The 71,382-nt window shown below is 33.0% G+C and overlaps 7 protein-coding genes and 1 non-coding gene across 17 annotated transcripts; 7 read left to right on the forward strand and 1 right to left on the reverse strand.

Annotated features, from left to right (window-relative positions):
- Positions 1–4,536: 4,536 nt before the first annotated feature.
- LOC108328687 (uncharacterized) lies at positions 4,537–5,787 on the reverse strand. The gene has a single exon (XM_017562585.1). It carries the CDS (start codon positions 5,785–5,787, stop codon positions 4,537–4,539), a length of 1,251 nt encoding a protein of 416 aa, XP_017418074.1.
- Positions 5,788–17,031: 11,244 nt separating this feature from the next.
- Positions 17,032–17,103, forward strand: TRNAH-GUG (transfer RNA histidin (anticodon GUG)). Its single transcript has one exon. It is a non-coding gene; the product is annotated as a tRNA-His (tRNA).
- Positions 17,104–17,151: 48 nt separating this feature from the next.
- On the forward strand, positions 17,152–21,955 carry LOC108340017 (uncharacterized). The gene is made up of 5 exons (XM_017577275.2): positions 17,152–17,594; positions 17,713–17,794; positions 18,724–19,578; positions 21,103–21,360; positions 21,710–21,955. Exons 1-5 carry the CDS (start codon positions 17,234–17,236, stop codon positions 21,867–21,869), a joined length of 1,716 nt encoding a protein of 571 aa, XP_017432764.1. The 5' UTR covers positions 17,152–17,233; the 3' UTR covers positions 21,870–21,955.
- Positions 21,956–23,470: 1,515 nt separating this feature from the next.
- LOC108336747 (uncharacterized) lies at positions 23,471–34,575 on the forward strand. 2 transcript variants are annotated; one of them, XM_017573229.2, is made up of 17 exons: positions 23,471–23,912; positions 23,991–24,082; positions 24,244–24,282; positions 24,384–24,440; positions 25,843–25,917; positions 26,513–26,578; positions 28,492–28,534; positions 28,853–28,898; positions 30,131–30,224; positions 31,736–31,788; positions 31,921–32,005; positions 32,103–32,205; positions 32,284–32,376; positions 32,820–32,886; positions 33,071–33,137; positions 33,252–33,305; positions 34,232–34,575. In XM_017573229.2, the coding sequence occupies exons 1-17, from the start codon at positions 23,876–23,878 to the stop codon at positions 34,367–34,369; spliced, it is 1,209 nt and encodes a 402-aa protein (XP_017428718.1). In that variant the 5' UTR covers positions 23,471–23,875; the 3' UTR covers positions 34,370–34,575. The 2 variants fall into 2 exon arrangements, with proteins under 2 accessions (XP_017428718.1, XP_052731515.1); XM_052875555.1 differs by having other exon boundaries at positions 23,472–23,912; positions 24,005–24,082.
- Positions 34,576–37,874: 3,299 nt separating this feature from the next.
- On the forward strand, positions 37,875–39,890 carry LOC108334230 (peroxidase 72). The gene is made up of 4 exons (XM_017569963.2): positions 37,875–38,260; positions 38,530–38,721; positions 38,897–39,062; positions 39,258–39,890. The coding sequence occupies exons 1-4, from the start codon at positions 38,036–38,038 to the stop codon at positions 39,668–39,670; spliced, it is 996 nt and encodes a 331-aa protein (XP_017425452.1). The 5' UTR covers positions 37,875–38,035; the 3' UTR covers positions 39,671–39,890.
- A 672-nt stretch (positions 39,891–40,562) lies between these two features.
- On the forward strand, positions 40,563–43,948 carry LOC108323846 (uncharacterized). Of its 6 annotated transcripts, none has more exons than XR_008248786.1 (3): positions 40,563–41,377; positions 42,630–42,734; positions 43,521–43,948. XR_008248786.1 is itself a non-coding variant. In XM_017556628.2 (2 exons), exon 1 carries the CDS (start codon positions 40,780–40,782, stop codon positions 41,371–41,373), a length of 594 nt encoding a protein of 197 aa, XP_017412117.1. In that variant the 5' UTR covers positions 40,563–40,779; the 3' UTR covers positions 41,374–41,377; positions 43,521–43,948. The 6 variants fall into 6 exon arrangements, 4 of the variants coding, with proteins under 4 accessions (XP_017412117.1, XP_017412118.1, XP_052733390.1 ...); XR_008248785.1 differs by lacking the exon at positions 43,521–43,948 and adding an exon at positions 43,059–43,359; XM_017556628.2 differs by lacking the exon at positions 42,630–42,734.
- A 6,490-nt stretch (positions 43,949–50,438) lies between these two features.
- On the forward strand, positions 50,439–58,023 carry LOC108328096 (folate transporter 1, chloroplastic). Of its 4 annotated transcripts, none has more exons than XM_052872021.1 (11): positions 50,439–50,751; positions 50,839–50,915; positions 51,928–52,004; positions 52,454–52,547; positions 53,299–53,392; positions 54,794–54,867; positions 56,706–56,816; positions 57,356–57,454; positions 57,548–57,568; positions 57,671–57,738; positions 57,873–58,023. In XM_052872021.1, exons 1-11 carry the CDS (start codon positions 50,736–50,738, stop codon positions 58,003–58,005), a joined length of 864 nt encoding a protein of 287 aa, XP_052727981.1. In that variant the 5' UTR covers positions 50,439–50,735; the 3' UTR covers positions 58,006–58,023. The 4 variants fall into 4 exon arrangements, with proteins under 4 accessions (XP_052727981.1, XP_017417419.1, XP_017417640.1 ...); XM_017561930.2 differs by having other exon boundaries at positions 50,446–50,759; XM_017562151.2 differs by lacking the exon at positions 54,794–54,867 and adding an exon at positions 54,342–54,415 and having other exon boundaries at positions 50,447–50,759; positions 57,356–57,427.
- A 1,950-nt stretch (positions 58,024–59,973) lies between these two features.
- LOC108328362 (uncharacterized) lies at positions 59,974–60,710 on the forward strand. The gene has a single exon (XM_017562256.2). The coding sequence runs from the start codon at positions 60,073–60,075 to the stop codon at positions 60,427–60,429; it is 357 nt and encodes a 118-aa protein (XP_017417745.1). The 5' UTR covers positions 59,974–60,072; the 3' UTR covers positions 60,430–60,710.
- The last annotated feature ends 10,672 nt before the right edge of the window (positions 60,711–71,382 follow it).

Consider the following 71,382-nt stretch of genomic DNA (forward strand, 5'->3'; position numbering starts at 1 on the left):
GGGGAGGTGATCGAAGGACCACCATACTATAAAACTAAACCATTGACCGAACGTCCTATTGTTCGGTCTTAACTTCAACCTCAACTAGGTTTTCTTCCTCCAGCGCCTCTTCCAGTAGCTCGTCTCCTTCTGCTCACATCCACAAGGATGATCATTGCAATGACAAGGACGAACGTACAAAACAAGACAAGACATGAAAATACAGTGTAAGCTTATGTAATTTAATTCATGTATAAACATACAATTCACTCAATCAAACACACCAGATATCATACGCTTCATATAAATCATAATACTAGACTGACTGTTCGGACTGTATGAAATCTGTGTAGCTACAGGTGTTCATTCACCCGAGTGATGTAGTAACTGGGATGCCCTCAACAGCTGCCACCCGAGGTTAGTCCTATCTGTCCAAAGTACCCCTAAGGTATAGGACCTCCTGTCATTCCTACACATGACCTACCATCCTCTACGTGAGGACGAGTACTCACGGAACATCAGGATGAACCGTCAGCATTAGCATGCCCACAGTCATACTTTACCAATTCCAATATTCATCCATGAGTCGTTCCTCCCCGGAACGCTCGTTCAAAATCCAAACATTTCAATCCACATCACATTCTCTTCATATTTCATTCATAATCATTCTCAATTTCATCTTTCATTATCAATCATCTCAATTTCTTCTTTGTTCAAAGGTTATTAAGGACACCAAATACCGAACGTTAAATGCTAACTCAGAACGAGAACTAACACTTGGAGCGAGACCGAGGGATCTCCAGTTCCATAATAGATTAAGACCGAGAGGATTACTATCGGGTTGAGAAAGAAACCGAGTACAATTACATGTCACAAGAACGACTAGAACGAACGTTACTTACAAAATGAGTCAGTTGAATGAACTAACTCTCGTGAGCTCAAACCAAACACCTCAAAGAAACATGTCAAGTACTAAGACTCTAGGCCGGAACCAATGAATGTAGACACGTCAAGACATTTAAAGAACCATACTTAGAAGAATTCACATAAAGAAACCTAACGTCAATCAATGACCGAACACGGTAGAGGAAAATTCTATTGAAGTTGGACGAACATTATTTTCATCAAGATATATTATAAAAGGAATGAGAACGATCGCTTGATGTAAGACCAAGCACCATTTAGACGATCGCTTGGTGTAAGACCAAGCACCATTCAGACGATCGATTGGTGTAAGACCAAGAACCATTCAGACGATCGCTTGGTGTAAGCTAAGAACCATTCAGACGATCGCTTGGTGTAAGACCAAGCACCATTCAGACGATCGCTTGGTGTAAGACCAAGCATCATTCAGACGATAGCTTGCTAAGACCAAGCACCATTCAGACAATCGCTTGGTGTAAGACCAAGCATCATTCAGACGATCGCTTGGTGTAAGACCAAGCATCATTCAGACGATCGCTTGTGTAAGACCAAGCATCATTCAGACGATCGCTTGGTGTAAGACCAAGCACTACTCAGACAATCGCTTATGCACAGTATTTCGAAAAGAAGATGACCGTCCTCAACTAAGATTCTTCCCAAATGAAAGAATCCAAGTCTAACCAAATTCACTATGAAATACCAAACGGTCGATGACCATTTGGTGACGAAGTACTCTTTCATATAGAAATTTCATACCATAATCATTTATCTCAATTAAATTTCTAAACATATATCTTCATACTTTCATATATTAATATCATAGTCCATTTTCATACTTCATACAATCCATATCATAGAAATTCCATATATTTCATACATTAGAACATAGCACAATCATATTTCATTTCCAATCATTAAATAACTGAACGTTCATGCAATCCAAGCATATCAACCATCATGCATCATATTCATTCAGTCAACTAACGAACGTTCATACAGCACAATAAACATACAAATTAAATTAAATAAGCTTCCCTTACCTCTTAAGGTAACCGAACGTTCACAGATACAGACTAGGGTTCTCCTCTAACAGAGGCCTTAACATTCTACGACACGTTTTAAGAACTATAACAAACACAAGACCAAAAAATACTCAGAATGATAGGATCAACTCACGCAACCAAGAATCTGGGTTTGCATGTTACAGAAAGCACACGAATGGAGGAGGGATGAACTTACCAGTTCAGAACTCGAAACTAATCGGTTCAAACTGAAGCTCTTGACGCCAGGAGTGCTTCTACATTGTCTGAACGGATATCGGATAAGAGAAAGGGTGAGTTTTGGTAGAGAGAAGGGAGATCTTCTAGAGAGAAGGGGGAGAAATAAGAATATCAAAGTTTTAAGGAAGACGGGTGCATGCAGAGAATGGCGTGGGTTTTCCTAGAATTCAAAGTTTTACTTCTCACGTCAAAACGGACATCCGCTCGCCTGCCAACACCTATCCTCTACCAACTGAGTGTCGAGCCTCCCTCTTGACACATGAAACCAACTAAAGCAAATCCTGAGTGGATTTTTATGGTTCTGACATTCTCCCCAACTTCAAAAATTTTCGTCCTCGAAAATTGAAGACTTACCAGAGAACAGATGGGGATACAAGTAATTCATGGCATCTTCCACCTCTCATGTAAAATCGTCAGTCTTCTCGTCCCAAACCACTCTCACTAATCTGATGGCTTTTCTCTTGTAATACTTGGTTCGACTATCTTCAATACGCACTGGTTGCATCTCTACCGATCGGTCTCCACGAATACGAACGTCTTCTAGCTCTAGCACATGAGATGAGTCTCCAATATACTTCCAGAGTTGAGATACGTGAAAACGGGTGAAGGTTGGAAAGTTGAGGAGGCAAGGCTATCTCGTACGCAACTGGCCCGATTCTCCTTAAGATTTGGTAAGACCAACGAATTTGGGAAACAGCTTCTTAGGACGAACGGCTCTGCCTACACGCACTTCCTTAGCAAATCTTCAATGCTGACCAGTTTCAACTATACCGAACGGTTATATTTGAGTAAGACTGAATGGTTATGGGAAGAGAGTGAACTACAGAAGAACTCTGAAGTAAGGAACCGGTTGATAACATTTAAATAAAGAGATAATGGCTTTGAAAGGTTAACCGATCGGTAACATAAATACCGAACGAGAAAAGTTACTATTAGAAAGAGTCACAAGTCTTCCAAGGGAAAAAGATTTAATGGAAAAGTTTGTTACTGTTGGAGGAAGAGAGTATAAATAATTGTTGAGTGGTTTGAAGAAGAGTATCCTATATCTTAGGTTTAGGCAGAGACTGGATTTCTTGGTCATTGGAGAAAACGAGACTTCATCTCTGACCCCTAATTGATTCAAAGCAGTCGTTCGTACAGATCTTCGAATGTCTGAATTGTTCTATTCGTCTAGTCGTTCCTATAGAATGATAACTGAACAAGTCTTCAACTGGTTGCCCAACTTACTCTTCAATGATTGCACAAAACCAAGAGATGAATTGAAAATCTCTACCTGAATTGCTACTAGATTGTATTCTAAGCAATCAAACCACTTCCCTGCTGTAGAGTTGAACCAATCCTTATCATTAACTTCTCAAACCGATGACTATAAAGCGAAAATTCTTGGTCAATCTACTCTCAGTAACTCTAATAGTATCTTAGCCTTATGACCGATCGTGAAAGTTAGTGATGAATTTTATGGTAATGTTATAGCATTTTCGTTCGATGTCTGAAGCTCTTCCTTCACCTTTTGACATGTTACACTATAACACATAACCCGAGCTACTTCTGTTTATAAACCCAACTACTAAATTGATTGTGATGACCTTTCTAAAAATCAATCTCTCAATTCACTATAAAGGACACAATCTTTTAGCTGAATCTTCAAGATACCGTCCATTCCTAACTCAAAATCTTCTCCTTGCTCACTTCTGATCGGTTCTACCGAATGGTTCACTCTCTACTTCCAACTGAGGCCCCTAATAACATTCGTATCCTCACTTATAATATTAACTTCCTGAAACTCTCAACTAAACCCGACTCTCGGTTTATCAGTGCTTACACACGCCCTAGTATTTGCACTTTGCTCATCCAGTAATTCACACTTCGAACAATTCTACACACAACTCTCCTTATCCTTAACACTCCTAGCAATGCTCTCAAATGTTCCACTCTGATTCATCCTTCTTGTATGCCAACAATATAAGCGTACTCCATAATGAAATGTTCAATTGAAATAAACTGATTCTTGAGTTCCATCCACTCTGCTAATGCTACTCTGTAAGAAGTTACTAATTTTAATCTAACACGTGGCATTAGTGCAAAAGAGACTCAACTTTACTCTGAGTAGATAACCTTGGCGCCTCTTCAGGAGGACTCAACAATTCAAACGTTTACTATTACCGTTCGGCTACCCTCTTGCTACCGAACGGTCTAACTTAATAGATATTGAACGTCGACACACCATTCACGTGAAGTATCTCCTAAGTTAGTCAATTCTAGAAAATAACACTCTCACTAACATAATAATAAACATCTATCTCACAGGTTAGATATCCAAACTAACCCAATTGCTGGTGTTTACACCACCAGATCAAACAGCTTCCTTCTCGCAACAATTAAACAACGCACAACAAGGCATTCCATATAATAAACAAGTGTCGGTGATGAGTGTACCTGAACTTGCTGCTTCAGCGCCCGTTATAGCATAAACGCGCCCGACCGCTTGAGCTCGACCACCCCTTCCTTGTTGAACTCTTCTAGCGTTCGGTGGCCTCATCACCGCTCGTCTTCCCATGTTGCACTCGCTCTCTAGATGACCATTTCTTCTACAGCAAGTGCAAAACTTTCCTCCCACCAGCTGAGGACACGACGAACGGTAGTGTGGTCCTCCACACTGAAAACATGTCACGGTCCCTTGTTGTCCAGGCTGTCCGACAGCAACCACTACCTGAGACCCACCAGAATTTGATGGCAATGCTGGACGAGCATAAGGCGTCCTCCTTGGAATAGTATTGTTCCTTGAAGATATGGGTCCTCTTATTGCCTGTTGTTGTTGCTTCTTATGTTGTTCCACCTCTGCCACGTTCTTCTCCAATACTTTAGCTCTCTCAACCATGGCAGGAAAAGACCTAATACATAGGCTGGATATCAGCAGCTTCAAATTGCTCCTCAGTCCATTTTCAAACTTCCTACACTGCCATTCCTCACTGGTCGCCATAGTGTTAAATCTCACTAAGTGTTTGAATTTGTTGGTGTACTCTGACACTGACATTCCACCTTGCACCAACTTAAGAAACTCCACCTCCTTTGCAAAACGAACGCTGTCTAGAAAGTATTCTCCGTAAAACTTGCTTCTGAATACTTCCCATGAGATGGGACTCTGGGTGTCCGCCAGAATCATCTTCATACTCGTCCACCAATGACTAGCCTCTCCCGTCAACAAATACTCGGTAAAGGCCAGCCTCTTGTCATCCGGACACCCCTTTGCATTATAGATTCGTTCCATGTCCCGTAGCCACTGATCGGCTTCATCAGGGAGGCATTTCCCATTGAACTTGGCAAGGTGATGTTGGAGAAAACTCTCCAAGCTCCATTCGGTTTGATGATTTCCAGAAGAAGTGGACGCTCCAGCTGTATTCCTAGTAGTTGTTATGATCTCCATCAACTGCCTTTGAGTTGCTTCAGAGTTTGCCCGTGCGGCTTCCAAACTCTGCAAAGCGGTCGTGTTCTGCTGCACCAAGGCAGCGTTCTGCTGTTGAAGCGCTTCTATTACGGATTCCAATAACCTCGTGTTATCAGATACATCACGATCGACAGGTTGAGGAGGAGGTCTTGGTGCCATTAGTTCTCTGAGAAGCAGAGAAAACAATCATTAGTTAAATTTAAGGAGTTTGAATCACTCATCAAACGAACGTTGAGCACACAGCACAAGCATAATATGCTCATAATCTACAATGTTCCTTAAGGAACAAAACTGCTCTGATACCACTAATGTAACATCCCAAAAATACAGTCTAAAACTATATAATAGAATAATCACATTAAATAATAATACAGATCAGTCTTACACTAATAAGAGCCAAACGTAAGTTTATGGCCGAACGCTGTACAAAGCAAAACGAGAATTTAAAACTGAACAAAGGTACACTTCTGACCAAACGGTTTACAAAAGGAACTACCGGACGGTCGTTCAAAAACAAAAGGGGAGGTGATCGAAGGACCACCATACTATAAAACTAAACCATTGACCGAACGTCCTATTGTTCGGTCTTAACTTCAACCTCAACTAGGTTTTCTTCCTCTAGCGCCTCTTCCAGTAGCTCGTCTCCTTCTGCTCACATCCACAAGGATGATCATTGCAATGACAAGGACGAACGTAAAAAACAAGACAAGACAAGAAAATACAGGGTAAGCTTATGTAATTTAATTCATGTATAAACATACAATTCACTCAATCAAACACATCAGATATCATACGCTTCATATAAATCATAATACTAGACTGACTGTCCAGACTGTATGAAATATGTGTAGCTACAGGCGTTCATGCACCCGGGTGATGTAGTAACTAGGATGCCCTCAACATCTGCCACCCTCGCTTGGTGTAAGACCAAGCACCATTCAGACGATCGCTTGGTGTAAGACCAAGAACCATTCAGACGATCGCTTGGTGTAAGACCAAGCACCATTCAGACGATCGCTTGGTGTAAGACCAAGCATCATTCAGACGATCGCTTGGTGTAAGACCAAGCACCATTCAGACAATCGCTTGGTGTAAGACCAAGCACCATTCAGATGATCGCTTGGTGTAAGACCAAGCATCATTCAGACGATCGCTTGGTGTAAGACCAAACACTACTCAGACGATCGCTCATGCACAGTATTTCGAAAAGAAGACGACCGTCCTCAACTAAGATTCTTCCCAAATGAAAGAATCCAAGTCTAACCAAATTCACTATGAAATACCAAACGGTCGATGACCATTTGGTGACGAAGTACTCTTTCATATAGAAATTTCATACCATAATCATTTATCTCAATTAAATTTCTAAACATATATCTTCATACTTTCATATATTAATATCATAGTCCATTTTCATACTTCATACAATCCATATCATAGAAATTCCATATATTTCATACATTAGAACATATCACAATCATATTTCATTTCCAATCATTAAATAACTGAACGTTCATGCAATCCAAGCATATCAACCATCATGCATCATATTCATTCAGTCAACTAACGAACGCTCATACAACACAGTAAACATACAAATTAAATTAAATAAGCTTCTCTTACCTTTTAAGGTAACCGAACGTTCACAGATACAGACTAGGGTTCTCCTCTAACAGAGGCCTTAACATTCTACGACACGTTTTAAGAACTATAACAAACACAAGACCAAAAAATACTCAGAATGATAGGATCAACTCACGCAACCAAGAATCTGGGTTTGCATGTTACAGAAAGCACACGAATGGAGGAGGGATGAACTTACCAGTTCAGAACTCGAAACTGATCGGTTCAAACTAAAGTTCTTGACGTCGGGAGTGCTTCTACGGTGTCTGAACGGTGATCGGATAAGAGAAAGGGTGAGTTTTGGTAGAGAGAAGGGAGATCTTCTAGAGAGAAGGGGGATAAATAAGAATATCAGAGTTTTAAGGAAGACGAGTGCATGCAGAGAATGGCGTGGGTTTTCTTAGAATTCAAAGTTTTACTTCCCACGTCAAAACGGACATCCGCTCGCCTGCCAACACCTATCCTCTACCAGATGAGTGTCGAGCCTTTCTCTTGACACGTGAAACCCACTAAAGCGAATCCTGAGTGAATTTTTATGGTTCTGACATTCTACTATATTATATTTTTTTCTAAAGTAAAACTTTTTATTTTAAACTCAAGAGAATTACATTTTTATCTCCTTGATAGAAATTATTTTGTGAAAATTTGGTTAAAGTCATTCTCGAGAAAGCATTATAATGTTTTTTTAAAATTAAATTAAATATAAAAAAAATATGTTTACTCAATCTTCTCCCCTTCCTTCTCTCTCCCTCTTTCTATATAATGAAATTTTTCCATCATATTATAAGGCATAAATTATATGGATAAATAAGTATAGGGTTGACCTTATTGTTCATCACTTCCAATGATGGCAAGCTTTTGGCATAATGCACTACCCAAACCATTTTTTAGCTTAGTTATTAATTAGTCTTAGTAATTATAATTAGTACTGATCCAATTACAACAGTAGAAAGGTGGTAATACATTCACATCCATTTCAAACAAAAAGTATTAAAATAATTATATTTTAATTAAATTTATTTTATTTTTTTAATTTAAAATTTCAATTCACATTATTATATTATTTTAGGTGGTAATTAAGTATATATATATATATATATATATTGTAGAATGTCAAAGTATTTAGGGAGTTGAAATGATTACTCAAACGAACATGATAATGGACAAGGAGGAAGGTGCAATATCCATAAAATTTGATCTGAGATGTGTTAGTGTGCAAGTACAGTATTTCAGTAAGCCATTGTCTCTACCATGTTCCACTTGAATTCCAAAACTGATACCATCTGTATCTGAACTAAAATGCTATTATTTATCACAATAATGTTTATAGTTTTTTTATTAATGAGTTTAATTATACAGAGAAAAATAAAAACTATAGTTAACATAAAAGCTCGTACTAATCCACTAATAGATGTTAACCAAAACTATGATATCATAATTTATGCAACATGAACTCACGTGGGTTTTGACTTCAAAAGCATATAATTATTTTTCTTAAAAGTTTTATATCGATTAAACATGGAATATTATAAGAGAATATAAACTTTATTTTATAAATTATTTTTTGTAAAATTAAGTTAAGTTAAAAAAAAATGTGAGAAAACATTTTAAAAGTTTACAATATCAATTTATAAAGAGTGTTTCACCCTACACCTCCAACATCTTATCTATATCTCCAAAAATTCCATTTTTAACCTTTTAGTATTTCACACTCATGCACTTCTAATTTTTTCAAAAATTTCATTTTTAACTTTAATAAATATCTTTTTATTTTCTTCTTTTTCTTATTAAAAAACACTCTACACTACTTTAATAATAATTTAATTTAAAATTCAAATATTATTTAATATAATTTTATATTTTAATAATTATTAAAATATTTATATTATAATAGTATTTATATTAAAAATATAAAAATAAAATAATTACAATAAAAATAATAAAAATAAAAATAAAATTATATTAAATAAAATATTTAATATATTGAATTATATTAAAATATAAAAAAAAAATTAAATAATTATTAAAATTTAAATAAAAGCAAAATTTTAAAAACAATTATTTATAAGATATAAAATAAAATTATGTTAAATAAAATATTTAATATATTTAAATATATTAAATTAAATTAAATAATTATTAAAAATTAAATAAAAAATAAAATTTTAAAATCAATTATTCATCGATATCCAGATCCGATCGGATCTCTATATCCGATTAACAAAAATCTTTTCTAAAATTTTGTTTTTTTTCTAATTTTAATAATTATTGAATTTAATTTAATATTTTAATATAATTTAATATATTTAAATATTAAATGTTATTTTAAATGTTATTTTTAGTTTTTCATTATTATTACTCTTATTTTAATTATTATTATTTTAATTTTTTTAACAAAATTATTATAAAAATATAAATCATATTTTAATAATTAATAAAATATTAAAATTTAGAAAATAATATTATAATTTTAAATTAAATTAAGTATTTATTAAATTTTAAAAAAAAGTTACTGATTTTAATATTTGATAAAAGTTTTTTAAAATTTTGGTTTTTATTTAAAATTTAATAATTATTTAATTTTTTTTATATTTCAATATAATTTAATATATTTGAATATATTAAATCAAATTTATTATTATTTTTTTTTATTTTTTTATTATTTTATTTTTATATTTTAATATAATTATTATTATAATATAAATCATATTTTAATAATTATTAAAATATAAAATTAAATTAAATAATATTTAAATTTTAAATTAAATTAAATTATTATTAAGGTGGTGTAGAGTTTATTTTAATAAAAAAGAGAAGAAAATGAAAACAAATTTATTAAAGTTAAAAATGAAATTTTTAAAAGAATTGGAAATGTAAGATAAAATGTTAGAAGATTAAAAATGGAATTTTTGGAAGTGTAGGATGAGATATTGGAGGTGTAGAAAAACACTAGTTTACAAATGAATGTGTGTTTTTCTTTTGCTTTTGCGGCCTATGTATTAGTTTTTTTTTTCTCTCTGTGCTAAGTTGTGATAAAGAAGGTTATTCTCACTGGCCTGAAATTCAAAACAGTAGTTGGGAAAAGGCTGTTATATTCCCTTTTTACAGTCACATTCTATGTATTTGCACCAAAGTACAGAATATTAAGATAAGACAAAAAATGTGAGTGATGGATTGAATAAAAATTTGAATAATTTGATATAGTGCTGATATTAAATTTAATTTTTTATTTCCACAGCAGTATGGGGAAAAGGTAGGTATTTATGTATGTTATAGATTTTAAAAAGGAGGAGGTGAGGGGTAGGTTTAAAATAACATTTTGTATAGAGTATATAGATTCCATAGAATAATGCTAACATTATTATTATTAGCATGTTGTAGGGTGACACATTTAGGTATATTTTTAAGTGTAGGAACCCTAATCTCTGTCTGTGCGTCTTCATTTGTCGGCATCAAATGCAAATCCACGCTGGAATGGATGCTTCATACACTCATAGGATCAAATGCAACTATTAAAATAACTTCTCCCAGAATTAAACAAATAAGACATTTTACGTACCCGTGAACCAAACCAAGCCGTGGTAGAATTGAATGATTTCAAGTTTAAAGATAAAAAGTTGAGTAGTGTATAACGATCCATAATTTTATTGAGATAATGTTAGTGTTTTACATATCGTATATTACATATTTTTCGTGGATCTTTTCTCAAAAACTCATAACTCATATTAGAGTCAAAGGTTATTTTGTGTTTAATTATATTAAAAGTTTTCTTAATAGAGAAAATGAGACAAATATATCTATATGACGATATAAATAAATAATACTCATTGTTACTTTAAGAAAAAATATCAATATAAAATAATTCATATATGATAAGATGATTGTTAAAAATTCAAATATAAGTGTAATGTAAAACTCTTATATATAAATTATGTTCAAGTTTATTTAATATTATGTTCCTATAATGATTTTTTTCTTGAAAGACATGTGAATAAAAATATGAAAATATAAAAGTTAAAGAAATGACATTAACTTTAAATAAAAAAAATAACATAGTATTATACTTTTAAATAGATAATTAATTAAGAGAAAAAAACTATTATTTATTAAAATGAATAGTTAATTTAACTGATAAAAGATAAAAACTATTTTGACCTAATAAGTCTATTATTAAAAATTATTTAAGCGGGTTATTTGTAATTATAATCTCAGTGGCAAAATATTATTTAATTCAGTCTGAATACTAAAGTTTAAGTAGAGAAAAATTTGCAAGAATGGGAATGATGCATATAACTTATGATTACCTACTATCTATTAATATATGTTGTTCAATTATTGTTAGCAATAAATATTAGTTCCACTAATCTGTGACGGTAGTTAATTCCCTTTCCATGTTTTATTCTTCTTTTGTTTCTTATACTTTCTTCTCTAAAATATGCCTCCACATATATTAAATATATGTTACAAAGAATCATAGTATCTTTTCAAAACAAGCAATGATCACAATATGGTTAATTTATAAACCATAACTTTAAGTGTTGTATTTTTTTTCTTAAAATATATAATTAAATATATTTATATTAATTCGTTAATTTTTTTTTTAAAAAGTATTTTATTGTATTTAAGTTATTTGTTTTATCTTATGTTAACGGAGATTTATTATGAGGATTTTTTTATTTTTATTTCTGGTTTTACTATTAATATTTATTAACTTACTTATATAGTTCGGTAATAAAATAGTTTATTATTAAATTATTATAATGGTAATTTAAAATCCCTCATGATTGCACATTTGCACCTACAATCCGCATCTCATATATAATTCTAAACATATATTTATTGACATGTTTAATTTGATGGTTAACTATAATAGATTTAAATTTTAAAAAGAATTTATATTTTGTCAGACCTCGGAAAAATGCACCCAAACCCTCCTGTCAGTCATTTAAAACGCACTCAAAACCCTCTACGCGGACGCCAGGTGTCAAGCAGCGTAGATTCGAAAATCAGATAGTGGAAGGCAGGTGTCAGCGAGTGAGCGGACGTTCGTTTTAACGTGGGAAACAAAACTGAAATTTTTGAAAACCCCGTTTCACTCACTCTGCATGCACCCTTTCTCTCCAAAACTCTGACCTTTCATTTCTTCTTCTTCTCTCTGAAAAGTTCTCCCTTCTCTCTACTGAAACTCACCATTTCTCTACTCCGATCTCCATTCAGGCACCGTAGGAATACTCCCAGCGTCCCAAGCTTCAAATCGAACCGAATAGTTTCAAGTTCTGAAACTGGTAAGTCTCTTTGTCCTTAGTCGTTCGTTTTCTGGTACATGCAAACCAAGTACCGGTTTCATGCTGTTATATTGTCTGGACCATTTTGGTTTTTGGCTGTTTAGTTAGTTTAGAGAGTTGTGGAACGTAAGGGTAGAAGGGAATCCAGTCAGGCTAAACGTATTGTGTTGTTAGGATGTTCGTTCACACTAGAGGTAAGGGAAGCTTATTCGATTTAATTCTTAAGTTTTACTATGCTGCATGAACGTTCTGTGAGTTGTATGAAGCATGACTTTGTGATGTTTGATTATTTGATATATGATAATGATTATGAGTTGATATAGGACTAATATGAAATGTACTATGATATGAGAATATGAAAGTATGAAGTTATGCCAAGAAATGAATTGGAATGTAAATGAATTCTGAATAAGAAATTCCTCTATGATATTGAGCGTTCGTCACTGAACGGTCTTTGACCGTTCGGTGTTTCTAGTAAACTCCTTTGAAATTGAATTCTTTCATTTGGGAAGAATTCTAGTTGAGGACGAGCGCCTTCTTGTAATAGTACTATGGTTGAGCGTTCGACCAAACATAGATATACCTGAGTGTTACGTGAGGAACTGAAAATATTGTAAACAGATAGTTGTATATTTAGTTATCCTTCAAACACTATCTCCAATGTGTCTTATCATAACTATTATTAATGTTCCGGTTATAAGTTCAAATTAGTGATAGGTTTCAACTAAAGCTCTCATAATGAGTGGCGCTCGGTCTTACACCGAACGCTCGTACTTATTTTAATGTATTGATTTCAATAAAAACAGCGTTCGTCCAAATTCAGTAGAATCTCCTTTACCGTGCTCAGTCATTGACCGGCACCGGGTCTATATATATATATATATATATATATATATATATATATATATATATATATATATGAATTATTCTACGTTTGGTTCTTTAAAAGTTTTGGCACGTCTACCCTTGTCGTCTTCGACCTAGAGTTCCCGTACCTGATGTATTCTCTGAGTGTTGATTTTAGTTCACGAGAGTCAGTTCATTTAACTGATTCATGTGGTGAGAAACGTTCGTCACATATTGTTTAATTGTACTCGATTTAGTCTTAAACCTAAAAGTAACCCTTCGGTCTTATTCTATTCTGAAATAAGAGTTTTCACGGTCTCGTTCCTATCGTTCATCCTCGTTCTGAAGAGGGCTGAACGTTCGGTATTTGGCGTTCTTGGAATTTGTGATAAAGATGACTTTAAAGTGAAGAATTTTAAAAGATGTAGAGTATATGAGAAGAATGAAAGGTTGTGGTTTTGAACGAGCGTTCCGGGGAGGAACGACTCATGAGTAAATAATTGGAAGTTGTAAAGTATGACTATGGTAATGCTAAGCTGTCGATTCATCCTGATGTTCCGTGAGTACTCGTCCTCACGTAGAGGGGAGTAGGTTATGTGTGGGAACGACAGGAGGTCCTAGTCCTTAGGGGTACTTTGGACAGATAGAACTAACCTCGGGTGGCAGCTGATGGGAATATTCCAGTTACTACATCACCTGGGTGCACGAACGTCGTAGCTACACAAATGTCATACAGTCCGGACGGTCGGTCTAGTAGTAGGCCTTGCTTGAAGTGTTTTGTTAACTTTGTCTCTGTGTTGATGTTGTGTATTGTATGATTTGTAACCGAATTAAATTGCATAAGCTTACCTTGTGTTTTCCTTGTGTTGTCTCTCTTGTACGTTCATCTTGTCGTTGCAATGATCATCCGTGTGGATGTGAGCAGAAGGAAACGCGCTACTGGAAAAGGCACTGGAAGAAGGAAATTTGGAGGAAGAGAACCTCGTGGAAGTTGAAGTTAAGGCTGAACCGTAGTACGTTCGGTTAGTAGTATAATCTAGTTAGCGTAAGGTTACGTTCGGCCACTTTTCCTTTTGATTAGGAATGACCGTTCGGTAAATCCCTTTTGTAAACCGTTCGGTCAGTTTCGTTCTGATCGTATAGTTAAATTTTGAACTCTTACTGTTTATGCGCGTTCGGTCAGAACCGCACGTTTTCTTTAATATAAGACTGAACTGATTTATTACTAATTGTAATTATTTCTATTGTATGGTTTATTACTGTATTTTTGGGGATGTTACATTAGTGGTATCAGAGCCTAGCCTCTCCCAGTACGGTGTGGTTCGAGGACGAACCAGACGGAAGCTGGTGGGCATGTGACACCCGGGCACTGACGAGGGCGTGGAGTGATCGCCGGTGCAATAGGCATGGTGCAGGGGGCACAGACAAGGAGCGACTCCTGACAGGCTTCTAGTGGAAGGGACACATAGACGAATCGAACATACACCGGAATGAGAGTGATCTGGAGACTGTATAGGTATGAGACTATACGGTTGAAGGATAACTTAAAGGGATTGATTTGGCTACTCATATCACCAAATGTATTTGCTTTTCGGTAGCCTAAACCATAAGAACTCCATGGTTAAGTGTGCTTAGCTTGGAGTAATTTGAGGATGGGTGACCTTCTGGGAACTTTTCTCGAAAAGTGTGCGAATGGAAAGCCTCGTGGTGATCTGTGGGGCAGTCAATACTCCTTATGAGTTGTCGGGACGTTACAATATTTCAACACGCTTGTGTACATAAATTTTTATTAATTCTATCTTTTAAATGATTTTTTTAATTTGTTTTTTATAAGTTAAAATAATTATTTTTAATAAAAATTAAATAAAAAATATTTATAATAAAATTATAAAATTATTTATATATATTTTTATAATTGTAATAGTAATAATTTTATTAATTTTTTTATTATAAAAAAAATTGATACACCTATATATTTGACTCATGTTTTTTTATGACATTCAATTTCTCGAAATTTAAGATAACTTTTTTCTTAACAATTTTCTTAAAATATTTGTATTCATATATCTCTTTTAGGTTGAAAGATATATATATATACAGGAAGAAAATTAACCTTATGCAATTTGTTGTTAAGTTTCATCACCTTCAATCATGGAGCTAACAATATATGTAATATATATATATATATATATATATATATATATATATATATATATATATATATATATATAATTTGAAATCTGGTATTCACATTGTCTAACACGTCATATCATTAATATAATGGAAAAAATATTTGTTTTTATAAGAAATCAACCATATGTATAATTAGTAATTATTAAAACTATGATAACCACATTATATTTAAATTAATTAATGTTATCTTTTTAATTCTCTTTAATAGAAATTTAATTAAAAATATTTAAATTTATCAATAATTTGAAACTTAATAAAATTCATTTAATATTATCATAAATTATTGATATTCTTATGCATGGTAACATAATTTTAGACCCTCTGAGTTCCATTTATACAAATTAGTTTCTTATGCGTGGTAACATGAAAAGTGTATATTTGAACACTTTTTTTTATTAGATTTGCTCTAGTGAATTTTTCTGGTGATTATTTAAAGCATGTTTGGGTTAAAATTGATTTGTTAAATCGGTAGACAAAAGACGAGTTTACTACAATGTGATTATGTTTAGACATTTTTTTATTTAAAAGTATAATGATAAAATGAAATTTATTTGAATAATACTTAAGTAAATCACTTTTAATTTGTACTGATGAATAAATTAATACTATTGAACAAAAAGTTAATTTTCAAAAGAAACTCATATTGTTTGTTATATTGAATTTTATTTATGCTAAAACATTTTAAGTCTTTAAATATATGTTTGTTTCCACATGTACACGAGGAAGGAATAACATATTTTCGTTCTATTTTCGAGCGATTATAAGTGATTTGAGAGTGCAGATTTGAGGGAGAAAGAGGATGAAGCATCTTTAGTCAGTGATGAATTTAACACAAAAAGACAATTTCATCATGTGTTATCCCAAGTGTTTTTTTTTTCATGATGTTTAGTGTATGGAGATAACGAGAAACCGTTTTAGGTATAATTATGGTTGTATGAAAATATATTAAGAACGATATCAAAAAAGCATTTATGGCACAAAATGGTTGAGGGAGTCGATTCTAGACAAAGATAATCGATTCACCTCTGTAATTTTTTTAAAGAATAAATTATGTTGGTTTAAGAGAACAAGTTTTTGTGGTCTAAGAATCGATTATGCTATGATAGAGAATGGATTCTCCTCTCTCATGTTTTGCATTTTATTTTGTGGGTTTGATATGTTGTTGCGTTGTAGGTGGTTGTGGTGAAAGAGGTGTTGACCGTCGCTGTAGTTGTGGTGAATGAGGTGTTGGTTGCTGTTGTAATTGTGGTGTTGGTCGCCTGCTGCAGTATGTTGAAGGAGGTAGTTTTGTTGCTGCAAGTATGGTGGTGGGTGCATTGTTTTCGTAATAGTGTTGTGGTTTTGGTCTCTTGCTCGTAATGTTAGTGGTGCTTGGTCCATTGTTGGTGGTGTGACATAATGGTAGATTTTATATTCTATGCCTTCTTGTTGCAAAAGAGGTTAAAATCTAACAAAAGTGGCTGTAGTTTAGTGGTAAGAATTCCACGTTGTGGCCGTGGAGACCTGGGCTCGAATCCCAGCAGCCACACATATATTTTGTTTTTTAATTTCAAATTTTATTCTTTTTAACTATCCCTTTTATTCCATTCTTACTGACTAATGATGTCTGTGTATTTGAATATCTGACTGGAGGAGCACAGAGCAAGGAAGGTAGTAGAATGAGCGGCGGGAAGGGCGAACAAGGATGGCGTTACACATGGGAAGCACAGTCCCATATCCCAACGATACGTTTAATGGTCTTCCCCAACGACAAAACCCTAAACCCCTCTCTCCAATGCCACGACCTCTCCATCAACCTTCACTCCTCACACTCTTTCCTCACTCTCACAGCTTTCTCCCTCTCCCTTAGGGTTCCGATTCCAGCCGTCATGCTCGATGCCGACTCTCCAGTAACATTCCGCGCACTTTCCGACCACATCGAGGTCAAGCTCCTCCTCCTCCTCCCCGTCGACCATCCCATCCTTTCTTCCCTTCACCCTTCACCAACTCCGCTGCCGGACCCTCTCATACCAGAATCTGGTAATCTCTAAATGTCGTTGCTGATTATTCATTTTTGTCTTTTAAAATTATGTTTAACTTTTTTTTTAATGTTTGTTCAATAACTTGTGTTTATTTCCCTGTTCTTGTTTTGTTGCAGATGTCAAAAATTTATCTTCTGCTGGAGAAGTTGACTTTTACTGCAGAACTTGCACCTTCAAGTTGACCAAAATTCCTCTCAGGTAGCATGTCAGTATTTGATTCTGTTTTTTTCTCAGAAATACATAATTTTAACCTTGAACACTCATAGAGGAAGAAACTAGATAGAAACAAATACTTACCTGTACATAAACTAAATCTAATTAGCTTGTTAGAGATTTTTCTTTCTTTTTTTTCATTTTCTCACATTTTCTTCTGATATATGCACACACAAACATAAATTTATCTAAATATAGCTATAATTTTTTTTTTCAGTTAAGGCGATAGATGAAGTATCCTAACCTACGAAGCACCGATACTTTTATTTGTTTTATGTATATGATGATATGATGCTGCTACTTTTTAATACTTCACCCATACATGTTGGTGAAGTATCCACGTTTTTAAGGCATTTATATCCGATAAAGTTACAGTAAACATATAAGTATGCGTAATATATAAATATAGACATGGTTTCTTCATAGTTCAAGGAGGGAAGATGTACTCATTATATATTATTTTAAAGAAGTAATTTAATTGATAATGTTATTCATATATGTAAGTAGTAAACATAATTTATGATGGCAGTGATTTATAATTTTTTATTTCGGCAATGTCTAAAAAATATGATTTTAATTTGGATCTGTACCATTTCAGTTATATATTTGTTGTCTTTTGATGGATTTTTATACACTTCTAAATGTGTATTTTGCAGTATCATATCATCTTAGTTTCTGAACTACTCTATCACCTTAACTGATATGCCTTGCATGTGATATGCGTGTCTGTGCATTATACCTCCAAACAATGGGTAGTATCATTGAGAGTTCATACTTATGTCACACATGGTTGATTGATATATGAGGTTGAATTTTTTTAGAGAAAAGTTAATGTGCTGGTAGTGATAGGGTCATGGGCTAATGGTTTAATTAATGTTTTTGTTCCTGAGGTTTGGTTTGATATACTTGTTTAGGAATTTTGTTGAAATGCCATCAGTGAATTGGAGAGAAGTGGCTGACAACTGGTTTGGGGCTTGTTGTTGCTCTTTTGGAGGAATAAGTGAGAAGATGGTGATGAGGTATGTCAGTTCATATACATGCATGCCGGGGGTCTGTCTATTAACTTCTGCTTCTATCACTATTTGCAAGGATGATCTTGTGGAATATAATTTTCCAGAAGGGTGTGGAAAGCAAGAGTGTACTTCTGTAGCAGAAAACCCCATAGATGATGTTATCGGCAAACTCTCAAGGAGCTGCGAATTGAATGATGAAAGGACTTCAACTTGCAGTAATGATGAAAGAACTTCAATTTGCAGTGATGATGGAGGAGTGACCCTTGCTTTTGAAAGAAATTATAGGTTTGAACACTCTGAGGATGAGAAGCTTTCTATGAATTCGAGAAGTGAAGTTGCAAAGAGTAAACCTGATTCAGGTCATTTCTCTGATTTGCATCCAGATTCAAATGGCACCAAAGATGTCATGGAAATTCCGAGTTGTTGTGCTCATATGACAAACAATCTTGGGGATGAAGACAGTGAGCATCATTCATGTGGAACTGCTGGAAGGGAAGGGATGCCAACAGAGACCCTGGAAATTCTGGAAAATCAAAAGACTTTACTCAATGGTTTTCTTGAAGATATTTTCATGGCTAGATTATCGAATCTTACGAAGGATATTGATTGGCGTGAATTTACATGCCCTCAATGTGCGTCTGTCATTGGAGCCTACCCATGTTGTGAGGGGCATACACCTGTAGATGGAGGAGTACGGCTATTCAAATGTTATATTTCAACCTGTTTGCCATTTGGAGGATCTGAGGACATGTTCAGGTTAGCATAGAATGAATAAATTCACTGTGTCTTAATTCCTTCTATATCAGAAAGAAAAAGATGCCATGTTTTGTGCCATTATAACTCTTTTGCAGTTGACTACGAGAAAGTAGCTCTGCTGAAACATGTATGCTTATAGGATTTGTTTTAGTGAAACTAATGTCTCGATGGATAATTTGATTTGTCCAGTCAACTAATTTGGGGAAGGCTAACAGAATTAATGAAATTGATTGACATTAATTGGTTTGTAGAAATTTATATTGGGGAAAAAAGGTATTGAGTCTTTCTTTCGTACATGCCTGGGTGGGAAAGACGTGGCAGTGACTGCAAATTGTCAACAATTTTATGTTCGTACACTATATGAATATTTTCAGGGAAGTAAAATAAGTATGGCTCATAATAAGACAGATTTATCTATATTCCTTGGAAGTTGGAACAATATTATAGTACTTCCATAACAGTGTTATGCAAGGTCCTTTGGATGAGGGTGCTAGACCCAAAAGATTGCTGAAAAGACCAGCTGGGTGGTCTGATTTCATTCATCACTAGTATATCCCATTTTAATTGTTTCTGTTAGTGCAGGATGTTCTAGAAGAAGTTAGTTATGGTTTTTGTTATTGTGTTATTGGGCCTGTGTGCCACCGGTCCTAGGGGAATCTTTGGAGTAACTATTTTAACTGCTGTACTGTGCTTGGGAAAGGCAGAAAAATATATTTCATTTCCTCCTCTTAATTTTCTTAGAAGGTATCTGACCTCGAATTCAGGGTTTCCTATTTCATCTTATAACATTTGGTGCTCTCGTTGCGTTCTCTTCCATGGCAGACAACACGCGTCTTAAAACCCTTTCTGATAAGCTTGATGAAATGCTCTCACAGATGTCAATCTTTTCCACCCAAATGACCGATATGCACACCCGTCTTTCTCACTTGGAATCCCCTTCATCCCCTCCACCATTCCATTCCATTGAACACACCTTCACAACGACATTTCTTGAAACTGGATGTACCCAGTTTTGACGGTACTAATCCTGTTGGCTGGATTTTTAAGATCACCCAATTTTTTGACTACCAGCTACTGTCGTGTTAATTCAGGAGAATTCAAGGTTCCCTATTTCATCTTATAACAAACAGTGTGTGCGTAGATTTTACCAACTAATACCATGCATTTATACACGACAGTGTTAATAGTGAACATGGTCTTGATTTCTTGAAAGCAAAAGTTTGTAATAAATGTATTATAGGCGAAAGGAAAAATGAAAGCTGTCTTCCTTGCTGGTTCTTTTTGATCCTGTGAACGAGCATGACTGTACGCATGCTGTGTATTCCAGACAATATCTATTCTATTACATTTTATTTGCAAGGCCTCTCAGGTAGTTTTTTTGATATGTAATTTAAGCCAGAGAAGGGTTATATTGTTTTTGTTGCAAAGGAGGCCTTGAAAACTCAGAAGGATTATATTTTGATGTCTGTTTGTTAAATTCGGATATACCCTGAATAAATTGTAACGCATTATATTTGTCGACAGCAAATATACAATGGGCAAAATGTTTGCAAATCGGTTGATGGAGTGTGCAAATGACGAATCATTATTTCGGTTTGTGATTAGAGATCTAACAACCAAATCCCCCGTTCTACAAATCATTCTTTTAAATCCAGATACTTGGTCTTGTTCTGGTAATTGTTCTGATACAGAAGACAAAGACCCAGTTCATAAACTGAAGTTACAGCCCATCATCAAAGTGCTTTATTCTGACTTCCACAACGCAACAGCATCTCAATCAAGGTCAGTTATGAAATTGTATATTTTATCATGATAATCCATTAACTTGAAATATATAATATGTAAAGAGTTTTCTTCCATTTTTCTTTTTTGGTTTGAACTTTAGAATTAGGTTTGCTTTTGTTTTTCTTGATATTGTCCATGTTTGATAACGAGATGCTTTGACTCATTTCTGCCCCTTATTTTGAAATAAGCTAAAATAAGGAGACAATAATAAAAAAAAAATATTGTTTTGATTAGAAACAGGTTGAAATAATGATTTGTTTTCCCATTAACTTTGAATAATATATGGGTTCATCCTCAATATATCTATCGGTGAATTGCTTCCATAAAATTTGAACAATTCATGCAGGATTATAGAGGAATGGGCAACAAAGAATTCGGCTGAAAGCATTTTCATGTCGACTCGTCAGACACAAGAATTGGTGGGATTGTTCATCTCAGCAAAAGATTTATATCCACCTTCATGTACTTCTTTCCAAGGTTTAATTTTGTCGTCTTTGCAATGGTAGTAATATATTCATTACCTAATTTTGCAACCAAAGTTAAATAGGGCTGAGCCCTTAAATGCATACTTAAAAGTTTTATTTTGTATGAAGGAAAACTCCATTTTATAGCTAGAATTTACTTGACTGAATAGGATCCACAATGATATTAATCTTGACATTTTTGGGTAGATAAATGGCTTCAATGAGAATTTTTTTTATCCATAAGTTGTAGGTTAAATTCTGTTAAATGATTTTGGCTGCGTATCACGATATTACTAGTATTGATGCGCCCCGAACCAGTTTTAGACAGCATTGGAGCTGTTAAACAACTCACACAAATGAAGCCAAGAGACCTCTGTATTATTGTAGTCTTCATAATTTGTATTAAATTATTTTGAAGCCTAATTAACGCTTCTTGTCAATAATTCTAATAATGACCAATTTTAAAAATATTTAAGTGTATGGACTATTTTCATAATTATAACTAGTATGGATATGGATCGAGTAACAACTTTTGTATTTCTTAAGATAAAAGGTACTGAAAACTGATTTCATATTTTTTCTTAGTTTTTATTAACAATAAAATTATCTTTTCAATATTTCCGAAGTGATCGAAAATTTGTTTTTAATAAATCTAAAATCGGCCTAAAACTGATTTAGGGTAAATGAGGTTTTAATGATAAGTTGTTCTTCTAAAATACTACCAGCACTTTACAGGACGCTTAAGTAAGGCCTAAAACTGTACCTCGCCCAAACTTTGACAAAAAGGTTTTAATTGTTGTTCCCAAAGCCTTCAGTGTGTAGGCGTTTTTTCAAATTATACTGGTACACAGTTTCCAAACCTTGAGCAGATTAAGGCGTGAAGGCTTAAGACCTTGTTTACATCTTGACGGTAAGCAACTCTTCAACCTTTACATGAGCTAAAATTTAGGCGTAAAAACTTAGGAACTCGATCACATCGTCACAAGATAAGAAGTATAATAAAAATGAAATACAAAACCCCTTTTTTATAATTTACTTATATTTCTACATGCATAACAAAGCTGGAACGGTTTTAATCAGTTTGTTGTCCATCAACATCAATGAATGGAATGTTTGAAGGGCTACAATGACATCTTTTACAAGGAGGAATGTTTATGTATTTTAGTACACTGTTTTTCTTTCGTTTTTATCTCCTCCCCTTTCAGACATTATTTATAACTTGATGATAAAAATAAATAAATTATTGTTATTATAATTATAAAAGCAAATATAAATAATTATTTTGATTTAAAAAATAGTTAAATTTCCAAATGATTAAATGAAAAATATCAATTTTAAAAAAGATCACTTAAAAATAAAATTGATAAAATAATTATTTTAATTAGAAAAAACAGTCATTTAAAGAGTAGATATAAAAAGTAAATATGTATACCAAAATAGGAAATCTTCTTAGTATAAAATTAATTTTATATATATATATATATATATATATTTCATCTTTTACATTATTAATGGAGGAATGTTGATGTATTTCACCAGACTACCGTATTTTCTTTGGTTATCTCCTATTTTCTTTTGTCTCAATAATAGTAGAGATAGTATAGATAATAATAATTAAATAATTGAAATTACAATAACCAGTTGAAACTATCGACCCCTTGTCCCTATCATAACAAGATTATTGTTATCAAATGAGTACGAATGAAACTAAAAATTTCAACCCACTCTCTACGGGCATCTTACACGGTCCAACAGGTCGAACGATTTGAATAGAAGCGAATCCAGGTGAATTTGCGATCGTGACCAGAACGGAACCTTCGCCAAGGCATCTAAGGTGTTTGCATCAAGGTCACTGAGAAAAATTCTCTGAAACGACGAGAATAAAATATCGACTTGCCTCAGACATTCACAGGCAACCCGCAAAAACACTCTGAATGCCGTTTTCTCCGTCGCTACTCATGTCTCAGGCTCGTCTCTTAGATGTAGATTTTCACTGACACCACCTCGCATCACCTTCCCCAAAATCCCAATCAGCAATCACTCCAAAAATGCGTTGCTCGATGGCGTTCGCCATTTTATGCCTAGGTGTGTCTGTCGTTTACGTCTCGCCATTATCTCTGTCTCGTTAAAACCAATGCCGTTTTTTACTTCGGTTTATTTCAGGCGTGCTTTTGCAGATACCATGGATGGCTTCAGTTTCGATGCCGACTTCCAACTGCTACGCTTTCGACAATTCAAGTCGCTTAGTTGATTTTGTATCCTTCATTTCTAAACGCTCTACGTGTTGTGCATTTTTATCGAGGATTGCATTTTTATATTCATAATCGTAATTGTGTAGTTGATTCATTGATTTAGGTTTTAGTATACTGATGGCTCGGTTAGTTATGCTTTTGTTTTTGCTTAACTGGTTAATTAGAATGGCTGGAGTGGTTACCTTTTCGAGTATGATCAACAGGTAATGCTCTGAGTGTTATTTTTGCCTATATGAATGATCATGTTCATGTGTTCAATTTTAGACCTAGACATGCTGCTCAGTTTTTCACTGTGTTGATGCAGCAAGGCCCTGACCTGATCGTACGATTCTGCAAAGATGTGGAGAGTAGATCACAAACGGTAGTGCATGCCACCATGTTGTCATTATCATTCATCTAATTCTTCCCCTTTCCCTCTTCTGTGTAGAGTATTGTGTTATCTGAGGAAGAACTTGCGTGTTCTCTTGCATCTTATAATCCTCTCGGTATAATTCGCTTCAAGCACTTAAGGCACCATGTCTGAAGAATGTAAAGCATATTTAACTTGGTCAGGATTATTACAATAAATCCTAAAAGGATAGCGACATAAAATCATTGTTTGATTCATTCATATCGTACACAGTTAACTCACAAGTTGCTTATATGTTCTACTAATAGGTGTCTGAGTTCAACCTATTTATCTTTCCTTCTCTTGACAAGCTGGGGATTGAATAGACTAATTTTAGTGGCTACTTGTTTATTTTTTTGGCGTGAGGTTTTAACATGTTGCATAGGGATAAGGACACTTTTCTGCTGATGTATTTTTTGTTTCTATTTCCTTCTCTTTCATCCCCTATTTTTAGAAAATGGTCGTAGGATGACCATGGGAACTTTATTCGCGTCTTTCATTTTTTATTATTGTTGTTATAATTGTGGAAATAAGGAGTTAATCTTGTATAATCAGGAATATTAGAATAAGGAACTGATCCTATATAATAAAAAATATATAAATTATGTATGTATTATTAAGAACATTTTTATTTATTCTCGTATCATATCTCTTTTTTATTAGAGGATACCAAATTTCTTCTATTTATTACGTTGATTTTTTTTTTCCTCATATAGATGAAGTACCCTTGCTGTTTTATTTTAGGTCAATGTTTTCTCTCTTTCTTATAATTTAACACGGTATCTAGAACATTTTTCAAAACCGAATTGGCCTAGTAGAGAGCCATGGTGCCGAGAGGATTTTTGTTTTGTGAACCTTTTTTCCAGGTTCTTTGTCACTGATCTAACATATTCTCCTAAAGTTTTTTTTGTTTTTTTTTATATTTTTTTCTTCCAAATTTTTGAAAAATAAAATGTCTTCCAACACCACATCAACCTCCAAAATAGATTCACCCATCTCTTCTAATCATATTGTGAGTACTACGAAGATTGATGAGTCTAATTATTCCACTTCCACTTGTTCCTACATGCTCGGTTGATCCATCTCCAACAACATTTGAAGATTTTATCAAAACTGAGACACAACAATCCACTAGTAACACTGCTTGAGTGGCACATACAAGTTGTTGTTAGCAGAATATTAAGTGTACTACAAGAAGTTGTTAGAAGATTTTAGAGATCTCTATTTAATTATTACTATAGGGTTAGAGGTCTCTATATATAGAGGTTGATGTACTGTTTCACATTAATCAATTGAATAAGAATGTTCTTTCTTGTTTCTTATATTTGGTGTATTATATATTTTAACTTCATTAGCTGATGCCTAAAACCATCAGGGATATGTTAGTTTTGGCCGATTTGATAAATTCAACTACTTCGTTGCTGGTTCTGGCCAACATGACTTTATGCAAGTAAGATCTTTCTGCCTATTCTGTATTTTTATTTTTAGGTGAACAAAATAAAAACCATGAGTGAGGTTACCCTAATTACTACAAATACAAGATATGTAGAGCTAAGGTTACCCCTATTTACATTCTTTCCAACATTAGGGAATTGTTATAATTTATATATTATTCTTCCAATGCTTTCGATTTGAACTCTTTTCTTAGTGAGAATATTTAGCAGTGTCGTACATATTGCAAGATGTTAAATGTGTTCATATAATAATGAAAGATTCAAAAATTCCCCTTGGAGCATGCTGATATTTTTAGTCACAAGCTGTTTTTTAAATCTATGAAAGACTGAAACAATTTCATGTTGCAAATATGATTGATATTCAAAGGATTTAATTTCAAAATTGTTGCAATCTTCTTTACGGTCAATGTGAGACTACATGGGCCTCATGTAGAGATTAGCAGTACTAATGTAAGTGCATAGGTAGAGTTTCATGACATATACACAAAAACATATATTATTTCAAACTTGATATTTTACAAATTGGTCTCAGACCACATCCTTTTTTTATACTGTCACCCCTGCTTTCTAAGCCATTTTCTCTATGTGTAGGAGTTTTATAATGGTGATCTTATGGGTTGTGAACAAAGTTATGACAAAATGGGACGAACAGCCCAGGTTGGTGCAATCCTGAAATTTCTATTTTTGATCATTTATCTTTAAATCAAGTAATCTACTAGCATACGACTTTTGAACATGAATAGATCTCATGAATAAAGGGTGTATGACCAAGCATAGGTTCCGAGGAAGGAATTGTGATGGAATCTAGTGCCGATTAGGCTAAGGATATATATGCCAAAATTTGCTGATAAGCTAGTTTAAAATCTATAGGCTGGCTTAAATTTTATAAGCTAGATTAAAATTTGTAAATTAGCATATTGAATTAAACATGTTTGAGAAAAGTTGTTGTTGAAGTAGAGCTTATTGTTGGAAGTCCCACATCGACTAGAGATAAGGCCAAATAATAATATATAAGTGAGGTGCAAACCTCACCTTACAAGCCGGTTTTGTGGGGTTGAGTTAGGCATAAACTCACTTTCTAATATGGTATCAGAGTCATGGTTAGAGCCTATCCTAGCGAGTTCTAAGTGGGCATTCTATTCTTCTCTTCCACCCGCAATCGGGCCGCTATCGGACCACCCAATTTCTACTATCACGCACGAGATGTCTATACCTCGGCGTGAAGGGGGTGTGTTGGAAGTCCCACATCGACTAGAGATAAGGCCAAATAATAATATATAAGTGAGGTGCAAACCTCACCTTACAAGCCGGTTTTGTGGGGTTGAGTTAGGCATAAACTCACTTAAATTTTATAAGCTAGATTAAAATTTGTAAATTAGCATATTGAATTAAACATGTTTGAGAAAAGTTGTTGTTGAAGTAGAGCTTATATAATGTCAAAATGAAATAAAGAGCATATTTATATAACTTTTTATATGGATTATATCTTTTGTTTTGTAGGAAAAAATATGTTTAGGTTAGTTTCGATTTTCTGTCAATTTACTTTTCTTATTAGTTTTGTAATGGTTCAATACTTTGTTAAAAATTAAACCAAATACTGTAATAGTTATAGTGAATAGTATTGTGTTACAAAATCTGCGGGAGTTAGAAACATTGGAGAAATTTCCGTTAATGGGTTACACAAGTGAATTTAACAACACATTCAACCCAAAAATCTTAAGACATTAGGAATATGGCTCCTTCACGCCTAATTTTGGTCAACTTGTCTATTTCTACCCAATATGGAACTTTTTTGTTCAATGACTTGTTATTCCAACAATCTCCCTCTCAAGAGTGAATCTCTTTCATATGATGTGCTCGCCCTCAAGTAAAAGTTGTATTTGTTTCATCTAGAAGTTTTAAAAAGGGCGACACTACTTGTACAGTTGTACTGATACTGTTGCTATCTACTATTAATGGGACACACTATCCGACTTTAACATTCTGAGGAAGCTTTCGAAGATTTGATACAAGGACCCCCACATGGACTCACTACTTGTACTTAAGTAATTGTATGAATTGGTCAGTTGATTGCTCCCAAGGTTTCAATACCACATCTTATGAAATACATAGTGGGATAACATTGAGGAAACCTTCATCAACAAGCTAGGAGAGAATTACACAAGTAAACTTAGCACTGCATTCAACTTAAAACTTTAAGGCTTTAAGTTTATGTTTTGTTATGTTACTCAATTTGTTTACTTTTACCCAATGTAGGACTTCTTCATTCACAATTTCCATTCCAAAAATATGAAGAAACCCCCCTAAATAAGCTAGTGTATTAAATAGTAGCTATGCAAATTTTTAATAAAAAGAGAGGGTAAGAAAGGAACTGCATTTAAAACAATAATAAAAAACTGGAAGAAGAAAATTACAATCATATAAGATGTCTGCTAGTGAGATAAGTTTGCTTGGTAAAACAGTTTATAATTTAGTCCAATAAATTAGAAGCTAGCTTATTGACGTGCTAAACACTTCACGTTTTTGGTCTATTACCATAAGAAGTCTCAATTTACATTTATGTCTTTCAGGTTAATATGGTATGTGGGAATTGTTCGAATGGACTATGTAAAGGTATGAACATATTTTATTATATTTGTTAGTACTAGCAACGATCCAACCCTTATTCCTTTCCACTCGCTTTTTTTTTTGGTGAGCTATATTTATGGCCGTTTAGAAGCAAAAATGATTGAAATGTACAGGATAAACATAAATCTGAAAAATAGAGGAAAAAATCTAGGGAGATAATAACAAATCGTTGAGAGATCTGTGTAAAGCAGAATTTCTCCATGATGTTGGTCATAAACTGTCTTGGTGCCATGTTGAAAAGACTTTTTCTACTTAAGTCCCGTTTCAAGTAGCACTCACATATGTTTTTTTTTTCTATTGCAGGTCGTCCTGGATGCATATGTAATGTCACATATGAATCAAATTGCAGGTCTTTGATACTTTACATGTTCTGGATTCTCATTTTTCATTGTAAAATTCAGATTTCAAAAACTTACATTTGTTTGTTATCAATTAAGCATTTCACTATGTTAATTTTTGAGTCACATTAAAGAATGTTCTTTTCTTTAAGTTGGTGCTTTAAAGGCAATAACACTTTGTTTGAAGACTTCTCTTTTTGCTCTCTCCCATTTAAATGTATATCTTAGGTTTAAGTGGGAAATTAACCCAATTGTGTTTGTGTTGTGTTTTTACCTTTGGATATTGATCCTATTTTTTCACGTATTTAGATATTGATCCTTAGCGTATAAGGTATCTGTTTTTTTTTCTTTATATATGCTTTAGTCCTCCTACAATTACAACTCATTTAAGTAATGCCCTTTATTTTCCATGAAGGATTTCATTCTTTCTATAGTTTTCACGTATTAAGGTATTGATCCTTGTGAGACTAAAACCCACATGAATGGAAATACTGGAGCCAATATGCAAATAAAAGAGTTATATGGGACCAACACTGAAATATAAAAATCAATGGAGAAGTTTGTAACAAAAACTTGAAAACTTAAAAAACTTGACTGTGGCTGATGTTTTTTCTTCATTAGATGATTACAGCATGTATAGACTAGATTATGTTTGATTAAGAAATTTAAAGAGGCTAAAAACTGTACAGCTCTAAAGATACCAAAAATTTGTATTGGTTATTATTGATAAATAGACTATTATTTACAAGAATTATTCTCCACAATGGGAGGTATGTTTAGATGTTTTACATGGTTAGGAATATGTCCATTGTCCTCCTTGTCTGAGTAAGTCTTGGTGCAATCCTCTTGTTTCAGCTAAATTTTAGAGTTGAGTTAGACCCACTGCATGGTTGTGTATTGCCTCATAGAGCTGGTGTTTAGGAATTGTTGTCTATAATTATGCTGAGTTGTAATGATACTATATATAATATTATTAATACCAGATTATTTGTGTGCAATCAATACAGTTTCCTTCTGTTCTTGAATGTGAAAAAGGAGAAAAATTGTGAATAGAAATATTTTTACTAAACTAATTACTTTAGAACTGTTATTAGTCCATATCATGATGATTGTCTTGTTTGTTAATGTACTTCTTTTCATCTTACTATTTTCAGAAATAATGTATGCTTTTTATTACTGTTCTTGATTTCTTATATTAGTTTTCTGGATGTGTATAAATCACGTCATCCTTGATGTCTTTCAGAGTTTTAGTGGATCTTGCAATACCATGTGGTAAACCAGGCCCTCACGTATTTCAAGGCTTCACTGTTGGTTTTCATCCAAGATCATGGGAACTTGTGAGCAGTTTCTACCACTTACACTATGTTTGCTTGAAGAAAATATGCATAATACACGGAATTAAATTAGAGGGAACTCTCATTCAGTCCTCACTACAATATTGGAACATCAATTTACTCCAAAATAAAATTGACATCAAAGTGGTCTTATATGATAAATTTGGGTCATTGAGGTAGCGTGACCGTGATAGAACTGGTCCCAATTAGGGAGACAAAATTTAATATTTTGCAAGAACTTTATTCGTTCTAATCTGTCTCAATGTGGAACCAGGCCTAAAGAACGTATAGTATGGTACAAGAATGCAAGTAATTTGAGAGTCTCCTAATAGGAGTTATATTCCTATCATAGTGTTTGGTTGACAAGTTGGAACAGAAACTGAACATATCATTTTTTAACGCAAAAAGGCATGCAAAAGCATCACAATAGAGCCAGGCATCCCAACATGCCTGGCACCTCTGCTACTACCAATCATTTGCAGGATACCAAACAAGTTTTAGAAAGGGAAAATGAGAGAACAGAAATACATTTGGAGAACAAAACATAACATATACTCATTGTATTTAGAAAATAAAACAGGACAGAACATAGAAATTAAATAGTGGGACAATTTGGTCCCATTAAAAAGGGTAGATCAACTAAGAATAAAACAAACTTAATCTGTTCACTTTTTTAATTATCAAGTGTGATGTATCTCTCTTTCTTGTCACTCACTGATTCCCCTTTATCACATTCTGGCATGCCACCCATATTTTATCATCACGTTCTCCTGTCTGAGGTGCATCTGTTTCCAATAACTTTTTCTGATATTTCTCTTTATGTCTGCACTCAATAACTCATTTCCTAAATATTTTCTCCTGAATTTTGTTTCTCGTTCTCATTATCTTTTATTTTTTGTCATCTCCATTTTCTAGTGTAGTCTACAGATTTGTTTTCATGTATTGCTTCAAATATTATTTTAATAACCAACAGCATTTTGAGATAGTTTGAAATTTTCATAATATTAATAATTTTTGTATGAAGTAAAAAATATTAATAAATTTTAAAATTGCAGTATAATAATTATCACTGAATGATATATGAAAAATTGCCATTTTCATTTTATTAATACTAAACCAAAGGACTGGTATATATGTAATTGAAGTTGATATTCAATTTTTAACAAGAGAATGCATAATTCAGCAGGTGATCTGAAGATTCCTAACACAGTATGCAGTGCATTATGGTCTTTTTTTATATTCTATGCTGTTTGCCAGTTAAGTGCAACTTGAATAATTTCAATTTGGTCCCCATTGGGACAATAGCTTTTAGACATTATTTTTTACAAAAACTTGTAGAGACTGTTTTGATGCTAAAATCCATTCGAAGGGCCAAGCCAATTAATGTAATACCCAAATGAAATGTAGATTTATAAGACTGAATTTAGTATTATAAATCTGCATGCAGTTTTATGATACTACATTGTCTATTAAATTGAATTATAATACTAAATTTGCCTCTTATGGAATTGTAGGTTTATAATGGCTTGACCCAAATTGGTTTTGAGAAACCCCGCCATGATTTTAGGTCAGGATTGTTGCTGCTATCACTTCTTGTAGTTAATCATTGACATCTTATTCTTTTGTTATCAGTGGTATTGTTTCACTTACCCAAGCTTTCCTTCTATTATTACAAATATGTTCTGTTTTCTTTTTACAGCTTTCATACAGGGCAAACTCAGGTAGTCCTGTTTATGACTGCGGTTGCCTCACTTTCTTCCCTGGTTCAAAAGCCTAGTTTAAAGGTACATTTTTTTTTATTGAATTAGAGTCTCCGGGGTACTGTTTTCGGTTTTCATCAAGGCACTGAGGACGTGACTATTGTTGACTGATGCTTATTAGGTACATCCAGATAATGGCCTGGAAGTTAGATTGTCTGGATCTGCTGACAAAGGGAAGCCTCCGACAACTTTGTCACCCTCAATGTTGATTGTTGATTGGAGATGTATGGCCCCACTTATTTAGGAGCATCAGTTTCCTGCTGAGTTACATTCGCTAAACTTAATGTTTCCACTCTTTCCAGGTGAGGTGGCCCGTGATACCCCATATGAAGTTAATATCACAATCCCTGTTGAGGGTTATGAGCCAATTCAGTTTGTGCTTACAAAACAATGTGGTGAGTGATAATAAAGCTAGAAAATTTAAATTCTACTGTTATTTCTCTTGTTCTTTATATGCATTTAATGAATATGAATACTGAACGAGTGTGGGCATTATGCTTATGGTATTTAAATTTTATGGTTTAGTTAGTAATTTAGTACTTGAGCTATATGAACTTTAATTTTGGTCCTTGTACTTAAAACTTATTCATTTTAATCGTTACAAATAATATTTTAATCTATTTTCACCGCTTTGCATATTATTTTTAAATTTATATAGTCCTTACACTCTAAAATGCTTAAGGATTAAAAGAGACTTGGGATAGTATGTATAAGGACTAAAAAGGATGATTTTTAGGTGTTAGGGACTAAAAGGTCATGTTTGTTCAATTTTACCTACTTTCCTTCTTTCAACTACCGTTTCTGTTGAATGAACGACCAGTCCTGTTGATTGTTGCAGATTATACGCAGGATCCTGGGGGAGGTCGCACACGAGGATGGGCAATATTTGGAGTGCTGTCCTGCATGTATAGAAACTCTCTTATATTTAATCTGTATTCGATTATGCAAAATGAAAGAATTAAACCAAGAATTAGGGGCTAATATTGTAGTGGTTAATAAATGATTTAAAAAGATTTCTTGTAGTCATCATATACACATCACAATATTTTATTATTCTTTTTTATTCACCTTCAATTTATGTTTGGGCAGATTTTTTGTCTTTTCAACACTCTTTTGTTGTGGAGGGTTCATTTACAAGACGAAAGTGGAACGGCAGGTCAGTATATTTCTTTCACTTGCAAGTTGCCAGTATAAGATCCAATGTGCTCTTCAGTGTTCTGCGACTTCTTCATAGCTTATCTTGAATATCTAACATGTTAACCTTTTGCAGCGTGGAATTGATGCTTTGCCTGGCATGACTATCCTTTCTGCGTGCTTAGAGACAGTGAGTTCTGAGCTACTTGTTAATTTTTATTGGAACTGTTGACTAATAGTTGTTTAACTCTGAACTTTTTAAGAGTCAGCAAATTACTCTTATTAGGTTGAGCTTCATTAAACTAAATATTAGACATCACTCCATTAAAGTGCTATACCATGAGTTTGAGGAATTTTAAGCATATGGTGAACATCACAATTTCTTTTTATATAATTTATATATAAAAAAAAGAACATATGCAGAGAAAGTAGAATATATAGTGAATATTGGTTTAGATAGGTTAACTTTAATTTTTATATTTATATTTATTGGTCTAATTGAGAAGGCTTGTCAATAGAATAAGAACTTTTATTCAGCTTTATGGAAAAAAAATGAATAAGAGCAAAGAGAATGTTAATAAGTATTCTTAGCACGCTGGTTAAGCAATTGAAAGTTAGGAGTTTAAAAACTTCCTATTATTTAGTATAGTAGTGCCCATGAGGTGGTTGTTAGCAAAACCTAAGAATAATACTCCCCTGTTCTCTTCATTAATGGCAAGTTACGTTTAAGCTTCACTTAAAAAATGAGATTTTTATTTCGAAAACATTTAAATATGCAGAAATGCGTATTGCGCATACATCACCAATGGCGTTAAATATTAACTACAGTAGTAACTAAAAAAACGCAAGCTTCAGACATATTTTATTAGTGGGTAACTGTTTTTTCGTGTGACCCACATAAAATTTACCAAATAATAGAGAATGTTCAAGCTTTTGTTGCCACCATTGCTTTTGATATTGTTCCCAAATTTTGTACTTTCCTACCTTGATTCAAACTAAAAAGAATGAAATGTCATCATATGCACACCAAAATCAACATTGCAGTTTGCAAGTTTGTTTAGCAGGCTTGCCTACTTCATTTGCATATCTAACATTTGTTGAGTGTCATGACAATAGGTTAGTGGAGTTGGGCATGGCTACTCACGCCCAGAAGAAGTCAATAGTGCCTTTGGCAGTGAAGCCTCCTGGGAACGTCCTCCTGGTCCCTCACAAGGTACATGGAAACCTTCAGAAAGAAAATATGGTGCCATTTGAAAGTGTACCGTCATTCATTTTGTTTTGTTTACTCACAATCTGCCATCATGTTATCTACTTTTTGTGAATTTCTTCTGCCAAATATGTTGTTTGTATCAACTCATTACGAGGGCTTCGAAGGCCCTCTGATATTTTTTCTTGTAAACATAAAAATCACAGATAGAAGAAAAGGGTAGTTATAGTATCAACCTAGTTGCTGAATTCCATTTAATGAATTTTATAGAAATTTTGATAGGGTTCTATTGTTTTTGTTTGATTCATATTTTAAAAGGCTTAAATGTGTTTTTGGTTTACTTTATTTTAAAGAAATAATTGTAATTTTCATCAGCCTGAAAGATTTGATATGATCTATTATTTCTAAGATAATTTAAGCTATGCATATGTCAAGTAAATTTTGTAAATATTGAATAAATTGAATAGTAATTGTGAGAGTATAAAATTGTGGTCATCAAAAGAAATAAGACTTTTTCAAATTATATGAAATTAAGTAGAAAAAAATAATGAATATAAGTTTGTTTAAGTTACTTAATGTTTTAGAGATTTAAATTGAAGATTGGTATAGAAACGAGTATCGAAACACGGATGAAATGAATATATTTATACTATCTCTATTTTCCTACCTAGTTTAAAAATTTAGAAATTATGCATATATATTATTACTCATACTTGGTTAATGCAGTGTTTCTTTTAACAACATCAGAATCCCTTCAGACAACATATGCATAAATGAGTTTATTTTTCATTTCAGTTGATTTCCCAAGTTTTTCTTACGATCTCGGTTTATTTCCCAAATATGTCTTACTGATGGTGATGTGTGTTTTTGTGGTGGGTATGCTTCCTTCGACGAATTACTAATATTATAGTAAATGAATTAATTTTATACTTTGAGTTATAACTTAGTCCTGTATTTTATATGTTTTTACAAAGTGCGATTTTTTAAATAATTATGCATTATTAATAAATCTTTTTATTTAAAAATATTTTATATAATGTAATATTATCTTTATATTAATATTATTTATTCATTACAACATTATAAAATACATCTAAATTTAAGCTTTACACATTTTTTATTTTACGATTAAACTATATATATATATATATATATATATATATATATATATATATATATATATATATATGGAATCAAATAATGACAAAGATATACTCATTCTGTTTTGTAAAGCCACTCTCCTAACGAAATAGGAGGATGCAACAAATAACGAATAGTATGATTTTTGTTTAAATTTTTTTTAACTTGTTATGATTATTATTAAAATTTTCAAATTTTGTTAGACTTTTCTTATAAATATTTCGTCTGTTTTTTTGGTTAAATTTACAGAAAAACCTAAAAAGGTGATTTCTTTATGAACTCTTAACAAAGTGCTGCTAAACAAATCTCACCAAGTGTAAATATTTTTTGTAAATGTATTCTTCGTCATTCGAATTGATAATTGCAATGGTAAAAATGAACGAGTGAAGTTGAATTAGCTTGCTAATAACTGAGGGCATAATTTTAGATGAATTCGATTTGATAACTGTAGCTGAAGTTATTTTATGATGATAAAAGACCCAAGGAGAGTGGACAGAGTTGTAGCTAACACACTTTATAATCCAAGCTTATTATTCTCTTGAATGCTCATACCGTAATATACTATACATTGGGCAACATTTATCTTCATAGTAAGTAAGGCTATGCATATAATGCTAAACCAATAGAAGACAATCCCACTTGAACATTAAACTAGTTATATTCTGCAAAACATAGTTGGTATCCAACCATACCTATTCCATTCACCACATTTTATCACAAATTTATCTTCTATTACCTTATTATACTTTTGCTTAGTTATTTGTATATCCTAACCCATCAAAAGATGCATAATAATTTAACTATTGTTGAATTCGCATCTAATATGATAGGTCGACCAGAGCAGCTTCAAAAATATATCTCACTGGGGTTATATCATTAACTGACTCATTTTATACTTATTCAGTACAATTAACTATTGAAGTTATCTGGGTATAAATTTAACATAAAAAAATATCATATGACTTTTTATATAATTTTTTGTTGATAAATACATTTTAAGATAATTATACTTTTTAATTAACTTTAAAATCTTGTAGCTTTTATCCGTAGATAAATTATTTTAATCGTATTTTTAGTTTCAGTTGTTGTATATTATACATTTTTCTATATATCTTATACATCTTTAAATATTTGCAAAATAGTTAACAATAAAGTTAAAAATAGCATGGTTAAAAAAATATGAAGTATAATGTTAATTCTAGCATCAGTGAAGCAACCAAATTAAGATAAACAAAATCTATCTTACGTAAGAAAGTTAATAAGACAGTTTAATAAATGTTTTCTTGTAATATAGAAAAACTTGAAATAAACTACTTTACAAAGTCAACTTAGTAGGTGAGTCAACTTTAATTATGGCGTCTCTCTAATAAGACACAGATCATAACCTGCAGATTGACCAAGCTGCCATTTGGTATTGTCGTATTCATCTGGAAGCACCACAGGAACCAGATAGCTAGGTCCTGCTAAATCATCTTTATTTTACTTGTTCATTAAACAGCATTAGTCTTTGACCTTAAGGTGTGTTTATGCTATAAAATTTACAAGCACTTTCCAATAAGAAAAAAGTTAATCTAAAAAATACAATTAGGTTTGATCTTAGTTAATGTAAAGCAAAAGATTGTGTATATGTGAAATAACAAAGAATTCTCACAGATCTTGAAATAAGATATACCACAAGTTAGGTATAATCAAACATGACTTTAACTGCAAGAATACGATAACATTGCCGCAGGAACAGGCTCAAAAACTTATGCTATTTCTATGTCAAGCATGTTTGCTTTTTTCTTTAACTGTGTTACCTTAGATCTTAAGCTTTCACACTATTTGCTTACATAAATATAGGTTCAAGTGATTACTAAGCATGCCAACTACAAACTCTCTCGTGCTCCTTACAATATTAATCCAATAGAAATGTGATATATATAGCAATAGATTATTCTCAAAAGATATTTAAGATTCTATATTTATTAGATATAAAACAAATTTATAAGTTATAAATTGAATTAAGTTTAAAATTTACTCTTTAATATAAGAATCATCTAAAATCTATTTTTTCAAGATTAGTTGTTTGTTAAATTTATTATCGAAATATTCATTAATATTTAGTTTCATGTTTAAGATAAACCTGTTTTCGTATAAAAAAATATATTAAAAATTTCACGTCAAACTATCAACTAAAAATAAGTCAAAGTTACACTATATAAACTTATAAACTAATTTTGTAATAAAGTTAAATTACTTAAAATATAAATAGCATAAATTATGGCATTATAAATTTTGACAATATTTGAATCGTTCAGACTAGTTAAATATATTTTATTGAAAAGCTACTAACTCCATTCTTCCTCCCTTGTCTCTAAGGATATGAAAATTGGTTAGCTACCAACTCCAACTTTTTCGTTCCTTCCTCCCATCTCTTTTTTGTAATGCAGTAATTTTTCACCATCTTTCTTTTCTATAAATACCATTCCCCATCACAGCACCATGCAATGCAGCCAGAGTTTGACAACTTACTTCCCTTCAACCACTTTCTATTTTTCTTGTAGCTTGAAGTTATATTGAAATAAACAACAATGGCCACTTCCATGAGCTTTTTCTTGCTTCTTTCTTTGCTAGCCTTTGCTCCCTTGTGTTTCTGTAACTACTACCAAGAGGGTAAACTCTACCCTCAGTTTTATGACTATTCATGCCCACAAGCTCAGAATATCGTCAAGTCCATCCTTGCCAAGTATGTTCAACAGCAACCCCGATTGCCAGCTTCTATTCTCAGGCTTCATTTCCATGATTGCTTTGTCAAGGTCTTTCCCTTCTTTTTTTTAACAAGATTACTATTAGGAACTATATATTAATCCTGTTAACACTATACAAGTTAGTTGTATATGACAAAAGCTTCGCATCATTAGCATTTATCAGTATCATAATTATATGTCAGTTCTTAATCCTAATGGGTAAATATAGTTAAATTATTATGTGATGTTGTTCTTCTAAGTCTCATTAAACATATACTTATGTTATATGTATATATCCAGATGCTTTTTCAAATTCTTAGTGCCAAGGTATGTTGCAGGGTTGTGATGCTTCGTTGCTGTTAGATAGCAGTGAGAGCATCATCAGTGAGAAGGGATCAAACCCAAACCGTAATTCAGCCAGAGGATTTGAAGTCATTGATGCAATTAAAGCTGCATTAGAGAGAGAATGCCCTTCTACAGTTTCTTGTGCTGACATCTTGACTCTAGCTGCAAGAGATTCAGTTGTTCTTGTAAGAACCTCACTACCCTCTCTCATGGTGATTTGGTTTCAGGAAAATGTTGTTGTTTTCTTTACATTTTAGAAAGAGAAATCAGGGAATAAAAATAAAAACATTTTCTGATCTTTTAACCTGACTTTCCCATTTTTATCAAACCTGATTCACTATCCCTTTCATACATGTACAGAGTGGTGGACCAAGCTGGGAAGTACCTTTAGGAAGAAGGGACTCTAGAGATGCAAGCATAAGTGGCTCCAACAACAACATTCCAGCCCCAAATAACACATTTCAGACCATTCTTACAAAATTCCGGCTTCATGGACTTGACCTTGTTGATCTAGTTGCTCTATCTGGTATATTCCTTAAACTCAAACTTGCATGTTTCTGGTCTTTGTGATCAAATCTGTACATAGGTAAATTTTGATGGCAATACTGAGATAACACTTCATTGTTGATGTTCTGCTATCCCCATGTCAGCATGCACCAACCTGAGTTAAATTTATCTGATATACTTCCTTTTCTAAACAAGTTTTATGCAATTGCTATAGGGGGTCATACCATAGGAAATGCCAGATGCACCACCTTCAGGCAAAGACTCTATAGCCAAATCAGTGGCAATGGCAAGCCAGATTCCACTCTTGACCAATACTATGCTGCTGCATTGCGCAATAGGTGTCCAAGATCTGGGGGTGACCAGAACCTGTTCTTCCTAGACTATGCCACCCCATATAAATTTGACAACACCTACTTCAAGAACCTTTTGGCTTACAAGGGTCTCTTGAGTTCTGACCAAATCCTTCTCACAGACCAAGAATCAGCTGAACTAGTGAAGTCCTATGCTGAAAGTAATGACATTTTCTTTGAACAGTTCGCCAAGTCCATGATCAAGATGGGGAACATATCTCCTCTGACAAATTCAAGGGGAGAGATCAGAGAGAACTGCCGGAAGATCAACGCTTGAAGAAGCAATCATTGCTGCATACTATCAAACATGTTATAGTCATGCATATGTGACAACATTTAATTTATGTTCGTTTTGTTTCTGCTCAGAAAAATAAAAGTTGAATTCATCATGACTCCTTGTCATTGTTTTTCCACTGGGGTTTAGGCTTTTTGTATTACTTTTGTGTGCACGAAATTTGTGTATTCCAATTCATTTATAAAGGTCTTATTTTTCGGTACTGACTGTTTGAGGGGAGAAATCACACTGCAACATTGTAATCAAATTTAAATTTTAGATCTTCATACTTTCACAAATTTTTAATTAACTTTTACATATTTTTAAAACTTGAAATTGTATTTTGTTGATTTTAATTTTTATTAGTTATTAAAATGTGACACTGTTAACGTTCATTAGTGAATTCATCATATTACCATCGACAACAAAACCTTCACCAAGAAGACTCCATATAATGGCAATGATGCTGTTAAAATAGGTAACTATCAGGTATGACTATTATTCATATTGGCACAACAAAATATAGCAATCCTTGTATGAACAAAAAGATATACTTAAATCACCTTTTACATGTTCTTGCTAACACCAAGAATCTTATTAGTGTTTCCGTGTTTGTCAAACATAATTTTTTTTTTTTACATTCATTTTATTTATTTATTTTTATTTTCTTTATAAATATAAAAAATCACTTTTTATATCACTATTTTATGTATAAAATGAAATGGATGTAATGTGTCTCAAAATATCATAATTCATGAAGTTTTCCTAAGAGTATTTTCGTCTTTGTCTATGGAGGGTGCATGGGCAATCAAGGAGTGCAGGAAGATGGAGCCATCACCGAAATGAAACCAGGCCGGCCCAACCAAGCCCAAACTCGAGGGTAGTTATTCGATCACTTTCCATTTCAGTGTGAACGGAGGGGGCAAATTCGTAAAACAGATAAGCGTCGTCTTCGTGTAGGGTTTAGGCGGAAGACAGAGACCCTGTCACCACTCTCATCTCATCACACTGACTGACCGTTACACTCCAACAGCTTCTTCAATTCCCTCATCCAATTCAATGCGATGTTGAGAAACAAAACTTACCACTAACTTCCTCAACAACCATTAACAATGAAGTTCTATTCCCGCTTCAAACACGTATCCCATCTCCTTCAAACCCTAACTCCACATCAAAACCCTCCCCTCGCTTCCGCGCGGATCTCGATCTTACCCAACGCGCAACCCCTACCACGACCTTCCTACGCGCGTGGCTACTGCGTCGCGTCGCAGTCGCACACTTCGGAGAAGGTATCGGCGATCGTAGACGAAGTGATGGGACTGACATTACTTGAAGTGATGGACCTGGTGGAGGTGATGCGCGAAAAGCGCGGTGTCAACGAGCTTCCGATCATGATGCTGATGATGCCGGGAATGGAGGTGCGGGGCTTGCCGAGGGGTGCGTCAAAGAGTGGCGGCGGCGTAGAGGGTGGAGAGGTGAAGGTGGCGGAGAAGACGGCGTTTGATTTGAAGCTTGAGGGTTTCGATGCGGCGGGGAAGATCAAGGTGATTAAGGAGGTGAGGACCTTCACGAGTTTGGGGTTGAAGGAAGCTAAGGATTTGGTGGAGAAGGTGCCTGCGGTGTTGAAGACAGGAGTCACGAAAGAAGAGGCTGAGAGTATCATTGCCAAGATGAAGGCGGTTGGCGCAAAGGTTTCCATGGAATAATGAGGTATGAAATGTTGCTGATTAGCTTTGTTCTTGTAGGATCATGTGTTTTGTTTAGGGTGGCTGGGGAGTGTGCTTTCATGTTTTTACATGTTGCTCGCGTGGTTTTCATAGTTTTGGAAGTTTCCACAACTATATTGCCACCATAGTTCAGACCCCATAAGCCGCTTTTGTAGTGATTTTGGTCATTTTCCCGGCGTAGGTTGTGAGTTAGTTGTTAAAGTAGAGATTGGTTAGTATTTTTGGTCATTAGTTACTAGTTCAATAAGCTCTAAATAGAGCATGTATCACTCAATTTTTTATTTCAACCAGCACAATGAGATACTTTTATGGAACTCTTCCCATGCAAAGCACTATGGAGTTTTGGCCTCAAGCTGGGTCTCGCGTGTCGCTAATGCAGTTTAAAATCTTTTTGCCCACCAATTTGTTAGTTGTTTTTCATGACATTTTGTTCTGGGGCTGGTGGGTTGCTAGAAATTCCATTATTTAATTAAGAATTAGAAAGTTTTCGGCTTGTAAAATTAGAGAAGACCAAGTGTATCTTTGGTTGTGCTTTCCAAGCTGACGACGGGTGTTGAAAATGAGAAGCTACAGGAAATAGCTTTTACTTGGGTTTGGGAATTTGGCGTGATGACATTTGAAACTATCGCTAAACCAAGCAGGAATAATACCTGAGGATGAGGCTTATCTAGAGAACTTGTTTATACCAACTGAGTCATCTGCCTGGCTATTTGTCAGCCCAAGTGGGATATCTACGTTTAATTGAACAATTAGAGCATGATAACGCACTGCGAGGTGTGATCGGTCCATGTTATGTAACATTATTCCTCGAAATGTGAACTTAGGAATATGACATTCCTGTGTTCTTCATAAGCTTTAAAGATATTTTTTTGGGCTTGTTGATTCAATTGCCATTGATGTGTCATTCTCAGATTTGACTTTATTTTCCATGTCATGATTACGGATTGGGATGTTGTTATTATATAACCCAACCATAACATTTGGTATCTCTCATTTCCACTTCCCCTTTTATCTTTTTACTATTATTTAAATTATGAAAATAGTATTTCCATAAATATTAAATTCTAACCAAACATGTATTTTAGTTGATCCAAGAATAGCATACTTGGGAATGTACTTATATACCTCAAAGCAAGCATCCTGAGTAGATACAAATAATTTTAGAGTAACTTAAGTAGCTCTTTTTTTAATGGTTGAGATTTGATGTAGTGAGTTATCCACATGGCCATTTGTAGGGAGCAAAGAAAAAGAAATTTTTCCAGCCGTGGTCTTAACAACAACCAAAGTTTGAAGCTACTAGGTTCAATGGGATTACTTATCCCTCCTTTAGACAAATTACTGTACGTAAGCAAATTGCTAACCGTTGTCTGTTTTCTCATACACTCTTTCTAATGATAAAAGGATTGTTGCAAATGGTATGGATTTTATTTTAAAGGTAAGAGTAAGTATTGGAAGGTTGAACTTCTATGAGATTATTAATAGACAACTAATTTTGCCTAGCGCGATGAATTATATATGGGAAACTGTGACAACATAAAGTGAGGTGTATGTCCTGAAAATGGGGAATAGTGTTATGTTGTGTATAATTTTGGTTTCAACGCTACCATAAGAGATTTTTGGCAATCTCAATTTCTAATTAGTACTTACTATTTGGACTTGCCTAGGAAAAGACAAGATGACGTACAAAACATGGGTTAGAGTATTTTTTGCTTCGATCAAGTGTCGCAGCTTATTCCTCACATTCAAGTTATCGGCAGGTGATGGGAGTCAATTAATGCGTTGTTACAATGCTATCCCTTGTATTTGAAAACTTTGCAGAGCACAGTATGCTGCCACCTCACTGCCTTTTTTTTTTATTGATTTCTGCTTTACATAAGGCACATTTTACCTTGAATTTTTTTTTATCATTTCTTAACCAATGTTGTAGAATTGGTTTATGACAATGGAATCATTTTTGAGCCAACATATACATGCTACTTGATGTTGAAGTTCTAGATCCAATTGATTTTCAACTGAACTACCATGACCGCGCAATCATGTGTAATGGACAAGTAGAATTGCTATCTATTGGTTGTGTACAGTGTAACGGTTTGTGGTATTGACTTTATTTTTTATCTCCTTGTGAGGTTTTGATACATCCCTTCCACCTGTTTGCTCTTACGCAAAGTGCATATGCTGTGGGTCACAATATTTGACTCTTGAAGGAAACTTTCTCCCCGAAATAACTAGAGTTTTTCTATGTGCGAATTGCTCCTCACTACTGTTAAATCCTATACGTGCATAATTGCATGGGTGGTAAATCAGAATAGTTTATCAAGGAGGAAAGCTAAGCAATAAGAATGAGTTCGATAGTCTCTTATACGAAGCTCTTATCTCGATTGGTGGTTGAAAGACGCCTTCTGGCTCCCAAGAGTGGTGCTGAGGTTGGACTTCCAGTTTATTTACCGTATTAATAATAATTTCTGTTTTTTCTGGCGTATTGCTACCTTGAATTTTAATTTCTTGCCAAGAAAGAAACTGTCAATAAAGTAGTGTGGTCAATTTCGTGTGTGCTTATCTTGGTTTACCGAAATCATTGTATACAGTTGGCTTTTATTTTTGGTTTCAACCTAACAATGACATCGAGCAAAGTGACTTATGAGAGAATTGAATCCAAGGCCACGAGAAACAAGACCTAAATACGGAACCAACGTTTGAGGAAAGGCAAATTCTGTTGTATGGCCAAGCCTACATTTTGAATATCTTATACAACCAACCAGATACTCAGTTACTAGTCTTATTTTTAATAATTAAATGTTTTTACTATCTAAACTTAAAAGTTAATTTATAATTTTTCTGTCTTAAATTTTAATACATTTTTGTATTCAAATTTTAAACATAAATTAATACATCCAATGGTATTGAGTTTTTTTCTTTTACATATTAAATGGTGTTTTAACTATTTAAATACCAATTTAGAATATTATTTAATATGTTAAAAAAAATTAATGTAATTAAATTAAAATTATTATATATATTTATTTTTAAAGTTTGGAGATAAAAATATATCAAAATTTAGAATAAGAAATAAATTTCAATTTTATGGATTAAAATTTTTTTTGATTAAAATTGTTGGAATATTTAAAATATTTGAGAATAATTTATGAATAAAAAAGTTAATCAAGTATTGGTTGTCTAATTTTAAAGAAAGATAAATTTTATAATGGAAAATGTCTTTTTAACAATTTTTTTGACAACTTTTTTACAACAATCTATGTGGTGGCTTGTGATTAGTCCCTTTTAAATATATGGATCAATAAAATAGTGACACATAATCTATTATCAAAAAGTTGTTAAAAAATGTTGTTAAAATATTATGATCCTTTTACAATTAATTTGGAGAAGTGTTTGAAGAGCAGCATGTGGACCAGATGGAGATAATTAAAAGAATAAATAAGGATATGAAAGAGATAAAGGAGAGACGTGAAGAAGAGTGCAAAGATCTACAAGCTTTGCACGAGGAAAACATATTAATAAGACAACATATAAATATCAAAGGCTCCACAACGTCAACTCCAACCCAATCAAAGCCAACCAAACAACCTCATGTAGAGCAAGAGATGGCGATCTAGGGAGGAAGTGATGAGATCAATAGATATTATAATTTGTCTGCCACAACCACTATAGATACGACATGCAGAACAAGAGCGGACGATTCAGGTAGGGAGTGATAAGCCCAATAGAGACTATAATTCGTCTGCCACAACCATCATGGATATGAATGAATGCACCCCTTCACCATAGGAATTATGGATGCCCCGTTGTCGGACCATGGAAGATATTAACGTTTGACAAGTATGATAGGTTGTCGTACCTACATGACCATATTAGTATGTTTGTAACACATATGGCATTGTATACGTCTAATGATTCCATCTTGTGTAAGGCTTTCCCAATGTCTTTAAAAGGAGCAACATTATGATGGTTTACCCGTTTGTCAGTCAATTTCATTTATTGTTTTGCCATAATTAGAGAAAATTTTGGAGCACAAATCACTACTAGAAGGCCACATTTATTGACGTCCATCAAATATCAGGCAGGAAAAGGGGAATCCCTTTGGGCCTTTATGTTCCGGTAGAGGAAGGCAACCCTCAAAATTAGAAACTTGAGTCACAAAGTGGCCATGCACCACATGACATCTCATTAAGACCAGGATCGATAGCAACAAAGTTTATGCAAGTGAAGGAGTTGAGAAATTTCAAAAAGCAAGTTGGGATGGGGGAAAACTCTGACAAAAAAGGTTTTGACATTTGATACTTAGAAATCTATTACAATTATTGTAATTTGCCTTAACTGAATTGAACATTGACTTGATCATTGGAGTGTCTTTGATAGATAACCGATTGAACGGATCGATCGACAGAAGAGGAAATCTTGGAGAGCATGAGGCATTGAGTGAGATACAAACGATAGAGAAAACATCATCAATGTTATCTTTGTTTTACAAGAACACTTTGTATTTTATCTTTGATAAATCTAATTTAAAATAGGTATTGGAGATGTGAATCATTTGATTTTTCATCCAATGCTTGACTCAAATGATCAAGTGAACATCTAAATGTTGTACTCATCGAACATGCTTCATCCAAACATTGTACCCATCAATTTCCACAACAATATATTTTAAGATCGTCTTTGGTTATTTTAGTGACATGATAGGATCATATTATATTATGAAGAAAAAAACATAATTGATTGTAAGATAAAAATATTTAAGAATATTGAAATTCAAATTGTTTCAAATGTAGGGTCTGAGTGTCCACTTAAAATAATTTCTTTATGTTCTGATGTTATTCTCTTTATGTTTGGATAAGTTGTTCTCCATCCAATGTTAAAATCAATTCAAGTTTGATTCGTAAAATAATTAATATTATAATAAATACGCAGTAAAAGTCTCAACAATCATAACTTTGATCTATATTTATAATTTTCTTTATGAATTTTTTTATTATAATTAGCCTAATCAAAGTCTAATTCTCTTTAAACATGATTATTGACCTATTTAGATTAATTAAATATTTAACTGTTTTTTATCATGATCAATGAGTTTTTTCCATGTCTATACCATCAATAATATTAGGCTTAAATGCTTACTTCGTCCCTATGTTAAGAGGTGAATTTCTGTTTAATACCCGGTTTTAAAAATGAATCTATTGAGTCCTAAAGTTGTAAAAATTGTATAAATGAAGTCCTCTCCGTTAAATTAACATAAACAGAGTTAACTCCGTGCTGACCTGGCTGCATTTTTTTTCTCTTTCTTCTGTTGTTGTTGCCATCTTTTTCTCTCTTTCTTTTTCTCTTTTTCTCTTTTTCTCTCTCTCTTTTTCTCTCCCCAGTACCCATTCACAGCCAACCCTTCTGCAAGCCACCATGCCAGAACCAATCAACCACTTCCAGCCAACCCTTTTCAGCCATGTGTTAACTTGGACGAAACGGATTAACCTCGGGTGGCAGCTGTTGAGGGTATCCCAGTTACTACATCACCCGGGTGCACAAACGTCGTAGCTACACAGGATTCATACAGTCCAGACAGTCAGAGTCAAGTGGTCGGTCTTTGCATGCCATGATGTATGAATTATGATTTGGTTGTTGTTTGATTTAATCAAGAAAATTGTATGTTTTATTGAATCAATTAAATTACATAAGCTTACCCTATTCATTATCTTGTCTGTGTTGTACGTTCGGTTGTTGGTCCTGTTGAAACGATCATCCGTGTGGATGTGAGCAGAAGGGGAAGAGTTGTTGGAAGAAGCACTGGAAGAGGTGGAAGTGAAGGTCGAACCTTAGGAACGTTCGGTTATTATTGCTACTTATATTCCGTAGAACCGTTCGTTATTGGCATTTTGGAAATCATTCGTTTTAGGCGGTAGAATTTGTAAAGTTTTAAATTCTGTAGTATTTTGTAAGGCCGTTCGGCTATAACTGTACTTTCAAACTTTTGTAGGACTGATCTATCATATTATTAATATGTGATTATTCTCTTATATGATTTATACTGTATTTTTTAGATGTTACATAAAGCATTTTCATACTTTCTATGCAATCATTATTAGTTTTTTTTTTCGTAAAAAATATACTGTGCCTATTTCTCATTATTGATAATATAAGAAAATTATGCCAATTAATTTTAAGAAATTACTAGAAAATAAGAAAATTAATTTTGAAGGATGTTTTTCAATATATTTAAAGTATGGTTTGTTTTGCAACCTGAAACCTTTTTATGATTTTATTTCAAAAGATGTATCAAAATGTAGAAGAAATAAATAATATTTAAACTGTTTTAAAAAAATTTATTTTTTTAAATGATGTAAGACTATTGTATGCGAACAAATATGATTATGTTTTATTTTTGGTTTAATACATCATTTGGTCTCTACTTTTAGGGATTTGGTTCAAAGTGATCCTACCTTTTAAAAAAGTTCAGTAAGGCCCCATATTTCGTTAAAAAATATTCAATCCGGTCCTTTTTGCTCACACCGTTAAAAACATAACGGTGTAATGTGACGTTATGAATACGTGGCACGTTTGAAGAGGTTGCACTGTGTAAATATTTAAAAAAAATTAAAATGATATGTTAGGTGCAAATCTCAACAGCCACACCATCTGCAAATCCTCCAACCTGGTCCAAAATCACTCTCTGATCATGATGAAATGACAACGTCATTGCATTTGCATCAGAGGGCTCCACCTCAATAATCCTCACCTTTGGATTAACCCTCTTCACATAACAATGACCGCAGAGCAGATAACTCACGTTTCCAACAACTTCCTGGGAAGTTTTGCCATCATATTATAAGCTCCACAAATCTTAAATGAGAATCTTGTGGGTATTGGAGGGAATCCGGCGAGACCCGGGAGCGTGGGGGAGCCACTAGCTGGGTATCTCAACGACGACAACAGCGGGGGAGGAAGAATGCGCGGCCTCCGGCGACTTGTGTGCGAAATAAGAAGCAACCCTAAGTTACATTCTAGAACAACTCGAGAGAGTGCGCAAGAGAGAAACCACCACTTTTTGTCCTCCACCATGAGCGTAATGAGTAATAGGGAGAAGATTGTGAGTACCAAGGAGTTGTGCAGGGGCCTTTGTTGCAGTCACAGGATTTTCTAGGAACCAAGGGGCCTTTAAAGAATTCACTGGAAAACCCAAGTAAGGGGAGTTAACTTTTTGATGTATTGATTGAGCATGATGTGTTTCTTTTGAAACTTGTTAATCTTGAGAAACTATGTGGATAGATAGTATACCCAATTGGAAGGTTGTGGGTTGCTAAGGAAAAAAAATGGTTTGGGATGTTATTCCCAGAATATGAATGCACGAGTTGAAGGATTACAGTTCATGTGATTTTGTAGTAAAGGAAAAGTGCATATCGTGAATCTTCGGAGGGTAGTCGTAGGTTGGCTAGGTTAAGAATGTTAATAAGAGTAGGAAGTGTTAACGTGTTGTATGAGTGAAATATGACAATAGAGTGCATTGGTGATGGGTTGTGTTCTCAATAGAGATACCAACATGGGTTTATGGGTATAATAAATTATTATTTTGTAATTGCATTGAATGTTTGATGGGTATTAAATGTATGAAAGTAGTATAAATGTGGAGTAATGTACTGTCATCACATGAGTGTGTTGGGTAAACTTTAAATATTTGTGTGAGAAAGAGAGAAAGGTTCACCACCATGAGAAACCAGAGAAAAAGTGGAGTTGCTGCATGTATTATTGAGTCATGTGTTTGTTTGTGAGTTGTGCATCACCGTGAGAGAAAGAGAGAAAATGGGTTGTACTTTATGAGTTGTATGTTGTGTAAGTTTGAGAGTTTAAAGTGTTGTCTGTGTATTTGTGTGTTTTGGAAAGTAATCCAGAAAAAATACAAAGAGTATATATTTCTCAGATATTATACTACGAGTTGATACCATGAAAACATATATTTATTGTTCAAAAATTTCTATAGAGTGCATGTTTTCTTTTTGCAAGTGAAGAGTTTCAATGCATGTGGGGGCCACGGTAAGATGAAGAAAAATATTATATTTTCTTCCTATATAGTGTAGACGTTGGAATCCAGAGAGCTAGAAGGGGTTCTTGATATTGACATTTAATGGTTTTCGTGGTACCTATCTTGGGAGGGAAATCATGATATGGTTTATACCAAGTGCATGAAATTGTTGTTGTGCATGTGCTGCTACGTCCCTTGTTGATAGGTAAAGTATGCAAATAATATTCTGGGGTTGCATAGGTGAATTATAAGAATGGTGAAGGGTTATATGCCAAGGTTTTCGTTGTGCATATTTTAAATTTTAGGTATATAAAATAGGTCTAGGGAAACTAAAGGAATTTTCTTTGAAGATATAAAGATTGATGAAAAAGGTGCAGATGTTATCTAATGGTCACAGTTTTGTTGTTAATAAGTTAGTTATATTGATGTCGTCCTAACAGTGAAATATCTAGTTTTATGGGTTTCGAAAATTATATCATTTTTGAGTTATTATTGAGTGTAATAGTATATAGGATGATATAAGATGAGATTTGGAGGTGGGTGTATAAAACTGGTGTATTGTTGGGTGATATAGGGTCGAATAGTATATTGGGTGATAAAGCCATTTACGTTTCTCTCTCTGCATTTAATTATTCAAACAACCATTTACGTTTCTCTCTGCATTTAATTCTTTCAGCCACCTATTCATCAAACTGCAGCATTTGTACCGTTTTTAACTGTGTGAGTGAAAATGATCGAATTGAACATTTTTTAACGAAATATGGGGCTTTATTGAACTTTTTTAAAAGGTATGATCACTTTGAACCAAACCTCTACAAATTGAAACCAAATGATGTATTAAACCTTTATTTTTTTTTAACAAAATTAAAATACCTTTTTTCACTTGGAGTATATTATCGAAGATTAATATTTTGTATTATCTTTCACTATGACATATTTAAATGAGGTGCGTTTTTGTCTAATCACTGTTGTTACTGTTATTGTGAATTATCGATTTAGTGAGTGTGTTCTTCCTACACACGTTGGAAATGTGGTCTAAATGCTATACAGAAAATGAAAAACTTGAGGGGAAATGACTAAGTAGACACAATATTATTCTTTAGGGTAATAGACAAAATCAAACGACACTTCTGTGCCATTCATACGATCTCCATTTCGAATTTAACGTTGAAATCAGTTCAACTCTGAATCTGAATCTTCCCATGTTATATCATATATATGTCAGCGGAAGCGTCTAAGCGCCACCAATGGCAGTGGGAGAACGCCACTGCCGGCGCCGCTGCTGGATTCGCCACCGTCGCTGTTATGCACCCCCTTGATGTTGTTCGAACTAGGTTCCAAGGTTTTCTCTCTTCTCGTATAACTGAAGATTTCTGATCTTTCGTGCTTTCTTTTCTAAGACGCTTTGTTTGATTCTGCAGTTAACGACGGTCGAGTCTCGCATCTTCCCAGTTACAAGAACACTGCACACGCCGTTTTCACCATTGCTCGCTCCGAGGTTTGTCATTTCTTAATCCACCAATGTCTATGTTTTTTTAATAACTAAGGGTTCAATTATCAACGTTCTTCTTTAATTGTCAATCAAAGATTCAATTTTCGCTGTTCAATGAACTTATATTTTCGCTGTTCACTATATACATAAGGAGATTGCCCTAAGTCATTTGTTTGAGCTCATGGCTTTTGCTAGCATATCGTGGTTCGTGAAGTATGCCACTTGTTATGATTTTCGTATGTCCTTATTCCTTAAGAAAGAAAAGTATCCTGATAGAATGATTGCCGAACCTTCTAGGTATAGAGTTGTTAGAATGTATTGAATTACATGACGTCTTTACTCCCTTCCTAGGTAGTTTCAGAAGATGTTCAGCACTAATAAATCTGACAAGAGGAGTACTTGTAACTCACTCCATCGAACACTTTCTCTTTAATTGATTGAATTTTGTAGGAAATTGCGAAATTATCATTAAAAAGGATGTGAGATCCTTAAGATTTTGAAATTTCCAATCATTTTAATTAATAAAAGACTGTGTTGTAAGTATTTTCATCTGCAAATGTGATGAACTCAGCATTATGGTTTCTGGTCTTCGATGACGAGTGATGAGAAGCTTGACAAGGTTGTTGCCCATTGCATTCTTAATACTTTTATCAAAAAACTTTAAATGCCATATAAAGTGCAACAGAGGCAGTACGTGGCAAGGTTGTTTGTTGCCCACTTTTGGCCCAACAGGCAAGGTGGTTGTGGGGGTGGGGGAATCATGAGTCAATGTTTTTGGTTAATGGATGGTTGCTTTTGTCATTAGACGTCATCTTTCATCTTGTCCATGGTCTTACTTTCACAAATATGATCACTGTTGCACTTGCAGTTAAGACCAATAGTAAGGCTCAATGTTCTTCCATCCACATATTATTCATTGGTTTGGTATGGCAAAATTGCTATAGGGGAGAAACTTTTTGCTTTAAGTACTTTGTGTAACTATGAATGTGTTACTTATATGCCATGCTGCATCCTGCAGGGATTAAGAGGCTTATATGCAGGCTTTCTTCCGGGGGTTCTTGGGTCTACCATTTCGTGGGGTTTATATTTCTTTTTGTAAGTACTAATTCAATCTGCAATAATTTGATTGAAGTCAAATTTTTTGTTTTATCTGATCATTTTTATGTCTGACATCTAGGAGAGAATGATATTATATAGGATGACTGGCTTTTGGGTGTCCAAGTCCTGTTGTTTGTGCAACAAATATGCATTCTCTCGAGTTAAATTTTAACTTTTTTAAACAAGTTTGAAAATCACTCTCGTACTCACCCACGAAATCAGTATGTCAATATCTCTTAGTTACAGTTAATAGTAGTTTCATTTAACACTAAACAACTTCTGTAAATTCAATTTATATATCCTGCCAAAGGATTATCCTCCCTGTCTTAAATTTTTACCTGCCAGAATTGAGTGATTAATTATTATCATTAAGTGGTTACTGGTCCATCTGCTTGCTTTCCTAGAAGACCAAAGTCAGTGTACCAAACCTTTTTTTTATATTGCAGTTATGACAAAGCCAAACAAAGATATGCAAGGAACAGGGAGGGGAAGTTGAGCCCAGGTCTTCATCTTGCCTCAGCTGCTGAAGCAGGAGGTTTGGTAAGTGAGAAAAATCCCAATCTTATGAATAGAAAGCCACATATATGACTCTAGATGAGTGTGTTGTACAACACTGCTTGAATTTTGTTGCCCCTTAGGTTTTGCTTTGTAAATTTTGTCACTACTGGGCTGTATGAGAGATGAAATGTGATACATTGAAGAAATTTGTCATATCCAAAGCAAGTGATTCACTTTAAAAGGAAAGGGGAGATGATATGGCCATTGATTTGAAAATCAACAATTGAGATTGTGATAAAATACATGTAAATATAATAAAATATGAAATCATTTAAATCTATTCCCTTTATTTTCTTTCTTGATGATGGATATATTACTTTTCTCCATGTTCGACTCGAGACCGACCAAATTATAATATATATATATATATATATATGTATATGCAAACGTTACTTTTGATTTTGTGAAGATGACTTAGGCTTAAAACTCACATTCTAAGACTTTCTAAAGTGATCCCGTCAATTTAGATTCACTTTGGAGGAATAAAAACCACAATGAAGTACTTTAGGTAAACTGTATTTGGTGAATTTGCTAGTAAAAATTACTCTTTGAACTTTTTGTGATGATGGAACTAAAGCACAAGTTTTCAAGTTTCTTATCCATCGTGATCTTGTGTAGCTTGCAGAGTTGTATGATTAGGATTTCAAAGCCTGCCAAAATTATTGTGGCACATATTTGTGTGGGATGGGATTTCAACTAAATCTTGTTAATTTTGTTTCCATTTCCTTTGCAGGTTTCCTTGTGCACAAATCCTGTCTGGCTAGTAAAAACGAGATTGCAGCTTCAAACTCCACTTCATCAGACACGACCATACTCTGGGATTTATGGTCAGCTCTCCATCTTAAAATTAACTTTATTATTTTAACTTTTTACCTTGGGATTTTAGATTTTACAGCATTCATATTATTTGTGCTTTGACTCTAGATGTTAGCTATAATACATAGTTTAATTATTATCTTTTACATTAGACTATTCTTAATCTTAGTCACCTTACTCTAAATTCTTTTTGAAATTAGTATCTAAAAGTTGAATTTGATAAGTATTTGACAGAGAGCATCTATCTCTGTCACCCAAAAATGGTCTTGGAATCATGACCAATTCTATATTTCTATTATGTGTATTCAGTTATTCATTAGTAACTAGTATTAAGCATGTTCTTTCATCCTATTTGTTTTATTGCATTGTCTTGGACGATGTTTATTAAGGTTGAGACACAGAATGAATAAGAGATTTAGATTCCATGTAAAACTAATTGGTAACCCAAGAGTAACTGACTGCAATCAATCTATTATATTTAGCTAACTAATTTGTCACAAACCTAACTGAATACAATCAAGTATATGGAGCTCTAACTAACTATAATAAATCTAAATTAGAATTAGTTAAGAAGATAGAGAGACCATCATACTACTATAGCGACAGTTATGCCTATACTACTGCTGTACAGAAAAAGAAAAGAAAACTATATTTTTGCTGAGTAACTTACTATAATTCTGAGACTAGTTAAAGAATTAATTTTCAACCTTAATTTGTATATATTATATAGATGATTTCACTTATTTTAAGAAAGGAAAAGAATGATCAAGATGTGAGAGTTAGGTGCATAAGTTGACTTTGCTTTTTCTTTTTTGATCTGTGGACAAGGATGGTTATGTTTCACTCAACTACCTAAAACATTATAGTCACTGTGCCATTTTGTTTATTATAGTTATGTTCTTCACAATATAAATTGCTAACCAGTCATGAAAATCTTTATCTGTAAAAATTAAATATCAGATGCATTTAGAACCATAATGAGGGAGGAAGGATTTAGTGCACTTTACAGAGGGATTGTTCCTGGTCTATTTCTGGTATGATGCTGGTTCTTTGTTATTTTACCCATCAATCTCAGAACTTAAAATTTTAATCAAATTAAGTATAATGCATGGGTTGTGCTTACGTAAAGGTAAACAATCTAAAAAAAGTCTAGGTCTTTGTTCTCCAAACTATATTCAACATTGTGTCGTTTGCAACTAGCCACTAAGAACACTTTTATCTGCCAAACCCCAAAGACTATCAGAAACTATTATTGATGCTTCCTTTTGATAACTGTGGGTTACTATGTTTTTTGGCATGTGACGGTCTCATGATCACTATATATGTTAGCATGTTTTGTCTATTGTGGTTATATTCATCAATATATGATTTACTAACTAGTTGTGAAATTGTATTTTAAAATGCAATTTCAGATGCCTTTAAGACCATACTGAGGGAAGAAGGATTTAGTGCATTTTACAAAGGGATTGTTCCCAGCCTGTTTCTGGTATGTTGCTGGCTCTTGTTTTCTTTACTGTCAATCTTGGCACTTCAAATTTTTAGTTGTAAATTTAACATGAACACTACTCCTTTGCAACTGGCCCCTATGAACTCTGAATCTCCAATTAACATTATTTTGATAACCAACTTGACAAGGACACCGTACATGACATGGGACTTGACATGTCTAATGACTGAAGTATAGGACATGGGGACACACACACACACACAAAAAAAAAAGAAACCTCACAAAAAATTATGAGCCATTTAATATTTATAAATTAAGTTGATTATATTATTTCATTTTACTTTTTTTCTTATAGTTGTGTTAAGTAAGTGTTTAGTCACGAATAGGTATCACCATACACACTCTACTTGCACGCAAACTGTGTCCAAGAAGTGTTTAAATCAAAATATAGTTTAATTGCAATATAATTGACAAGTGTCTGACAAATGTCTGGAATCTGTCTCATATGCTAACACAATATTCTGTAGAGGTATGGGTGCTTCCTACTATTATACAATATTAAAAACATCACAACGGATCCCAGATCCTTCCATTAAATTGCTGGTAAGTTACTAAGGATGTGTTTATTGTGTGATTGCTACATGATCATTAACTTATCAGCAAATGATTTGCTGTATCATCTTTCACACATATTCTATGCGAGGACACGATTAAAAATTTCTTCACAAAATTCCCATTGTCCTTCTACCCTTTTTCCCTTGTTGTGTAGCAGTCAGGTGGGAATTATTCAAGTACAAATCATGAGTGAAATTAGAATTATTATTTTACCTGTAGATTCATGGAAACTTAAGGTATGTAATCTTGAGAGTGGATGCAATTTTTCTAAAGTTTGTTGAACTTTGGAGCTATGAAGAGATTAGTGGGTTGAGGATTTGATAAAGCAATATTGACAATATTCTTTAGGGACCAAAAGTACAATTAAAATAAAAGGGTACAAAACTCACTTCCTGAATTTTTTTTCCCAATGACATTTAATATATGCTTGTTATGTTTAAGTATAATGCCAGTGCCAATGTATTTTGGTGATCATGGTAGGTGATCATCGCATGACAAACATTCTGTGTTACTTAGTGGCAGTAGGACGAAGGGATCTGTTGGGATGTTTCTGACAGTTTAAAAGTTTAAGGTGAGAAGTTGCAACTACCCCAAATTTCAGGTTGTGTACATTTTATTTTCAAACTTTATATTAAAATTCTCCTAAATTTGGTGTAATTTAGTATACACCAAAACCTTACTTTTCAGAATACAATATCATCATGAAATTTTGAGCAAATTTTATTTTGGGAATCGTTATCCAAAATATGTACAACTTAGAAACATTTAACTAAATAGCTTTTAACCACGTGAAGGAAATTCTTGTTTTAACTATATGTTGACCATTCCTCTAAATTATTTGAGATTGGAATTTTTTTCTTAAAATTCCTAAATTTAGAAAATTTCACTTCATTACCAGCGATAACATGGTAATAGAATAGTGTTAAGCTTAAAAGTAAACGACGAATCTGCTTGTCATTAAATCTAATTCATTGGGTGGATTGCATATTTATTTAAATTTGTTTACTCTTTCCTTACCAGGATATTAGTAATAACAAAGTTCCATGCATTTGTATCTGAAAACTAATTATATTAAAGCTTTAGCTTATGATAACTTTTTGCTTAAGTTTTTTAGTTATATTCACTAAAACCATTGTTAGGTTGCTACTTTACTCTAGGGCGTGGAAAGCCAATTTTAAAATTCCGATGCCTATTTCAGTTATATCAAGTATTGACAAAAGTCTTAAGATCATACTTATCAGCTTTTCATTATGCCTCAACAGGTTTCTCATGGTGCTATTCAGTTCACAGCATATGAGGAACTACGTAAAGTTATTGTTGATTTTAAGAGTAAGAGAAGTACAGTACATAATCAAAACCCAGATAAATTGCTGGTAAGTTAGAGGACCTTGGATCCATTTAACTCTGGAGCTCACATGCATTGGACTATTTACATTTTTCAAATGATTATTTTGATGAATGACCTTTCTAATCACATGCATTGCTCTCTAAGTCATTCTTCTATTGTCATGGCTGGTAGTTGGGTAGAGCAAAATGATGCGTGTCATGGATCATGACTCTGATAGTTCCTGCACGTCAGTAGGGGATCTATAATTTTGACTTGATTGTATACTTTTTTGGTTTTACTATATTTTAGCTGATATTAGTTACCTCAGCTTTTATTCACCATTTTCAAATGGCTATGTAGTATTCAGGGACATTTAAATGGAGAAATGTAGCTTTATGCATATCCTACATTTTATTTGTTTCAAGTTTATAGCTTTATAAGATATGTCTGAGCCTCGTACTCTTAACTTACTGTTATCTAATGTTTACAAATGATTGCCATTGATTTTGTGTTATAAACAATTAAACATTCTTCTTATCCAACGCTTACAGTTGAAATGTTTTTACCTTGTATTATTTTTCCCAGAATTCTGTTGATTATGCTGTTCTTGGAGCAACATCAAAACTTGCTGCGATACTGCTAACTTATCCATTTCAGGTACAACTGTCTGTCCCCTCTTTTAAAGTAGGTATATCTTATATAGTCCTTGAAATTGATATTTCAGTAATTGATGAAGTTGCTTTCTTATGAGGCATTCTTTCACCCTCTTTCTTTCAGGTTATGCGAGCCCGATTGCAGGTACTGCTTTGTCCTTTCAAAGATACATTGTGTGTTTCCATTCTATTAACTGTGCATCACTGCATCTTTCTCTGAGTTGTTCTGAAATTCCTGACTCTGCAGCAACGGCCTAGTGGTGATGGTGTTCCAAGATATATGGACACTTGGCATGTTGTGAAAGAAACTGCACGGTACATAACTACACATTAAAGCTCACCCAGATTTAGTTTACATCTCTCTATTGACAACTATGCACCGGAGAAACTTGATAATTTCAAATTGAACTATTTTTCTTGCCTTTATATATTTTGTTCTGTTCTTGCAGATTTGAAGGTATCCGAGGTTATTACAGAGGAATTACCGCAAACCTGTTGAAGAATGCTCCTGCTTCTTCAATAACATTTATTGTGTATGAAAACGTTCTAAAATTGCTTAAACCGACTACAAGGAATGACTGAGTTTTTCATTTTCCTTCATGGTTTTTTCCTCTTCTTGGTCTTTAACATGGTTACCAAAAAATTGATTGATAAAATAAACAGAACCAAAATTTATTTACATAAAAAATAATTAATAAATGGATATATATTTATAGCCTTTATTTTTTAATTCTTTGATAACTGCTTAAAATAATAATAATAATAATAATATAATAATAATAATAATATAATAATAATAATATAATAATAATAATAAGCGTAAGAATAACTTAAGTTAATCTAAAAATATTATGCAATATATTTATAAGATTAAGACCTAATATACATGTGTGTCTGTGCAGACCAATACGAGATTATGCGTGATGTGTAAAACTAAATAATAATAATAATAAATAAATAGTTTAAATGTTTATTTTGTTTATATATTAAGAATTGAATTTCTGTTTTATATTCGATTATAAAAATTATATAAATAAAGTTCTCTCGGTTAAGTTTGACAATACTTATCTATCTTTTTGTTCTACACTATTCTGTTGTACTATTCAGCTTTTGATCCTTTGAGTTATTAATTACAATTAGTGTTTTGTCAAAGGATGTAGATGTTCATCTTGGTCAAAAGATATTTTGGAGAACACATAGCAGACGGAACATTGAGGTAAGAACAATAAATGAATCTCTCCCTGTTTTTCATCTTTTCTTAATTATATAATAATGTTTTCTTATTCACTTAATATATAAAAATTGCATGACATATAGAAACATAGACGATCTATCCTGGCGTATAGAAAACAAAAGTCACTCACTGCATCAGATAAAAAAAAAACATAGACGATATTAATTATGAATATTAACAAATTTAAATATTTACCAATATACATATTCAATGTAGTTTATTTTCAATTCAGTTTCTTTAAAATACGGATTTTATATTTATAGAAAATTTTAAAAATTTGAATGATAACTGTTTATATTAATAATTAATGATCACATAATAAATAAATTAATGTTACTATAGACGTGTTTATATATATTTGTAATTTTTAGGACATGCTTTTTAGTTTAATAGATATGCATCGTGAGTATAACTTTTGTACAATGATGATAATTATTAAAACGAAGTTTAAATATTGTAAAAAAATTACGCAATTACTGTATATACTACTTATTTTATGTTTAAAATCTTATTTTAAAAATATTATGACCCGTTACTCTTTAAATTTATTTCAATTTTTTTCTCTCAAATAAAAATGAATTTTAATAATAAATTTTAAATTTGATATTTATTATCTTTTACAATATTAGATTTAAGATTTATACAAGGATTTTTAATTCATTATTTCATTTATTTAGTGTAAAAAAGTTAATTTAATTCATCTTGATGTATAAAATATATAGTAAATTCACAACATTTAAATTTATCCTGTGTAGTTAATAAATTTTAACTCTCTGTATTATAAAAAGAATAAATAAAAGTGAAATACGATCATAACAAATTAATTGTAAATATTTAAAAAAATCAAACAATGTTAACACTCACATTTTAGCATGTACTTTAAATGTGCCATAAGAAAAACAATAATTATGATCAGAATTAATTAACACGAGAAGAGAGAAGAGAGAAGAGAGAAGAGAGAAGAGAGAAGAGAGAAAAAAAATTTACATAGTAAAAAGAGAGAAAAGAAAAAGGTTACCATGAAATTAATATCGTTATTCTCAACTTAACACACACGATTTTATTCATAAATTTTTATAATATAGAGATGAAATATCTTCATTTTTTAAATCGAATATAAAATAAAAATTCACCTCCTAACACTACGAAGTATGCATTTAAATCTAAATAAATTCTGTGTATGTTTTATATATTTAAATTTTAATCTATTAAACCCGTATTAGCTTTTACTTTATTTTTCAATTTTTATAATCCCTACTGTACGAAAGAAAAAGAGTCAGAAAAAACAGACAAATAAAGAGCGAAACGCGCAAAGGCTGCTTAAAACGACAGCTTCCAATCTTGGTCGTTGTGGACTTTATTCATCCCAAATCCCAATCCCAAAAGAGAATGAGATGGTGGCGGCGCCGTAGACAATGAGAACAGCACATTGCGATTTCACCCAGAAGCTCCTTCCCTTCAACACCGCCCTCACCAAATTTCCCCTTCAACGCACGCAACCCTTCTTTCTCCAGCCCCATCGCATGGCGGAACCCTCGCGAGCCGCAAATACGCCCGTGCCGCACCCAATCCAACCCAAACCCCACGCCCTTGTTGATGACAACAATCCCAATCCGCCGAAGGAGATTCCGCCGCCACCGGAGAAGCCGGAGCCCGGCGATTGTTGCGGAAGCGGCTGCGTCCGATGCGTTTGGGATATATATTATGAGGAACTCGAACAATATAATAATCTCTACAAACAGAACGATCCAAGCCCCAAACCTTCTTCATAGTCTTCAGCAGCGCCTGGGTTAGTGTTATTCATTGGTTGTATCCTCAATTTTGTGGAAGCTCGAATATTTTACAGTCCCCCTTTCTATGAAAAAGGAACCAAATATTTTATCGTGTATGTCGACTTGTATTATAAGAAACTTTTTTTAATACCAGGATTCAATTGCACTTCTCAAGCATTCCTCAAAATGGATTTTACTTTGAGGATAACATGTGTTAAATGACCGGACTTTTATGGAACTATCAATTAGCAATGGATTATACATGGAAATATCTGTGACAACATAAAGTGGGGTGTCTGGTTGAATCAATATGTATGTCTTGATGATGGTGTATAGGGTTATTCTATGTATATTTTGATGAAAATTTTACTACATTGGTCTTGTCTTTGGCAATCTCAGTCTCTGGTTAGTATTTTTGCTTTGATGCTTACTTTTTCACTCTCAGCTGTTGTCCTTTATTGTATTTGAAAAGTTTGGTGACCAAACCTCACTACTCTTTTGTTGTTATTTCTCCATTAACTGAGCCACTTTTTTACCTTGAATTTTGTTCATCTTTTTTTAGCATGTATTGTAGAATTGGTTTATGACAGTGGAATCATTTTTGAATCATATACATGTTACGTGCTGATCTACTGGACTACCATGGCCACGCAATCATTTGTAATGGACAACTAGAATTGAAGTTAAACACTTATTCCCCCAATGCTGCCTCCTTAGTTTAGGCTTCTCATGGCTGTTGTTTGCAGTTTTTGTGGAATAGATCTTATTTTCTCATTGTTGTTTATCTCCTTTTATTTTATGTGGTTTTGATAGATTCCTACCAACTGCACCTCATTTCGGTTTAATCTCATCCTTTTCAGAATTGCTTAGGTAGACCATCTCTGAAAACAGATTTGTTTTGCGAGGAGGGAAGCTAAGCAGCTAGAATGAGTTTCATATTCTCTTACACGTAGCTGTTTTCTCTCATCTCCTTTCGCAAACTATAAAAAATTCGTTCTCTTTCATTCTTCTTTATCATTTCGATCTTTTTCTTCAAAGTCACTCAACAAATTGGCCATAATTGTGGAAGCAAATAACAAGGGTAAATTCAGAGTTGTGTGTTAGCACTCGATTGCTTTGATTTTGAGAATCCATTAGAAACCTTTTAGTGCCAGTTAATTCTGTTTTAAATTGCAGCCTGATAATATATCATGAGGTGTTTGGTAATATGGAATCTATTTTCGATAGTGAGGCGTGTATACGACCAATTGAAGTGTGAATGTTAGAGTGATACCATTTCATGTATACGACTACACATGCAACTAGACGCGCCCCTTTGTTAGATTCATAATTAGGTGATTAACAAAATGTAGCCACCTTTCATTTAACTAGTAGTAACTCCCCTCTTATAAGACAAATTTGTGGGACGGAAGTGGGTGAAGAATGATTTGCATGTACAATATTAGTGCAACACATTTAGACAAATGAAGATGTTTGGGAGTTCCTAAGCAAATGTACCTAAAGGCATGGATTTCCACTCAAATGGTTTGTCATGTAAGTTTTCATTGATCTTGATTACATGACATTAGGATCTTAAGAATTTATGATTCTCACTATATTAAACATAATTACATAAGGAAGATGAGAATTTACTAACCTTGATCCATGCTAATTGATTCTTGATTTGCTTCAACTCCTTACCCAATCTATCCCTTGATGCAACCTTAATTCTCTCAATACTTTCTTGATGGTATTTTAATGGAAGAGAGAGCTTCTTCAAGAATTGTGTGCATCAGGGACAGAACCCTTCAACCATTCTTATACAACTTCCATCAAGTTGTAATTGCCATTAAGTCCCTCAAATATATTAAATCACATTTTAACCCTTATTTATTTTCACATGAGTCACTTAATTGTTAGGTAATTCTAACATTCTCCCACTTGACTCTTGTGATATCATAACATTTTGTGATTTAATAAATAATCATAATGCGCATTTGAGGACTTTACATAATTGACTTCATCATTATTCATAATTAAAGATATAGAAATAATAAGAGTCATGGCGGTCGCACATCATTCAACCAATATGTCTCCTTCCATGTACTACTGTATTATCTCTTTCTCTTTAATATGACGTTACAAAACTTAAATACATAATGGGTTCAAACATAATGTCATTTTAATAACAATAATATAATTTGTTTCTTTTTCTTCATCATAATTTGTATACATAACCATATAGAAGAAAATACAAATACAATTTTCAGAAACTTATACATTAAAGAACTCAAGTGTCACATAAGCATTAATAACATTAACATTCAACTTTTAATGGTAGACATAATGCCCATATTCTTTACATGATCAACAAATAATTTGGGCGGTAACCCTTTTGTTAAAGGGTCAGAAATCATAAAATCAGTGCTAATATGTTCTATTGACACTTTATGTTTCTGAATTTCTTCTTTAACGACAAAGTATTTCAATTCCATATGTTTAGCACCTTTGGAATACTTGTCGTTCTTAGAAAAGAAGACTGCTGCGGAATTGTCACAATAAATTTTCAACGGCTTGGCAATACTGTCAACTATTCCAAGTCCTGAAATAAAGTTCCGCAACCAATTAGCCTGAATAGTGGCCTCAAAGCATGCCACAAATTCAGCTTCCATAGTGGATGTAGCAATGACGGACTGCTTCGCACTTTTCCATGAGATTGCTCCTCCGGCTAAAAGATACAGATAACCATATGTAGATTTTCTTGTATCTATACAACCAGCAAAGTCTGAATCTGTATATCCAATCACTTCAAGATGATTAGATCTTTTATAAGTAAGCATATGATTCTTTGTTCCTTGTAGGTATCTTAAAACTTTCTTTGCAGCTTTCCAATGATCCATTCCTGGATTACTCTGATATCTACCAAGCATACCAACTGCAAAACTAATATCTGGTCTTGTACATGTTTGAGCATACATCAAACTCCCAACAACAGATGCATAAGGGATATTTTCCATCTGTTTCCGTTCCAAATCATTCTTTGGACATTGCATGAGACTAAACTTGTCTCCTTTATGTATTGGAACGGGAGATGCTGAACATTTATCCATCTTAAATCTCTCTAAAACTTTATTAATATATGCTTTCTGAGACAAACCTAACAATCCTTGTGATCTATCACGGAATATTTCTATTCCTATCACATAATATGCCTCACTCATATCTTTCATTTCAAAGTTGTTAGAGAGAAATTTCTTAGTCTCACTTAATAGACCAAGGTCATTAGTTGCAAGCAAGATATCATCAACATATAGAATCAAAAATATAAACTTGCTCCCACTGACCTTTAGATATATACACCGATCAACAGTGTTTTCCTTAAATCCAAAGGATATAATAGTATCATTGAACTTGAGATATCATTGTCGGGAAGCTTGTTTAAGTCCATATATTGATTTCTTTAGTTTATACACCATGTGTTCCTTTCCTTTTTCAGTGAACCCCACCGGTTGATCCATATAGACATCCTCTTCTAAATCTCCATTCAGAAAAGCAGTTTTAACATCCATTTGATGCAACTCAAGATCATAATGAGCTACTAATGCCATGATAATTCGAAAAGAATCTTTCTTAGAAACAGGTGAAAATGTTTCTTTATAGTCAATGCCATCTTTCTGAGTAAAACCTTTGGCAACAAGTCGGGCCTTGTACCGTTCGATATTACCATGAGAGTCACGTTTAGTCTTAAAGACCCATTTACACCCAACTCTCTTGCATCCTTCTGGTAATTCCACAAGATCCCATACATCATTTTGTACCATCGATTTAAGCTCATCTTTCATAGCATTTAACCACTTATCAGAATTATCACCATTAATGGCTTCTGAAAATGAAACTGGATCGTTATCAATACTTAAGTCGTTTTCTGACTCTTGTAGATAAACCACATAATCATTCGAAATAGCAGACTTTCTTTCTCTTTGAGATCTTCTTAATACTATTTCTTGTGATTGTTCTACTACTGGTTCATTGTTAATCATGGGAGTATTAATGTGTTGTTCTTCTTGATTGTTGTGTGTTTCTACAACATGAGGAACAACAACTCTTGAAGAAGAGGTGCCAATTACAGGAACTTGTACTTTAATTTCTGTAATTTCAACCTTTCGTGAATCTACACTCCCACTAGTTTCACCATTTTCAATGAACCGAGCATTTCCAGTTTCAACAATTCTTGTACTATGGTTAGGACAGTAAAATATATACCCTTTTGATTTTTCTGGATAACCAATGAAATATCCACTGATTGTTCTTGCATCCAGTTTCTTTTCTTGCGGATTATAAATTCTTATTTCTGCCTGACAACCCCAAACATGCAGGTGTCTCAAACTGGGTTTCCTATTTGTCCATAACTCAAAAGGAGTCTTTTGAACAGCTTTACTGGGAACCCTGTTTAACAAATACATGGCAGTCTTTAATGAATATATCCACAATGATACAGGTAAACATGAATTACTTAACATACTCCTAACCATATCCATTAAGGTTCGATTACGCCTTTCTGATACACCATTTTGTTGTGGTGTGCCTGGCATTGTGTATTGAGCACAAATACCACGTTTCTCAAGAAATTTAGCAAATGGACCAGGGTGTTGTCCACTTTCATCATATCTTCCATAATACTCACCACCTCTATCAGACCTAACAATTTTCACCTTTCTGTCTAATTGTCTTTCTACTTCATTTACGTAAACTTCCAAGACATTTACTGCTTGAGATTTCTCATGCAGTAGATAGACATATCCATAACGCGAAAAATCATCAATGAAGGTGATGAAGTATTTCTCTTTATTGAAGGTATTCACATCAAACGGACCACATATATCAGTGTGTATAATTTCAAGAAGCTGTGTACTTCTTGTGGCTCCTTTCTTTGTGTGTTTTGTTTGTTTGCCTTTAATACAATCCACACATACATTCAGATCAGTAAAATCTAAATCCGGAAGGATTTCATTCTTTACTAATCTTTGGATTCTTTCTTTGGAAATGTGTCCCAAACGTTTATGCCACAAATAAGCAGATCGTTCATCCACTAAACTGCGTTTAGTGCTAACATTGTGATGCAAGGTCATAAGAGTTTCAACATATAAATTATCCAAATTCAATTTATATAAACCATCATAAAGTGTACCAGATCCAATCATACAGGCACGCTTAAACAAACTGAAACAACCATTCCCAAATTTAAAAGAGTATCCAGCAACATCAAGCTTAGACAAAGAAATCAAATTTCTAGTGATACTAGGTACATAAAAAGTATCCATCAGGTCTAAGTGATATCCAGTGTCAAGAATCAATCGATAAGTCCCGACGGCTTCCACTGGAACTTTCACTCTATTTCCCATGAAGACGAACTTCTCAGTTGGGTTTATGGTTCAGATTGTAAGGAATCCCTGCATCACATTAGAAACATGAGTCGTACATCCAGAATCAATCCACCAAGTATTATGGGGAACTTCAGTTAAGTTTGATTCAAAACATACGTAAGCATTATGCTCACCTTTCTTTTCGAACCAAGCTTTACGCTTTAAGCAGTCTTTTTGAAAATGTCCAGGCTTCTTGCAGAAATGACATTTATCATTTTTCTTTTGGATTTTGGTTGAGGACTCGTCAATCTTTAATGGTCCTTTACCCTTTACATGTTTCTTAAATTTCTTTCCAACTCCTTGATTCTTCAGATAATGAATGGAGTGGCTTCTTAAGTTTTTAAGTCTGGTCTCTTCTTGAACTAACATACTGTGCAATTCATGCACATTCCATTTGTCTTTTAAGGTGTTATAGTTCATCTGAAATGGACCATACTCAGACGGTAGCGAGTTCAAAATGAACTGCACGAGAAAAGTTTCATCCACTTTCATTCCTAGAGACTTAAACCTTGCTACAATATTTGTCATCTCGATCACGTGTTCATGCATAGTACGTGAACCGTCAAACTTCATGGTGGTCAACGTACTCATCAATGTCCCAGCGAGGGACTTGTCAGCAGTTTGGGAGCGCTCTTCCACTAATTTCATAAATTCTTTTGCATTTTCGGTTTTCGGAATAGCAGATTTGATGTTACTTGCAATGCTCATTCTCATAAACATTAGACTAAGTCTGTTTGATCTTTCCCAAGCTTTGTAATGAGCTTTCTCTTCAGTGCTACTAATATCAGTGGTAGTAGTCGGTTTCTCGACTTGAAGAGCCAAGTCAAGATCCAATACACCTAAGTGAAATTGGACTTGTTCACTCCAATCAGGGAAATTCAATCCATTAAAGACCGGAACAGACGTAGCGAGCGAGTGTAAAGATACCGGAACGGGGACTGTAATTAATACATGCTAATCATTAGTGCTTTGAGTCATAAATACAGATTCAGACTTTAATCATCATTCTATGTATATTAGTGTTCTCCTTTGGGAGATCCATTAATACACAAATATAAGCATAATGATGCTAATAATTGTAAATCTTTATTGATAATTAAAATATGCATCAACTAGAATCATCTACTACCTTTGGGTATATAAATAAATCTAGTGAGCATACAAAATTATCTACAATCATACTCATTAATTATAAGATCAAATAATCATCTTTGGATGATACAAAATATCTTATAATAATGAATTTTCAATTAACCCATAAATTAATTATTCATAATTTAGCATCCATACAATGAGTAATTGAAATAAAATCATTAATAATTTGAAATTAAATTAACTTTAAAATTTTGGTCACTTTGGTGACTAACAAAATTAACCATAATTAATTTCAAATAATAATAATAATAATAACCTTTAATTTATTATTAATCATAAATAGCATTTTTGTTAATTTTAATTTAACAATGTGCATTTATTCACATAAAATTTATTATGTGTCATAATTAAATTGAAAAACCTAATTTCAATTTAAGTGACTAAATTTTCATAAATACTTCTCCTTTAATTTTTAATCACTTAAAGACTTTAATTTTTCTTTAATTTTCATAAATAATTTGTTATTATTACTACTGTGATGTACACGTTATAACATTTTGCAAAGTTGTAATGCACCATTCATATAAAACAAGAAATTCCCTTTCATTTACGTATGTGGCAGACCAAGTTTGTCCAATTCTTGATTTTTTTTTTTTTTTATATACTATCATAACAAACAAAAAACTTTGCAAAAGTTGAATGCACCACACCATTACGGCAGACAAAGTTTCACCCATTCATAAAATTAATCTTTAATAATAACATTTTGGCATTGCATTCCATTCCCGTAAGCTTTCAAACAAGATTACTATTCATCATCTTCTTTGCAAAACTACTATTCATCATCTTCTTCCCAAAACACTATTCATCATCTTCTACCTCTAACACATAATTTCAATATGCAGCCTTTTATATATACAACTTAAAACATTTATTTCAGTACCATAATTTCATCATTTTTTAGGAAAAAATCATGAATCAAATTTCTTCATTCTAGGAGAATCATAAATCTAACAACCTAAGCTCTGATACCACATGTAAGTTTTCATTGATCTTGATTACATGACATTAGGATCTTAAGAATTTATGATTCTCACTATATTAAACATAATTACATAAGGAAGATGAGAATTTACTAACCTTGATCCATGCTAATTGATTCTTGATTTGCTTCAACTCCTTACCCAATCTATCCCTTGATGCAACCTTAATTCTCTCAATACTTTCTTGATGGTATTTTAATGGAAGAGAGAGCTTCTTCAAGAATTGTGTGCATCAGGGACAGAACCCTTCAACCATTCTTATACAACTTCCATCAAGTTGTAATTGTCATTAAGTCCCTCAAATATATTAAATCACATTTTAACCCTTATTTATTTTCACATGAGTCACTTAATTGTTAGGTAATTCTAACATGTCGGTGTGATGTTCTTCATACAACCTTCACTTGAACACATTTAAGGTCAAACCATCAAGCTAGAACCTGATTTCTTTAAGAACAGATGATGCCTGATCTACCACATATTTGTCAGTACAAGAATGATCCTTAACATAAGTCAAACTAATATCCTTGAAAATGCCTTATCTACCACATATTTGTCAGTACAAGAATGATCCTTAAAATAGGTCAAACTAATATCCTTGAAAATGATGTTAGAAAAGTGTTTATATATTCACACCTATTACAATATTGAGTATTGACCAATGTATCAAAACAATATTTGCAACGTAATATCAAACAAATCTAAACCATTAAAGTACTGACATGTATAAGTGTGATTAGTGTTGTTAAAATGGGTTGAAAACCATTAGTCAAACCACTCTATCACAGGTTTGGACTAAGTTGGGTTGAAAAACTTTTTGAAATTTTGATATGGATCAATTTTAAACTCGGCTTACTCGGGTTGAACCCGTGGCGAAGCTGGATTGACTCACAAACTCACATAATTTTTGTAATAAGTATTTTTTGTTGAGATAATCATTTTACAAATATTGAAACGGAGGCTTGTATGAAATTATTTTTTGTATGGGATAATTAGGTAATATGAAAAACTCACAAATCTATACTTAGTAACTCAATTTTTATACAAAAACAAATTTGAAGCATTATGAAGTTATTAAAAATTTTGTTGAGAAGAGTTTGTGATATCTTTGTATGAATTAAATATTATATTTGATTGATCATAAATATAGTTTAAGACATTTCCTCTTTATTTAGATTTAAATTAGAAATTTTTTGTTATTTTGTTTATTGAAAAAAAAAACGTGTAATTAAGTGAGCTAAAGAACTAACTCATTTAACCCATCAACTCGTGATGGGTGGGGTCAAATTCAATTTTTTTTTACTCTCTAATAAGTGAGTCGGATTGGGTTAACTTATTAAGTAGCCAATCTGTAGTAGGTTTAACTGGATTGGGTTGTGTGACCTGTTTTGACAAAACTAAGTGTGACATAACTTGCAAGTTGTTATGTCTATACAAATCTAGCATTTGCAAGTTGCTCATATAAGTGGGTGAATGCAATCACATCCTATAGATATCCTTTGTACAACTTAAGGTATTGAAGATCATAAGATATGATACACCCATTGACATGACACTCTTGTTTATAAATATGGTACATCTCACGAGATACAAAAAATATGTCATGATAGTAAATATTATCTACAGTGCACACAAAAATGCTCGTATACCTTATGCAACCAACTTAGTATCATGTATTTGCCACAACATTGTCTAGCTTTTGTAAACACGTCATCATACTTTACTCAAAGCAATTCTACCTAAACACATATTACCATAGTTACACCTAGACTACATGTGAAAATCTCCCACTATAGAAATGTGAAGGAGTGAGAACATATCATAATATGTTTGTAATCTCTCACCAATTTAGAGATAAAAGTTGTTGGTCTCTTTAATCCCTCTCAATAAACATAAACAAGAACCCCTTCTTTATCATCTCATAACTAGTATTCTATAAGGGCAACAAACATAAATTCTCTGCTATAACATCATTTTACTCATTTGGCATCTTTCATGCATGTGACACCAATTTTAACTTCTTGATATCCTATAAGAATAACACTTATTATGTTACTACAAATAAATGTTAAGTTTATCAAGGAATAGGTTCGCTCATAAAACACAGACTAACTATCGAGTTAATAAATATAATGGATCTTCATTTTTATATAATACTTCATTTTTTCATTTCTATTCAATATAAAATTTAAACTCACATTTGGATTTTCAACAACAAACTCATTTCTTACCACATCAACAAATATCAACCAATCTAGGTAGAAATGCAAAGATAGAAAAAAGAAGAAGAAAACCTACTTTAATAACGTTGGCTGATAATGATAATCACGATGAACTAGAAAAATGTAATAATACTTACGTTGGATAACTGATAAATGACAATTGCTTGAACTATAAAGGTGTAAGAAGAATAAAAATATGGTGAAAAGTTTATATAATTTGACAAATTTGTTTTTTCTCTTATTGAGGTGGAGAAAGAAATTACAAGATAAAAAACTAAAATTTCTCATTGATATATTCTATATATCAAGTTCATCTTGTACAAATAATCTATAAGTCATCACTCAAATCAATGATAAAAAGAAAAAGGAAAAATAGAGGTCGAAATTATGCATAAAAAATTATTTTTATACTACCTATTTTAAGTGTTAGTTAAGGATTTTGTTTAAGAAAATATTTTTTTAATTTAATAAAATGTTTGTAATATTTTGTTAATTACTTTTTTTTTCATTTCTATTATAAGTGAATCGTAAGAATATAAAAAAAAAAGAGTAATTAGTATTATTTTGAAGTTGATAATGATAAATCTTTATAAATTAGATATTTAATTAATTGATTAGTTTTAATTATGCTTAAAATTTTATTTATATTTATATGAAAATTAGATAAAAAATCTACAAAAGAAATTAAGCCAAATAAAATATTTGTAATCTAAATTTAATGAATTAGTTTTTAACTCAACCGTGGTGCAATGTTGATGCATTATACAAAATAAAATATTATTTTTAATAAAGATAAAATTTAACATTATTTATAACTATAATATATATATATATATTTATATATATATATATATATATAAGATATAATTTATATATCAAATTTATTGATGAAATTAAAATTATTTATTAATTCAACAACTCCTTTCCATATAAGTGATGGTAGAAAACACATATAAACTCAATTTCTTTAATGCTGAGCTTAAAGAGGGTGATATAATCATTGTTTTTATGTACTTTGAAAACATAAAATGTAATTGAAAAGATAGAACACTCAAATCGTTGTTAATTTTAACAAATTGTTATATCTATCAATCTAAAATATTTTAATTCGAGCTCTTTTTAGGAAATTGTTTTTTAACATCTAGATAATTCACTTTTACAGATATTTTTATTATTATTTTTTATAATTTT

Source organism: Vigna angularis, chromosome 1, assembly GCF_016808095.1.
Source record: "Vigna angularis cultivar LongXiaoDou No.4 chromosome 1, ASM1680809v1, whole genome shotgun sequence".
Classification (NCBI taxonomy): domain Eukaryota; kingdom Viridiplantae; phylum Streptophyta; class Magnoliopsida; order Fabales; family Fabaceae; genus Vigna; species Vigna angularis.

Excerpts from the sequence above, each read along its gene's own strand:
- LOC108340017 (XM_017577275.2), top strand. The coding sequence starts at position 17,234 with ATGAGCGGCGGGAAGGGCGAACAAGGATGGCGTTACACATGGGAAGCA. Across the intron at positions 17,595-17,712 it reads CCCTCTCATACCAGAATCTG|ATGTCAAAAATTTATCTTCT; the intron begins GTAATCTCTAAA and ends GTTTTGTTGCAG. Across the intron at positions 19,579-21,102 it reads GGATCTGAGGACATGTTCAG|CAAATATACAATGGGCAAAA; the intron begins GTTAGCATAGAA and ends ATTTGTCGACAG.
- LOC108328362 (XM_017562256.2), top strand. The coding sequence starts at position 60,073 with ATGAGAACAGCACATTGCGATTTCACCCAGAAGCTCCTTCCCTTCAAC.
- LOC108334230 (XM_017569963.2), top strand. The coding sequence starts at position 38,036 with ATGGCCACTTCCATGAGCTTTTTCTTGCTTCTTTCTTTGCTAGCCTTT. Across the intron at positions 38,722-38,896 it reads CAAGAGATTCAGTTGTTCTT|AGTGGTGGACCAAGCTGGGA; the intron begins GTAAGAACCTCA and ends ATACATGTACAG. Across the intron at positions 39,063-39,257 it reads TGATCTAGTTGCTCTATCTG|GGGGTCATACCATAGGAAAT; the intron begins GTATATTCCTTA and ends CAATTGCTATAG.
- LOC108336747 (XM_017573229.2), top strand. The coding sequence starts at position 23,876 with ATGCGTTGCTCGATGGCGTTCGCCATTTTATGCCTAG. Across the intron at positions 32,377-32,819 it reads TGTGCTTACAAAACAATGTG|ATTATACGCAGGATCCTGGG; the intron begins GTGAGTGATAAT and ends TGATTGTTGCAG. Across the intron at positions 33,138-33,251 it reads AGACGAAAGTGGAACGGCAG|CGTGGAATTGATGCTTTGCC; the intron begins GTCAGTATATTT and ends AACCTTTTGCAG.
- LOC108328687 (XM_017562585.1), bottom strand. The coding sequence starts at position 5,787 with ATGGCACCAAGACCTCCTCCTCAACCTGTCGATCGTGATGTATCTGAT.
- LOC108323846 (XM_017556628.2), top strand. The coding sequence starts at position 40,780 with ATGAAGTTCTATTCCCGCTTCAAACACGTATCCCATCTCCTTCAAACC.
- LOC108328096 (XM_017561930.2), top strand. The coding sequence starts at position 50,636 with ATGTCAGCGGAAGCGTCTAAGCGCCACCAATGGCAGTGGGAGAACGCC. Across the intron at positions 56,817-57,355 it reads AAAACCCAGATAAATTGCTG|AATTCTGTTGATTATGCTGT; the intron begins GTAAGTTAGAGG and ends TATTTTTCCCAG. Across the intron at positions 57,455-57,547 it reads TGTCTGTCCCCTCTTTTAAA|GTTATGCGAGCCCGATTGCA; the intron begins GTAGGTATATCT and ends TCTTTCTTTCAG.